This window comes from Coloeus monedula (genome assembly GCF_965178545.1).
Source record: "Coloeus monedula genome assembly, chromosome: 19".
NCBI classification, from domain to species: Eukaryota; Metazoa; Chordata; class Aves; order Passeriformes; family Corvidae; genus Coloeus; species Coloeus monedula.
This window is the reverse complement of record NC_138799.1, coordinates 5,160,889-5,216,266: the sequence shown is the minus strand read 5'-3', so window position 1 is coordinate 5,216,266 and position 55,378 is coordinate 5,160,889. Positions and strand designations below refer to the sequence as shown.

General features: G+C 47.2%; 2 protein-coding genes across 6 annotated transcripts; both read left to right on the top strand.

Moving 5' to 3' along the window:
• Nucleotides 1-7,985: 7,985 nt before the first annotated feature.
• Nucleotides 7,986-17,425, top strand: TSEN54 (tRNA splicing endonuclease subunit 54). 4 transcript variants are annotated; one of them, XM_082294284.1, is made up of 12 exons: nucleotides 7,986-8,020; nucleotides 8,431-8,583; nucleotides 9,624-9,687; nucleotides 9,828-9,911; nucleotides 11,163-11,261; nucleotides 11,558-11,610; nucleotides 11,948-12,046; nucleotides 13,146-13,774; nucleotides 14,234-14,294; nucleotides 14,996-15,112; nucleotides 15,695-15,739; nucleotides 16,180-17,425. In XM_082294284.1, exons 1-12 carry the CDS (start codon nucleotides 7,992-7,994, stop codon nucleotides 16,328-16,330), a joined length of 1,584 nt encoding a protein of 527 aa, XP_082150410.1. In that variant the 5' UTR covers nucleotides 7,986-7,991; the 3' UTR covers nucleotides 16,331-17,425. The 4 variants fall into 4 exon arrangements, with proteins under 4 accessions (XP_082150410.1, XP_082150409.1, XP_082150412.1 ...); XM_082294283.1 differs by having other exon boundaries at nucleotides 13,146-13,777; XM_082294286.1 differs by lacking the exon at nucleotides 15,695-15,739.
• Nucleotides 17,426-19,011: 1,586 nt separating this feature from the next.
• On the top strand, nucleotides 19,012-52,128 carry LLGL2 (LLGL scribble cell polarity complex component 2). 2 transcript variants are annotated; one of them, XM_082294160.1, is made up of 26 exons: nucleotides 19,012-19,123; nucleotides 26,254-26,361; nucleotides 32,523-32,620; nucleotides 33,623-33,704; nucleotides 34,963-35,078; nucleotides 35,636-35,794; nucleotides 36,531-36,693; nucleotides 36,868-36,997; nucleotides 37,785-37,839; nucleotides 38,017-38,171; nucleotides 41,442-41,659; nucleotides 42,149-42,216; nucleotides 43,197-43,350; nucleotides 43,448-43,552; nucleotides 44,350-44,642; nucleotides 44,910-45,063; nucleotides 45,360-45,510; nucleotides 46,194-46,310; nucleotides 46,815-46,981; nucleotides 47,634-47,898; nucleotides 48,592-48,745; nucleotides 49,280-49,317; nucleotides 49,774-49,821; nucleotides 50,347-50,389; nucleotides 51,106-51,167; nucleotides 51,516-52,128. In XM_082294160.1, the coding sequence occupies exons 2-26, from the start codon at nucleotides 26,287-26,289 to the stop codon at nucleotides 51,518-51,520; spliced, it is 3,075 nt and encodes a 1,024-aa protein (XP_082150286.1). In that variant the 5' UTR covers nucleotides 19,012-19,123; nucleotides 26,254-26,286; the 3' UTR covers nucleotides 51,521-52,128. The 2 variants fall into 2 exon arrangements, with proteins under 2 accessions (XP_082150286.1, XP_082150285.1); XM_082294159.1 differs by having other exon boundaries at nucleotides 51,513-52,128.
• Nucleotides 52,129-55,378: the final 3,250 nt, after the last annotated feature.

Sequence of the window (55,378 nt, the reverse complement as noted above, 5' to 3'; positions counted from 1 at the left end):
TCACAGTGCTGAAAATGGAGCTCATTGCCCACATTCCCTGGTGGGAAACGCCTCTTCCCACCTGACCACTCCAGTGACTGTCTTTTTCAGCCAAATGAGGGGCTCTGTTTAGTCAATATGCAAGACAATTCTGGCCAATTCAGGCCATCCCACCAGGAGACAGAATTTCCCCCTTTGGGGTGGAAGTCATTAGCAGATTGCACAGTATTTCTAGCTGCAATTGGTCTGATTTTATCCTTTAGACAAACTCTCATTGTGTGGGGTTTTTTTCAAGATTAAAGTGCTCTTTGTTATCTGGAAAAGTACTTAAGTGTAATTAAGTCACCCAGTCCTTCATTTGATAAAGACTAAGCAGATTGAGTTCTTGCATTCCTTCCCTCCAAGGCATTTCCCTCCACATGCCTTCCAAGCTTTCCGTATCCCTTTAAAAACCCCTGATACCAAAGCTGTAGGAGTCACTTCAGCATTTCTGGCCCAAAGGGGGGAGCAGATCACCTCCCTGCCCTTGCCTCCTGCCCTGAAACCAATCCTCCTTCCCACCCAGCAGCAAAAGGTAGGGAGACATCCTTCACCCATCCTTCACCCCCTTGGAAGCTCCTGCATTTCACCCACTCAATAGCAGTGCTGCACACTGGCACTATCAGCCAGGGCAGGCATCCTGTTACAGCATTGCACACTGATAACAGAAGGGTTTCTGTATCCAGGGTTACCTCGGGATGTGTAGGTGTAGCCAAAGGGCTTAACCTTGCCTGTTCCCACCCCAGACCCTGCTGGGATCATTGCTCACACACACCACAGATCAATTCCAACTAAACTCTGTCCTCATGGTGTCCCCTGCATGAAGAGCAGCTTGCTGCCAGGTATTTCAGCATAAATTCCATCTCCTTTCAGGAGTGCACCAAGGAAAAATAAAAAAAGTCTCTCCAGATGCATTAGGATAAAGTTATACCTGGCTCAAGTTGACACTGTGCAGCCATTTCTGCTGGAACAGCTTCTTGATTAAATCTACCCATCCCTACAGCTACTGACAGCTCCCAGCAGTGTCTGAAAAAAGGAAAATGAGGCTTTCAGGAAAAAGGAGCATGGCTGTTCACTTCAGTGGCATCACCCTCACTTTCCCAAGTTGTTGTTCAGAACACTACATACAAAGATTGCATCCCAGCCTGTCCCCCAAGTTCAGCCTGAGCACACCTTTTAAAGCCTCATAGATGGACCTTGAGCAATTCCTGACATCAGTTCTCAGTGGACCCAACTTAAATAAATTAAATAAAAACATTAATTTAGCCACACACCAATGTGAGCTGCTCTGGAGCCACCTCAGGGTGTTGGGAGCTCTGAGTGTGCAGAGGTTTGCAGTGAGAGGCACAGCCCTTGCACCCAACTGCACTTGTGAAGCTCAGTGCCCCCAGGAAGACCAACAGCAGCAGTTATCAGGACATAAACTACTCCCCAAAGCAGCCAGGAGCTCTGCCAACTTCTGAGGCAAGCACAGGCAGTAGGGCCCAGCATGGATGCTGGTTTTCAAATTAGTTCAATTTTTAGCAACAAATTTATGGGAGAAGAGGGCAAAAGTAGCTTGGTTATTGGGAAAGATTTATGGGACAGTCCCTGCATGTGTGGCAGGAGCTGCCACATGCAGTATTCATCCAAATGTCCCAGGGCTGCTGCACACACAGACTGGACTCCACACCTCCCCCAAGTGCTCCATTTACCACATCTGCTGCCAATGTGGTTTTAGGGGACTAAAAAAAAAAAAAACCTTTGCTGTGTCAGGTGAAAATTACTCTATCCTGCAGTATAAAGCCTTGTTGAAGAGCAAAAAGCAGACAACTGCCTTTACAATCTGTACCCAGACCTATACGTGACTGGCAGAAAGATAACAGCCCTCAGGCACTGAGTGGTTTTCAATTTACACAGTTCTCTCAGTGCAGAAATGTACCACTCCTACAAACCTGCCTTTTTACTCCAGATGGAATCCAATCACACAAAATACCATGTACACATTGGAGAGAAAATTCTCAGGTTATAAGTTTAAAACAAAAGGGAGTTACAGCCACAAAAGAGCCTTGATGTAGGCTCTGAAAGTTGTGTGAAAATTGCTTCAAATGCAAGAACCAGCACTTGGCTGGGAAGTGTCAAGTCAAGGCCAGCCCTGTGCAGGGGTCAGAGTCTTGAACATCTATTTAATGGCTCCAAAGACAGGGCTCACTCTGCAGGACTCCACAGATAGTGGGACATTTGGGATCAAAGACCTTCTGGGCATCATATCAACCCCACAGGCTCCCCCAGCTTGGCTCCTGAAGCCACACACCCAAGAGGGAGGGAGACCAAAGAGGATATCAAGGGGGCTGTAAGTGTCTTACAGTGGCAAACCTTCACCCTGCACTGAAGACAGGCTGTGGGGCAAGAGATGGGCACCCAGCAGTGGAGAAAGAGCAGAAGCATCAGACAAAGGAGTCAACAGTGATCACATGAGGCCTCTTCCCACCTTCCTCCTCAGAGCAGGGCATGCCAGCCCCTCCAGCTCACCCCACAAATGTTGCCATGGGCCAGCTTTCAAGCAGCAGCCCAGTTTTCGAACAGCACAAAGCATCATCACAACCAGCCTTACTTCCCACCCCTCAGTGCCTGCTTCACACCAGCTGCCAGCTGGAGACTCATCCCTTTCCACTCCACCCAATAACTCTGCTGGCAGTTTGCTCCCACAAGAAAAGGAAGCGAGCAACATCCTCTTTAGCTTTGTGTACCAGGAACAAATCAACCTGCTGTAGTGCTGTAACTGAAGCTGTCTCAACCTGTAACGGTGCTGCAGATGGCACTCGGTGTTCACAGGGCTGATTTGTTTGTTGGAGCTGTTAAAACAACATCATTATTCAAAACTCTTGCTGTAGCACTTGAATTAAACTCAAGAGCTCAGAGAGGCACACACCAGCATTCCGAATAAACTAAGCAGAGACCTTTGAAACGCAGACACAGAAGAGAGTTCAGTGGTCTTGGGACTGCTGGTGCAGACACTGAACAGCTCTTCACCTTCACTCTTCACAAGATCACCTGCTGCTCCACATCTCATCCTGCTTATGGACTCAGCCACACAAGCAGCACAGCATGAATTGTTCATTCCATTTCCTTTAAAGCCTGGGCTTCACAGAACAGGTAGGAAAATAGCCTGAAGCTTCACAAGCTAATGAGACACTGCAAAGCAGATCCTTATGTCCCAATTCCTTGCCTTAAACAATATTTCCTCCCTCTCAGTTTCCAGCACAAGCCAAAGGCACCCTGGGTGTCCTGACTCAGTTGCTTCTCTGTGGTCTGAAGGCATTTCCCTGCCAGGCATCTCCTTTCATGGAATACCCAGCAAAAAGCAGCAGGGTTTTGAGTGCTTCTCCATACCAAAGCCAGGGAAGACATTTCCAACTACCTGGTGAGCACAAACACATTGCAGAAGTTATGAAACTCGAGCAAGGAGCATAATGTGTAGCCTCAAACTCTGCACAATGAGGCTCCTTCACCCCAGGCAGGCATCCCAGTGTCAATCTCTCCAGATGAACCATGAGCAGGATGCCAAGGCAAATTGGGGAAATGAAGAAAGCTTCAGCCATTTTCTCCAGACAGAAATAACTCAGCATTTCTCCCAACCCAGCCCAGCCCACCACTGAGGTAAGAAAGGCTCCTGACTATTTCGATCAATCTCACTGGACTTGGTCTGTGGTTCCTTGGTTTTCACATGTAATTAACAACGTGCAGCTTCCAGTAAGTGACTGCAAACAAATCCTTAGGTGCCTAACAGACAGCAGCTCCAGAAAGTCACACAGTGGCATTTGAAAGCCCAGATTTAGATCAGTACTGGGGTTTCCTGTAGCTCATTGTGTACCCCAGCCCTGCATAACAACACTAACTCTGTTTTCCTGCCACTGAGCAGAGCCCCAAGAATTGTCCTGCAGTATGGAAAGTCACACAAAGGCAATTTCTACCACAAATTTAGAAGAGAGAGTGAAATTTAAGCTCTTTCAATTTCTCAGCCATCAGAAGGCAGTGGTAGATGTCAGCACACCAGAGCACATAGGGGTTATGGAGAGGTATTAACTGCTTAATCCCCGAAGTCCTGCTCTCAAAGATGTGTTTGTTTGTTTTCTTAAAAACCTTCTTCTATCTTTCAAGCCCAGCCCTGATGAGTGACAACAGAGGTTTAGCCCAGAAACCCTCCTCAATAATCTCCTGTTTGAACAAAAGTCTCTTTCCATTGCCCTGCCCAAACTCCCAGCTGTAACACTGCTGTGGGAATGATCACAGGCATCCTAAAGCAATAAGGAATTTGCCAAAAGACTCCCAGGTGAGGCTAGAAAACAGACAGATCCCACACCTCCCAGACAAGCTCTAACACCTGGCACCATTATCTGCTTTGCATCCAAACCCAAATACTTCAGTGTATGTTCAAGGTCTGCCAAATCCTTGGAACAGACTGCCAAACCACCCCTACTCATGGTCTACTGTAAGAAGTTTAAGTTGTCTAAATGATGCTCTGAAAGCTTAGAACTGAGAGGCTTCCACTAGAATATAATTAAGTATAATAAAAGCCAGACAACTGATTGCTGAACTACAGCTAACCTATGATTCCAGGTTTGTTGGGCAGTGATGATGTGGGCAAGGCTCAGAGCAATTGTGATGACACCACAGGTATTGCAACACACACAAGAACTGAAGCACTTGCCAGTTTTAGGGAGTTTCATAGGATCACAAAATGGTTTGGGTTGGGAGGGACCTTAAAGCTCAACCCATTCCAAACCTCTGCCTTGAGTAGGAACACCTTCCACTAGATCAGGCTGCTCAAAGCCCCATCCAACTTGGTCTTGAACATTTGTAACATCCTTTTCTGTCCCAAATCACACAAAGCATCTACACACAAATCCCCCTGGTATCAGAACATACTCCATGGGTTGCAGTGAAGGCAAGAGGACGGGCCATTTTATCCATCTCAGACACTGTTTTCCAAGTGGTTACCATTTGTAAAGTCTGAGGCACAGCTTGTTTCTGCAGAATTACTAAAATATTTCCAAACACCCTGCCAGGAACTGCAGGAGTTGTTAACAAAGGGATTAAAGCAGGTAGCTGTACCTGGCAGAGCTGCTCTGCTCCAGCACAGAGCATACAATTCCCACATGGCTGTGCTACAGGAAACTAGAAAAACAATCCCAAGGCCAAACCATCTCCTGTTTTTTAAAAAAACACTGAGTCTTATTTACACCAAGTTCATCCAGGAGTTAACCACAAGGAACTTGTGAATACAGGGACTGCACAAACACAACTTGAACACAACAGAAAAGGACTGGAAGGACTCAAACCCATCCCCACACCCCACAGCTCTAACTCTGCTCCCTGCTGGAGCAGGGTCAGAAGCAGGAGGGAGAACCAGGGGCAGGCTGCCCTGTTCAGAAGAGGCAGCCAGCCCCCATTTTTCATCCTAGTGGTCTTTTTACACTTCATCAATGTTTTTCCCCAATCAGAAAAAAACAAACCACCAGGGAAAGGTGGGCAAACCTACCACGCTCACCTGCTCCAAGAGCCCACATGCACTGCTCTGGTTCACTCAGTGTGGTGTCTCTCCAGTCAGATCAAGCCCTTTCTCATTTGGGATGAGGACAATGTCCCACAGGGAAGCAAGGAGCAGCTTCAGCCTCCACCATCAGCTTCCTCCACGACTTCACCTGCCACCCATTCAGCGAGGGCTGGATCTGCTCTTCTCCCTGGTGCCACACACCCACACTCCACCTCCCTGGCAGCCTCCAGGCTCACAGTCCCCCATCCATCACTGTTTCAGCTCCCAGGACCCCCTGAGCAGACCATTCACTCACAATGCCAGGTTTCAGCACTGCTCAGCGACTGTTATTTTTTTTTTTTTCACAACCCTGTCCACAAAGAGAATCCAGGACAGTCAAGCTCCACTCAAAATACATTCAGGTCCCACCCTGAAGAAAGGGAAAAAGACCCCAAATTTAATGAAAGAAACACATAAAAACCCCCCACCATGAACACCACAGTTATAGTTTCAAAGCAGCTATACAGAAACTTTACATTAAAAATCCTTACTCAAACCCAGAATATCTAAAGAGAAAAACCAGCCCCACCTCACCCTCCATTTCTAAGTGGAGAGTAGGAAGTGCAGTCTCCAGGACCACCCACACCCAGCTGATGACACTTGGAATTAGGGCTGATAAGAGGATTCAGCTGGGGAGAACATGAGTCCCATCCCAGCAAGGCTCTGCTGGTGCCTCTGAGAGGAACAGGACGTCCCCCCCGCCACATGATAGCTGAAATCCCAGTATTGAAAAGAAACATGAATTGAGATTAGTCTTGACATTTCTGGGTCTTGTAATCACAGTGGGTGACAAAAGCAAATTCTAGATCAGAGCTTTTCCCTGAGCAATTTAAACACAGCTATTTTAAGGGAAGACTGAGCTAAACAAAGGGGTGACAGCCCAAAAGTTGAAAGCCACAGGATGAGGAGTCCTGGGATTATGTGATAATCAAGCAGAATCCGAGATACAAGTATTTTTTGGAAATCAGGGTGCAAAAGTACTGCCCCTGCACAGCCTTCTGCCCCTCACCCCATCCACGGGTCCTTGTTCCCCCACATGCCATGGAGAGGCACTGCTGGCCAAAATCACTTGACCCCCTCACAAGGTGAAGGCTCAGTTCAGGAGGAGGAAATAATGAGGCAGGAAGTGCAAATTGAATCATTCCAGTGGAAAATGGAAGGGAATGGTTTTTGCATTCATCTCCCTATGTTGGCATCTTGTCAAAGGGCTTTTATTGGGAAACCACAGTTGGAACCAGGGCCTCTGGTGGGGGGAAAAGCTGTGTTTTTCCTGCTTGAGGCTCAGTGCCTCCTGTGAGATATCCCACAGCAACAGGAGACAGGATTGAGGTGAAACTTGAACTTCTGGTGTGTTTCCCCATCAGATCTGTCCATGCCTCCTGAAGCAGCCAGTCCAGCCGTGTTGGCAGAGGTGTGAGGCTGTGGTGCAGGGGGATTTTGTATTTTCCAGCCCCACTGGATTGCTCCATACTCCAGGCAGCCGATGGCACTGGCCACTGCTGGAGCCTGAGACAGGAGAAATAGTGACACCACTGAAGGGATAATCCTCCTGCCCCAGTGGGCAGGACACAGCCACATCCAGATGCTTCCGGCTGGTTCCACACAGTTCCAACAGCCCCATGGCAGGGAACGGCCATGAAATAACTGAGCCCATCAGTGATGATGGGGAAATGTGCTGAAGAATTTATTGAATTTATAAGATTTTAAGAATAGATGAGAATTTAAGAATTATTTATAATTATTAAGAATTTATTACTTAAGAATGTCTTTTCCTTTGGGGAAATGTATTTAAGGAAGGGCAAAGTGCAGTGAGGAGAGAGGGGGAAAAACGTGATAGATGGTCCTGTGAGCAGCATGGCTGCAGGAAAGAGGAGAGGGAGAGGTGGTCCAGGGGCTGCATTGCTCCCCAGAAGCCCCGGACAGAGCAGATATCCAAGCCTGGAACTAATATTAATTAGCAATAAATAAACTTTAAAATTTTTTTTTTAACTTAAATCCAGTCTGTTTTACCCGTATCATTTATCACTGCCTGAGCTTCCTGCCCTTTATTCCAACCCACCATTCGTTTCACCCTCCCTTCTCCTTATCCCGGCTGCGGAGGGGGCGCGGGAGAGGCGGGGGTTAAGCGGGGGCAGCTCACCACGGCGGGTCTGGGGCAGATCCCGGGGCAAAACCCGGTGCACCCCTCCCCAGTGCCCGGCCCTGAGTGTCCCGTCCCGGGTTCCCTTCCCGGTCCCGTCCCGGGTTCCCTTCCCGGTCCCGTCCCTGGTTCCCTTCCCGGTGCCCGGTGCCCGCCGCTCCTAGTCCTCCGAGCCGCCAGGGGGCGCGTTGGAGGCGCCCTCCCCTCTTGGCGGCGCTCTTGCCCGGCGGCGGAAGGCCGCTCGTCCGGCACGTGCCCATGGAGCCCGGCGGGTCCCGCCGCCTCAGGTGGGGCGGGCAGGGAGAGACCGGGGGGGCACCGGGGGGACCCGCGGTGAGGGGGCTGAGGAGGTACCGCGGGCAAGCGGAGGCACCGAGGGAGCCTGCGCTGTGGGGGACCGGGGAGGCACTGAGGGGAACCGCGGTACCGGGGAAAAGGAGGCACCGTGGGGAACCTCCGATGAGGGGGCCGGGGAGATACTGGGGCGACCCGCGGAACGAAGGGAAGCACCGGTACGGGGATCCGGTGTGGCCACCGGAGTACGGGAGGACCGGGGAGGCACCGGGGGAGCCGCGTTCCAGGGGGCCGAGTGGGCACTGCAGTCCGGGGTGCCCCGGCTCTGCCCGCGGCCCGGAGCCCCGGTACTGGGGCTGTCGGCCGCTCTCCCGTCCCTCAGCGCCCCGCTGTCGCCCCGCAGCACGGCGGAGCAGCCGGAGGGTCGGCAGGCCCCGCGGAGGCCCCGCGGGCAGAAGGATTTCGTCCCCGACGGCTCGGCCCGGCAGGCCGAGAGGCTGCGGCGCTGCTGCGAGGAGCAGTGGCGGCTGCTGTCCGAGGAGCGCCCGGAGCGGCCGTAAGTCTGTCCCGGGAGCGGCGCTGGGAATGGCTTTTCCCTGGAAGGGGGGATGCCGGCGGGCAGAGCACAGCTCGGGGGTTACGGCAGGATCGAGCTGTTGGTAGCAGGAGGTGTTGGTCAGCACAGTAAGACCCCCGCAGTTCACATGCGGTCAGTGCCCGGGTTGGAGCAGCAGCAGCAGTGCGACACAGCCTGGCTGTCCCTGCAGAAGCACAGGGACATGCTGGCACACCTGTGGGTTCAGAAAGTCCCTCACAGGGCTCTTGGTTTTCACAGGGGTGTGTATAATCCTGTAGCCTTTGCAGCCACTGCCTTCTTGGGCATAATCCATGTTACAGAGTGTCTTGTTGATGCTCCTGTGTGGCCTTGTGCAGATTTGACCAGGGGCCAGTGTCCCTGGTTTATCAGTTTTTGTGGTTTCAACAATGCTGCCAGACTTTGGAGCTTATCACTTGGGAGACACTCACACCTGCCTCTCAACACATACTTTCTCTGCTTGGCCTGCAGCTATTAATTTTTCCCTGTGAGTCCCTGTGGGTGGGGTACGGTGATGTCTTTGGCAGCAGCTGAGTATGATACAGAGTCACAGAATGGTTTGGGTCAGAAGGGACCTTAGAGATCATCACCCCATTGGAATCCCTGCTGTGGGTAAGGACACCTTCCACTAGACCAGATTGCTCAGACCCCCATCCAGCCTGGCCATGAACACTTCCAGGAATATGGCAGCCACAGCTTCTCTGGATGACCTGTGTTAGTTCCTCAATATCCACATAGCCTGGCTCAGGCCATGCATCTCCAGCAGGCTGCTGTAGCCTGGGGCCATGCCTCTGTGGTGCTGACCAAAGACACTTTTAACTGGTTGGTGATGACACACTGGTGCTGCTAGATCCAGGGGATGATGTCCTTCTAATGCCTTGTAAAAATGCCACCTGGAAATTTCCTGCCTTTTGACACCTTCCTGAGCTTGCTGTGTTGCTACACTAGGAGTTGATTGTAGAAATCACAAGTGGTAAAAAACTAATCTTTAACCTTCTCAGGGGGAATCTGGTGAAAGCTGAGTGGAAGCCAGAACAGGGCATCGTGGAGCTGAAGTCCCCTGCGGTGAGTGCTACAGAGTGTGCTCAGTGCCATCATCTCCTGCTGCCTCACAGATTCTTTAATTTACTTCTTGCAATGGGAGGGAGCCTGGCTGTCAGCAGGGAACAGCCAGAGCCCATCAGGGATTTGTGCTCCTGTTCCAGGGGAAGTTCTGGCACACCATGGGGTTCTCGGAACGAGGCAAACAGTGTCTGCTGCCCGAGGAAGCTCTGTACCTGCTGGAGTGTGTAAGTAGGGCCGAGGCACTGGGTCCCCACTGAACGATTGGAGGAGCTGTAGCAACTGATAAACAGTTCTGGTTCTCAAGGGATTGTCTCTTTTAGTGTATTGCTGATGGAGCTGTTTGTCACCAGGTGTGGGTTCTTACCTTGTACTCTGTGTCACTGACAGCGTGTCTTAGTTGGATCTGTGGCTGGTTCATTCATCTTAAGCAGAGATCTTTGGGGTTGCTGCTTGGGATTTCTTCCCAGTACATATGGCAGAATGAAATTTAAGTGTGGTAGACAGAGTAGTGAGACCATGTTGTGTTCAGTGCTTCTCTGCTTGCAGAAATGCTGCTTAGGGCTCAGCTGGATTTCTTTGCGGTTGAGAGGGTCTTTTTTTGTCTCTCCACCAAAGCCTGTTATCAGTACAATCGGTGCATTGATGTAAAGGGAACTTTTATCCCTTAGCAAAACAAACAGATTGTGAGTGTCTGATGCCATCCTTTAAATCCTGACAGCAAAGGTGGGGCTTTTTTACCCCTGGCATTCTGACAAATAGTTTGTAAACAAATTGATGGCAATAAAATAGTTTAGTCAGATGCTGAGTACAAAATCCCCCCAAAAGCAGAAAAGCCCAGTGAGATGCCTTCAGCCTATCTTATGGGAAAGGTGCGGTTCCTAGGGTTTTGTTTTCTTTATGAGTAAACACCATCTAAAAAAAAACAAAAAGGAGGAAAAAGAGGTGTAGCTTAAAACAGTCTCCTGGAGGTAATTTGTTATTCCCTGGAGAAGTTACCTATGGGATCTCTGGGTCTGTAAAGAAAGTAAATGCTTCTGAGGAGGCACCAATTGATGCCTCCTGAAGCTGCTGTTGATTCTTCTGCTCCAGTTCTCAGTTATGCTAGTTGTAAGTGCTTTTGTTGTTGTGCTGTGTTCTGAATCACTCAGATCATCAAAGTTAAATTATCTCTCAAAGCAGTGATTATTTTATCAGTTGAGCATTTTGTTCCCAGCTGCATCCTCCAAACAGATGCAGGAGCTGGAGCAGGAATTGAGAACTGTGGGTGGGAACTTCTTACCTGGCTGATGAAACCAGGGTATGGGGGAACTGGGTATGGGAGAGGGACTGAAAGTAATCCAGGTGGCACATGGGGAGAGATTAATATCATGTCAAGGAGGGTGCTGGGACCAGCTGTCAGGACCAGTAGGAAAGGACTGGTGTGAGCTTGCATAGATTTGTTCCTGTGACTCTCACACCAATCTTCTGCCCTGCAGGGCTCTGTCCAGCTCTTTTACAGGGATCTGCCCCTGTCAGTCCAGGAAGCCTACGAGACCCTGCTGTGCCAGGAGGCAATGAGCCTCTCACATTACCAGGTGTGTTGGGACCTCCAGCTGTTGCAGGAGGATGAAGGCAGAAAGCCCAGCCTCTGCCACACAAGCTCTTCCAGTGGCTGGAAGCAGGGTAGGATGATCTGGGAGGGAAGTCATCCTCAGTTGTTCCCATCTTCCAGATGTTCAATTCCTGTTTCCCCACCTTTGCTTTGGGTCCTAACCCTGGCATTTTCTCTTCTGCCACTGCCCCACTGTGTTCATTCAGTCATAATGGAACTGAAGTAAATAGTTTGTGTTTAGGGCTGTCATTTAACCTTATTGCTTTCCTTTCCTCTAAGGTGTTCAGCCACTTGAAGCAACTGGGTTATATTGTACTGAGATTCAACCCCAGGTAACCAACTTTTCCTTCCCGTGCTGCTTTATCCTTCCTGAAGATCCTGAGACTCTCTGTACCCACTGCCTGGCCCCAGGGAGTGGCAGAGAAGAGGACTTTGGCCCTGCATTCTACCTCTTGGGAGGATTAAAGGCTAAAAGTGGCACTCTACCCTTCCTTGCTCCTCCCTCCTAAGGAGGTGATTGGGAACATGAAATGGGGCATGAACTGAGGGCCATACTGGTCCCACCTGGGCATTTTCTGTACCCTTGGTTGCTGTATCCTGGGGGCTGAGCAGAAGGCAGTTCCACTACCTCGCCCTGCTCTCAGCCTCTGTGTTGGTCTCTCCTTCCAGCACTGTCCCGTCTCCCTACGAGAGGCAGCTGAACCTGGAAAGTCACTGCAAGAGCTCTGGGAAACACCATTGCAAGAGGAGGAGGAGTTCCAGCCCCCGGTAAGGATGTGGCCCAAAGTCTTCTCCCACCCTCTTCAGGCCACGCTGGCTCAGGAGCAGCTGCTTTGCTGCAGTGTCCCCAGGCCCTCCTGCTGGGGGTGACCTTGTCTGGCACAGTTGCTCTTGGCTGTCCCCAAGCAGTGCAGCGCTTTTCCTGAACGCTTTGCAGTGTTCCCTTTTGTCGTGTGTGTGCTTCATGCCAGCGTTAAGAGGGGCAAATTGCCCTCAATCCTCCAGCTGTGGTGCTGAGATGCCACAAGAGAAGGGTAAAGAGGTCAGTGCAGAAGAAACACGTCAGGTGCCTTCTCCTACTCTTTTTTAGCAGGAGCACAGCTACCACAGTGCACATCTCTCACTTACCCACCTCCTCAGTCCAACTTATCTACCAAGACTCAACAGCAGAGAGCAGAGTTGCGTCCTGGGGCTTGCACATGTCCAAAACATCACCACAAACTGACAATGAGTAATTTTGCTCATAATTCTGACAGTTCCCAGGAGGTGGCGTCAGCCTTTCAGAAACGGGAGGATGAGGCTGGGGAGTCCCTGTTAACAGTAAATCAGTGCCCGAGGAATTGTGGAATTGTAGGAACTGTGAGATTAAACTGCTGGTCTAAGAACTGCCCTGTCTTCTCTGGAATCAGGGTCTGAATCTCACACCAGTAAGAGGTGCTGGCAGCCAGGTTTCTGCCTGGCCTGCGCTGCTTTGGCTGAAGTCCATCATGTTTGCATGGAGGTGTTTGGGTCAGTGTCTGGGGTGTGGACCTGGCATGGCAGGTTGGGAACATTGTCTATACAAATCAAGGCTGGGATTCTCTTGGGCATTGAAGTCAAACCTTGTGCAGGACTTCTCAGAAGTTTATTCTGCATTTGGCATTCACTGCTTAATTTTGGCTTGCTTTTTTTCTTTTCTCATTTGTCTCACAAACCAGGAGGTTGTTGTCAAGGATTTGCAGACCTGTCTGAGGGTTCCTGCCACCTTTGCTGTCCTTCCTTCAGGCTTGGCAGACTGCATTCTTCCTGTTAGCAGGGAGCAGGCAGAATTTAAATAAAGTTCTACCACATGCTCTCCCTGAATTTTTTACTGTTCCTTTGTCTTTAGGTCGCATGAGAAGAAATGTAAAGTATCTGAGGACCTTCCAGAAGCTGAAGGGACCTCCAGCAAAGATGGAGATAACTGTGGAGACTCCATTCCCATGGATGAAAAGCCTTTGTCAGTGCAGCCAAAGGAGTCAGATGCTGGCAGTGCAGAGGGGGAGTCAATGCCAGTTCCCCTTGATACAGGACAAAAGCACTCTCTGAGCTTCTCCAGCAGGCAGGTTGGAGACCACAAGGAGAGCAGCACTGGTACCCATGCACCCCGCTGGGATTTTACCACCATCACCTTTCCCAACGTGGCCCCAGACCAGCCATGCACACATCTGCCCTCCCCTGACAACAGGCTTCTGCCAGAGAACGTGCCGGGCAGGGAGGTGGATGCAGCTTCCTGGTGCACACGGATCAACCAGAAGCAGGAGAAGCTGTCACGGAAGGAGAGGAAGCAATGGGAGAGGGAGAGCAGGTACAAGAGCAGTGTCAACGCCGACCAGGAGGTGAGACGCTGCTCCAACTGGCAGGAGTACAAAGCCCTCTTGGAGCAGAGGAGACAGCAGAGGGTTTGGAAACGACCGTCACACCTGTGGGACCAAGCTGTCACACCACTGCTGCGGCCAGAAGAAGTGACCTCGCCAGGTAGTGGCTCTGGGAACTGGGACCGTTCTCTCCCTCCCAGCCCTGTGAAAGAGTGCCTGGTATGCAGCAGCAAACGGGATCACATGGAGAAACTGAACATCAGTTTTGGGGACAGTACTTTGAGCAGGAGAATCTTTCTATAGCCCACTCAAGTGCCAGGATAAACAGGGCCTTGGGAGGTCTTCTAATCCATTCCCCATGTCCTGCTGTATTGCAGTCCTTCCTGCTGGGCTGTTAGACATGTGGAGTCAGGGCCAGCAAGATGCAAAGCAACTGCAGAATGTCTGGGCTGTGTGCTGGGAGGAGACAAGGAAGTTGAGGTCTTTGAAGTAGCCAGTGGTGACTGTGGAGCTGCCAACCATTGTCGGAGGAGGAAGGCTTGTGGGTGGTGTAGAGTGCTTGGAGTGCCCTGGGAGGGAAATTGCTGGTCTGATCCTTTCCCGTTCCTTCTCCCTCCAGCTGCGCTCCTCCAGCAGATCAGTGTGCTGCAGCCCTCCCACATCCTGGATGGAGCCTCCCGGTTAGTATCCAGCCAGTCAGCTTGGAGCTGTTGGGGAGCGGGAGTGTCTTGTGACTGTCCCTGCTTGTGAGGTCTGTGAGGTGCTCCCAGCAGCAGTTTGGGAGCTGCCTCACATCCAGGGTGCCGAGAGAATACAGTGCTCTGCCCCATGACCCCCTTGCATTTCTAGTGAGGGGGTGCATTTCCATGCAGTACCGCCTCCTGCAGCAGCAGAGCCAGGGCTTTCCAGGCCAGTTAAAACAGCAGAGTTGCTCTCTTACCCTGCCCTTTCCTCTCTGCACCCCAGCCAGGTATCTCCTCCAGAGGTTTGATTGGGTTTCACCTATGCCTCGTCCCTGGAATGTGCTGCCATCCCTGCTACAGTGGTTATAAAACCTTGGCTTTGGGACTTTTGGTTCTGCTCCTGCCTCAGAGTCTGTGGTGCTTGTGTGCAGTCCCTGCAGTGCTTTTCTCCTGTCTTTGTTAGTGCTGCTTCTTGCAAGGCTGTGGGGTAGATGTGAGCCAGGATCTTGCTCTGGTCTGACTACGGGAAAGCTCTGGAAAGTAAATAAAACAGTTGCAAGGTCAGTCCTTTGAGGAGTGAAGCCTATCAAGGGACCCAAATTAATCAGGCCTCAGGAGTTTTTGCTCCCTCTTTTCTCTGCTGTATCCATACCCTGCAGTGTTTCGATCCTATACTGTGTGGGTGTGTTCCCCTGCAGGCTGCAGGAGGACCCAGAGGCCATGAAGATAGACTTCAACGTGTATCAAGCAGATGCCGTGTCCAAGTTTAAGAAGACAAACCCTGGGAAGCCCCATGTCAGGATGTGTGTTCGGAGGTACCCATTGCAGTTGTTGTTGTGGAAACGAAGTCCTAATGATCTGTAAATGACCCAGCATTTTGTGAACTTTACAGATCATCAGAGTGTCTCCCTTGAGGGTGGTCCTGCCCAGGATTTTTTTTTTTCCCTTTCAGTTCCTCCTCCTTTGTTGGAGGCTGTGGCTGACAATTCCTCTCCTTCTCCCCCGCCCTTGCATTCAACCCACACTATTTGGTCATCTGGTTGCTGCTCATGTCTGAATATTATGGGAGTCAGGAGAAAGAAGCCACAGCTTTTATGCAATGCTTGTGAAATTCAGGTAGAACCCAGTGCTGAGGGAGCTGAATCCTCAAGTCAGTGCCGATCACTGTGATTTCTGCAGAGATGAACGTCCCCAGAGCTTGCTACAGGCTCTGAGCCATGGGTTCAGTATTTTGATCCTTGTCAAGTGTAACTTTAAGATCACTAGGAACAGAGGGTAGGTGTCCCCTATCTTATAGGATCCAGAACCTGATACTTAAACTCCATAGCTAGGTACAAAGTTCAGTTTCTGCCTTTTCTCATTTTGCTTTACTAAAACTGTCCCTCTGCTCTCTGCAGCTGTAGTAGACAGAGCAAGGAAGGTGGTAATGCAGTTTTATCAAGGTATGTCATGAGCCAGTAGGATGATCCTTGTTGCATTAATATTTTCATTGATGAACAAAAAGACACTGCAGAATCAAAAGGAGGGAAAAGCAGGTCAGATGTTGATCCCAGCAACCTAAAGATCTTCCCAGCACAAAGGTATTAAGATTGCAGTGGATTGGCCATTTGCCAATATCCCTGTGAGCCGCATCTAATGGGCACAGCATGGAGCAGTGTGCAGTTATCCTTGTTTTTGGCAAAGGATTCAACAGCTCCCAGTTCCCAGCATGCTGGGTACTCACTCTCAGGGCTGGCAGCCTCCTGCTTGGACTGAAATGGGTGGGGAGGATCACTACCAGCTCGTCAGGCCTAAGGGAGCTGTTGTGATGGCTGGCCAGGACAGCTTTGCCTCTGTGTTCCTCCTGCTTGGAGAACAAACAAGATTTTTTTTTTCTTTGTAGCTTTGATGAGCAGATCCCATCCCTTCGGGCTTTGAAACAGGTGACATATCTGAGTGGGGACGTCCCTCTGGTGTTTGCTCTGGTGGATCATGGAGAAATCACCTTCTATTCACTGAAGGAGTTCAAGCTGCCCATTGATGTTAATCACTGAAGTTGCTGTCACTTGCAGAAACGGTATGGGATGAAGGGAAGAGCTTTACTCAGACTTGTTTTCCTGATTAATGAAATATTACACAAAACAGAGCCTGTGATAACTGGAACCTTGGGAAGTTGGCCACTTTATTGGCTGTTACAGACTTCACCCACCCAGATGGCTCAGGCATAATACAGCAAACAAGTGTGTTCAGCTTAGCATTCAGCTGGGCATTTCTGGGCTGGAGTACACACTGCTTTGTTCTTGAAGCCACTGGCTCTCCAGCTTTCTCACCTCATGGACCACCAACCTGCCTTTCCTGTGTCATCTTTTGCTGACTGTGGTGTAGTAGAAAACACTTTGCTGGTGATTGTTTTGTCACATGTAAAGAACCACTGTGCTACACCAATGGAATGGTTGGAGTGTCACTGAGGTCAGTCAGGGACAGAATAAGCTGATCAGTGCTGGTGTCCTGAGCCTCTGTCATTCAGCTGTGCCAACAACCATCAGATCAGATTCTGGTCTGTAAAAGGCATGGCCATAAACTCAGTCACCTGGAGGAAAGTTTCCAGACACTTGAGAGCAGGAAACTGTGCCTTGAACACAATTTCATCAGCCAGAGGTCAGAAAGCCCCAGAGCATTGCAGAAGGCCTCCTGCAGCAGCTGTGCTGAGATGCATTTTGGCCACACAGTGTTAAGCCATGCTAAAACTTGACCACCACTATCAGCATGCTGCATCTGATAGTCTCACCAGGGATGAACTGCAGCACCTCTTTTTCAGCCCAACATCCTCTTTCCTGGCTGTGGATCCTTGTTATTTCTCTTGCAAGTGAGAGATCCCTGAGTAAAGAAACAAGCTACAAATTCCTAATGAACCTTCCAGTCCTGAGTCTGTTGTGCTCTGAACTGAGGATACCATTGCTCTCCACCAGGATATCCAGGTACCAAATTTGCTTTAGCCTCTATGCCAAAAGTGCCAGGTGCCAGAAGGTCTGTTCAGTGGGTGGAAGTGAGCTAAGCATGGCTGTGTTTGGTATCAAAGTTTTCAGAACTGTAATAGCAACTGGTTTAGATGTGTTTTATTTGGTATTTTTTTAATTCCTTTTGGAGATATGGAGAAGGCTAAGCAATAAAAAAAACCCTTTTCCAACGATGCAAGCTCCTTGGTGTGGTTCTTAATTCCCCTAGAAATGTTAAGTTATGCAGAGGGAGACTGTGGACGCTACTGGGACCCTAGCAGCAGCAGCTGGTGAATGCCTGCTCAAGGTCATACAGCCCTGTGGCTGTGTAACCCTGGTAACCCTGCTCCCACGCCTTCTATGCTTGGATGCAGCCGCTGCCCTGTTCCCGGCGAGGGCAGCGTGACTCAGAGCCTGGAGGTGTCCCGACATCCGCGTGCAGTTCCTGTCGGCACACGGCACTTCTTCCTCATTCATCTTCCTCCTGCATGGTCAGAGGTATCGTAGCCCAGGGTGCCGTGGCTCTGCCGCCAGCACCTGCTTCTCCTTCACACACACACCCCGCTTATCAGATGCTGGAAGTCGCCAGGGCTCTGCCGAGGTGAGGGTCTGGCAACTCCTCCCACGCTCCCTCGCCTTCCTCTTCCTCCTTCCAGCAGTGCTTTGGCTCTGATAGTTCTCCTTAAAGCCAGGGTTGGCAGCCCCATCTGCCCTCAGCATTCTCCCAGACTGTTCAACAGATTAAAGGCAGTGGGAAGAGAGTTTCTAAGAACAAGCTCAGCCGGGAGAGCTCCAGCCTGACCCACAGGGCTCATGTTTGTCCTGGAATTAGGTCAAACTCACTCCTGTTGATTTCAATCAGTCTGGTCTCCTTACACCAAGGTGGAATTGTATCGATGAACTCTGCGAGAGCCACCCAGTGAGTTTCGCTGGGGCAGAGACTCCCTGATTCAGCACAAGACAATTACAATGTAATAACCACTGCAGGGAGGATTGAGAAACTGTGGCTGCCTTGCTAAGCACCGTAACATCTGATGGTGCCTTTACCCACTCCAGAATAGGAGCATGATCCAGACTGATACCACTGCTCCATTTTGGCCTGTGATGTAGATTGGCTGAGCATTGCAAGAAGATGAGAGAACCGAGTGTTTAACTGAAAAACATCATTTTTGAAAACGCGGGTGAAATACTGTTACTGGACCCTTGTCAGAGATAATTTCAAGCTTTTGCATGGATGCAGAGTGGGAAAACCTTTGCCTGCCATTGCCCCCTACATAAGTACAGCTTCCTTGTCCAGCTGCTGTCCCCTGCAGCAGGACACGGGCTGGCTGCTGCCGGGCTGTGCAGCCACACTTGTGTCCGTCTCTCCAGCGAAGGCTTCGACTCTGTAGTCTGTCTATTTTCACAGGCAAAGCCGTGAAAGTTGGGAGTTCCCCCGTGGAGCTGCAGCCGGGAGGAAGGGCCCCGAAGCCCGGCCCCGGAGGCGGCTTTCCCGGCCGCCTTTCCCCGCCGCCCCTTCGCCTGTCCCGGTGCCGGGTGCCCGCGCTCCGCGAGCGGCGCGGAGCCCTTCCCTGACTGGCTGCAGCGAGCGCGCTGCTGAATTATTCATGAGCGCGCCGGATTAAAAAGGGAGGCGGGGCCTCGGAGCGGCTTTATTTGCATGCGACGCCCCGCCCACGCGTGTGTTTGCATAGAGGGCCCCGCCCCGGGGGCGGTCCTGCCCCGGCCCCGCCCCGCCGCGCCCCGCCCGGAGGTGTCCGCGGAGCGAGGCCGCCGCCGCCGCCGCGCAGCTGAGGGGGAGCGGGCGCGGAGCGGAGCGCGGCCGGGGCGGCCCGGCCCCAGCCCCCACAGGTGAGCGCCGCTCGCTGCGGCCGCGCGGGGAGGCGGGAGGGGCTCCGGGGAGGGGTCTCGGCGAGGGGTCCCGGCGAGGGGTCCGGCCGGCGCGGCCCCGGCAGAGCTCGCCGGGGCGGTCCCCGCCATGCCCGCCCGTGCTGGGCTGCGCGGCGGGGCCGGCAGGTGCTCGCCGGTGCCTCCGCCCCCGCGGGGGTTTAGTTCGCGGGTGCCCGGGCCCTCCGCGCTGCCCGGCCCGGCCGTGTCGGGGCTACCCACACCTGAAGCCCCGGCGCACCTGGGGACGCGGCAGTGGCTCCCCGTGGAACTCGCAGCCGCGGCGCTGAGGGCTGATGGGGTTTTGTTTGCTGTTGTGTCCTTTCCCGGGCTCGCTGCGCTGTGTCTGTCCCGGCCGGAGCGCGCAGCCCCCCTGCTTACCGCGCGGCAGCTCCGCATCCCGGGATTCCCCGGGGAGGTGGCGGCAGCCGCTCCGGGACTTCCTGCCCGGCCCTCGAGCGGGTCCGGGCCGGGGTCGCTCCCGGGGCGCGGGGGCTGCGGGAACCGCTCCCGTCTCGTCCTGCGGTGGGAGATGCCCCTGCCCGCAGCCCGGCCCCGCAGGTCTCCAGTGCTGCCGCTGATTCCAAGCAGCGAGTCTTGGAGAAGACAAGAACAAGAGCTGCAGTGACTGACTCCCTCGGGATATTCTGTTAGCATTTTCTCTCTCTCTTTTTTTTTCCTATGCCCGTATTAAATGCATCTTGTCACTGTTTTTTTTTTCCCTCCAAAAGTTGTGAGAACTTGCTGAGTGAAGAAGCACGTTACTTCCAGCAGGCAGGAAACAGGTGTAATAAAACGATGAGACAAGTTGTTCAGCCTTTGTCTCAGGTTGCCCTTCGTTGTGCCATGGGAACAGGCTGTTGCTGGTATCTCCCCTCCTGGAGCTGAGGCTTAACCATGGCGTTGGAGAAAGCTTTGCGTGTTTGTGTTTAGTGTTGTTGATGGTGTAGAGCAGTTGAATCAGACTCCTGGGTCTGTATTTCTGCAGCCAATGGCACAAAGCCTTGTGCTGGTGTGGGGATAGTGGCAGGACAGGGGGATAGCTGCACTGAGATGGTGGAAGTAAATGTTGTCCGTTGTCATGTCTTACTCGATGGGGAATGCTGCTCTTTGTAGTCATCTGAGAGCACTTCAGTCAACTGGAATATCTGGCTTTACCAAGTCCCAGCTGAAGCTGAGTGCCCAGAGCAGCTGCCTGGTGATCTTACCTTTGATTCGGGAAGCTGCTGCTTCTGGCAAGTGGAATGCAAAGTGCTGGTACATCCCAAGGCTCCTCCGTGCATCCTGGCACGTTCCTTGTAGGGATAGACTGGCCCATGGAGGAGATGAGGATGATCTGTGCCAGTAGGGAGCAGTCCCTAATCCTGCTCAGTGCTGCCTGTAGCCTGTTGAGGAGCTCCATATAGTTCATGGTATTGGAAAGCGAGAAGAGTTCTCAAACATCTTCATAGCATGGTGCTGAGGAATGTCTTTTATTTGGTTTTCAACAAATTGCAGGTGCTATAACAGCTGACCAAAGAAAAGTATTGGAGGAGTTAAACCAGTTGAGAGCCCTTTATCAACCAGTGGCCTTCTGGTATGGTAACATAATTATTTCTGGGAATTGCTTATAGAACAGGTGTGTCTCTGCTTGGCTGACACAGAGGCTTGAGAAATGTCAAAGAGCAAGGGAGGTTTTAAACATATGTCTTGCAGTTAATACATGGCAATAAAAGTATGTGATACTGCTAGTACCATCATCTTTCTTTAAAATACCAAAGGAGGAACTGGTTTGGTTTCTATGCAGAAATTGTATGGAAAGTCCAGTTCTCATATAAAAGTTTCTCATAGCCGGATCTCTTTGTGTTGCTTTATGAAGCAAAAGCTTTTGTGGTTTGCTCCATTGACCCACTGTGTGTAAAATGCTGCTCCAAAGTTACAAGCCACTCTTCTGTTCAATTCATGCTTCTTAGCAAAGCCTACAAAGGGTTTTGCATCATGGGCAATAATGTTGTTCAGTGCAAAGACTTTGTTCTGCTGTAGCATTTTGAAACTTTGTGTTGTCATGCCCCCATGACAAGGAGAACACAATAGGAGTCATAATGACACACAAGGTTTGCACAATTCCCAAATTCATTGCAGGTGGGCGGATCCTGGTAACTCCAAGCACAAGGCTGTGGAAGTACGTGAACTTGCCTGAGTTGTGTGATTGGTTCTCAGTTATTTTCAGAGTTCTTGGACAATCGATATCTGATCTTTTATTTAATATTGTTTGTGTTTTGGGAGGGCAGCCACCTGCACATGGTGTTGCCACAGTATGTTCAGTTGTTCATTTCACTGTCTGTCTCTCCAGTTCACTAAAATAACTTCTTTCTAGAGGATCTCTTGGTTTTCCTCTCTGACTACTGTATGCAAGGTGCACCTGAACACTCTCCTGTTTATGAAGCTGCAAGGGCTGGGGGATAGCAGTGGCTCAGCAGTTGTATAAGGGAGATCTCTGCATGGTCTCATTAAACTGAGATTAATGTTAGAGCATCTTCCTTCTCCTGGGAAAAGAAGGGGGTGTCTTACACTTGTCTCTGTGTACTGCAACTGCTCCTTCCCGTGCTTTAGCTGTTCTGCTTGGCTTGGGCTTTCTCCGTGAGTATCTGCCTTGACAGTCTGTCACAGCCAAGCAGGGTGGTAGAGAGGAGCAGTTAAAGAATAGCTCAGGCTCGTTTCATTGATTTCAGGCTAAAATTGTTCTTAAACTTGTCCTTTCCCAGTGAGTCATGGCACCTGTAATTGATAAATGTGGTAAGTCTGGTATTTAAGTGATACTTTGCTCAGTTCTGTTGGTGTGAGATCACTGGTGCTAAGGAAGAGCTTTTTGCTGTGCAGATGACCCAGCCTCTGTTCTGTTGCTGCTGACTGTGTTGGTAACAGCAACAAGGCAAACTCCTGGGCGCAGGAGAGAACCTGGTTCAGACAAGGCCATGGTGCTGACGGTTTGTTATAGCAGCACCAGCTGCCTGGAGTTCAAACAAAGCTGGTTGATAAGGCCTCTTTTATTTTAGCAGGGTTCATAAAGTGTTATCAGATGCATAGGTATAAGCTCTCCTTTCAAGGACCTGTAAGCAGGAAGGAGTGCTGAGGAAGGAATGAGAAGGAGACCTAAATCAAGACAGGATTTAAGAGTTCTTGAGATACTTGCTGGCATTTTGAACAGAAAGCTCTTGGACTGCATCCCACTGAAAACCTGTTCAAGTTGAGTAAAAGTTGCCAAGGAAGCACACAGATGGTACCTTGCAACTCTGCTACGTGAGCAAAATAAACCCATTATGGGTATGTTTTTGTCGTGGGGTTAACTTGAGACTGCATCCACACCTAATACTGTCTATGTAGTAAAACCTTCTGACCTGGGCTTCCTCTTCTTGTAAGACTGGATTAACTTGTGTTTTTGGGACTTACAACATTTTGGCTGGAAACTCCACTCTCATGGGAGGACATAAGGAAAAATTGCAACGAATTTCTGCACAGGGTAATTCCCTGCCAGGCTATGCCAAGTTGATGGAGATAAATGATGGGAGAGTGTCTTAGCAAGTTGTACACTGGCACCGAGATACATTACTGTGTGCAGAAGCAGGGAAGCCAAAGGAAAACGTGGAGCTCTGGGATTGGTAACACTCAGCTGTGAGGAACAATTAATGCTGCTCCTGGGAAGGAGCATTTGTCCTTCAGTTGAATATGGGTTCACATACCACATCTCACGGCATCTGAAATAAATGGAGCTGAGTAAGGAAGACAGAATGAAATCTGTTTTTGATGTTTAACTGCTCCTTAGTCTGTGATTGGAAACAGGATCGTCTTGCCACTAGTGCTTTCACTGCCTTTCTATATGAATAGTGAGGAGATTTTGCTTTGTGTCTGGATCTAATCCAATGAGGTGAAAAAGGGAACGTTGCTGTGTTTAGCTGAGCATTCAGGGTAAGGAAGCAGCAGGAGTTTGATGTTCAGGGCACTCTGAGCTCTGCTGTCAGGTGTCCATGTCCTGAGTACCAGCAAAACTTGGTTTGGCTCAGCCTTGGGCTATTGTTGCCTCTAAACAGCTGCTCTCAATACATCTTAAAAGAAGAGAATGTTGCACATAGTTTCTGGTAAAAGACTCGTCTTTGAAAGCCTAAAGAATTGTTTCCCTGGAAAATAAGAACATTAGATACATGCAGACCTGGCATAGCTTCAGAGGCTACTGGAGAATTCCTCTCTGGCTACTGGTAGCCACAACTGTTACCAGATGGTTGTAAATGCTGACTGGCAGACAACTGCAGAGCACATGGGGCTGGAGTTTTACTTAAGACTCCAAAGGTGTGTGGGAGAGAAACTGGCCTGCTAAAATGTAAATGTGCATCTGGAAGATAAGATTATACAGATTGTGGAATCTATTTCTAGAATTGGAAGAGATACTTGCCTATTGTACTAAAACCAAAATTCTTCTCTTTGATAAGAGCCTTGTAAACTTGTGATAATAACTCTGCTTGGACAACCTGTGCTGCAGTGGATGCTGTTACTTCCTTGCCTTTGCTCAAAACTGTTCGTCCTCTCATCCTTTCCCATACTGTGACACTCAAAGGTTCTTTGGTTAGAAGGAAATTCTGATACCAGTCTGTGAGAGGTGACTATATGATACCAGACTATAAGAGGCTGCCTTCTCTCATCCTCTCAGCCCTTCAGGGTGATGGTTCTTCAAGTGAGTTCAGAACTACTACACTTCTTAGCCTGTTGAACAAGTTGTTGTGGGCTGGAGTGTGAGTGTTGGAGCTCTTGCATAAGCAGGCTCAAACAGCACGCTTCTGGATGCAATTAATATTTCAGAATAAAACATTCTAGCAAAGGTATTAAATGTAAAGTTGTGTCTCTCTCAAATCAAGCCCCATCTTCTTTGCTCCTAACACTGAGTTTGTCTCTGCTGGCACAGCTGAGGTCTCTTGTTCTAAAGTGGGGAGGGTAATTAGTAGTTTCTCTGTGGGTTTGCCTCGTTTAACAGGTCCAGGATATTGATTGATAGTGGGAAAGGGTGAGTCTTTTTGGCACTTTCCTTTCCTTGTCTGGCTAAGGGCAAGTTGTGTGTTATACATGGCTGTGATACACTCTCCTTTCATTGCACAGCACCTTGTCACTGCTCTGTAACTTTTGCTAACTGAAAGTGAATGTAGCTTTGTGAAAATATGTCCCTCTCTCAGAGATGTCTAATAAAAGAAGACTTATGATCTGATACTATTTTTGAAATTTCAGTTGAGGTGCTAAATCACTGTAGAAGGATTTACTTTCCAAGTAAGCTACACTTTTATTCTTCCTCTCTTTTCTGGGGTCCTCATACATTTGTTTCTGTGCACATTCTTCACCCCTGCATGTGCTGATGGCTCACAGACACCTGTAGCAGCTCAGAGCCAGTTTTTCTCCATGGTGATTGGTGCTGCCAGTGATTCTAGGTGACTGAAATGTCATGTAGGTGATATATTCCAGTCACCTAGATCCTAGTGATTCTAGGGACTAAGTGACTCAGGTGATTGATCCACATGTGATCCTCTGGTCCTCTGAACCAGGGCTGCATTGCAGTCCTTTGGTGAGCTCCGGGCAGTGCTGCACAGGTGGCTGGACATGTTCGAGTGTGAGCAGGAAAGGTAAAAGGGCAGTAGTATAACAAAGAGGTGCAAGTTCGAGCTCAGGGAGTTTCTGAAGGGAGTTCTCAAAATATGCCTGTGGAGCATCCTGTTTATCACACCATTTCCTTCTTTTGGACCTTCACAGCTGGTGCAAGGCCTTGCTAGGAACTCTTTGAAAAACAACTCGAGCTCCTCAGAAGTGGCTGTTTTAAGTCATTATCCAAAGGCCATTGTTGCTGGCAGGAGCACAGAAGCGGCACCTTGTTTCCTTGTGCTATTCCCATCTATACAGGTGTGAAAGCTCCTCCCCATAGTCACTCACCTCCACTGTTTGAAGGGTCCAAGGCCCTCTGTTCACTTGTCTGTTCCTTTGGTCCCTCTCTTTCTCATGCAACATCAGCCCCCTGCTCCCCAGCTTGCTGTAGGTGTATATGAACTTCTTCTGACCATGTAGAATATCCATTCTGATCCTTCATTGCACCTCAGAAGTTCTGGTCCCCGCTGCACATGTGTGTCGTGTACAGAGCAGCTGGCAAATTGCTCCCTGCCCAACAAATTAAAATAAAATACTTAGTGGAGTGTCTGTAAACTGCAGCCTGTGAGAGATGGCCAGGGCAGGCAGGAGCACTACACCAGGGTAAGTTGTCAGGATGTGAATTGAAGCCTTTGCTCTTGAGTTGGCAGAGTTTTACTTGTCACTTAGCACCTCCGCAGAGGGGAGATGTGACAGCCTCCTGAGCTGCAGAGAATATGAAGCTGGAGCCTGGTATTCCCCGTGTGATTGCTGGCTTGCAAGTCAGGTCTGATTTGTCCTGCTTGGATCCTCCTGTCGCTGTGAGAGACCAGGCACTGGGACACTGCTTTGTGCTTCAGCTGCACAGGGAATTGCAGGTGCGAAATTCCCTTCCCCTACCCCCACCTCGAGCGGGGAGTTTGGTTTGATATTTTACAAAAGCAAGTTAATAATTAATGCAGCTGCCCTGCAGGCAGCAAAGTGCCCTTTCTGCCGTGCCCATGGAGAGACCTGAAAATGTGATTCTTTCTTTCTCTTTTTGGCTCAATAGCTGGAGGGTTACCTGGGGTGAAAACTGATGCTAGTCAATAATGCCTGAGCCCGGGAGTTGGCCTTTAGGTTGGGTTTATCTGGATGTTTATGCAAATGATGCAGTTTTGCCTTTTCTTTGGATGAGGTCAACACAAAGGATCACAAAACGGCCAAGTGCAAAACACTTTTAAAAATCGTCTTGTTCTATCTGTACTAGTTTGCTTTATCAATGTGAAAATGGAACTGTGAAGTGCTGCACCAGAGAGCTGTGCTAGACTGGTATCAGGTTTTAGTCACTCGATAGTGATGTTGTCTCAGTCTGCTCTGGCTCATTTGTTACCTGCTAAACCAAAATAAATAACCTACTTCTGCCTGCTTTCTGCTCAGGCTGCTTTTGTTTATATGGCTTTTCTTTTCCTTTTTGTTAGGATTTTTGTTGCCAAGATACTACAGCAAGGAAGATGAGAAGGTTCTTAAGACCCGGACACGATCCAGTGCGAGAGAGGCTCAAACGTGACCTTTTCCAGTTTAACAAGGTACGGGGCTTTCCTCAGACTTCAAGGCAAATCTATCCTGAGCCACTGCATCCTGCAAAAGGAGGGATAAACTACTTGAGTGTGGGTGGAAAAGTTAAATTTAGGAGAGGTGGTTTGTTCTCTTTTTCAGTTCTGTCCTTTTCTCCCCCGATGTGCCTCAGTAGTTTCCTTTAAGCTCCTGGGTATGTTCTCAATTCTGTCTTTCCCTTTTAAGAGGAAGGATATTGTGATGCTTTTGAGTGGCACTTGCTGAAAGAAGAGATCTTCACAGCAGCTTTTCTATCCTCTGAGTGGTCTGTCACTTGTCCTGCTGTGTGCTGGGACTGTTGCTGTTAGAGGTAGTCCTTGTTAGGAAAATAAACATTTTTCTAAAGATACACAGAAGCCACAGCTTGTGATGCGGCTGACACCAGTTATTTGTCCCTGATTATACTTTGGATTTACAAGTGTGCCTCTGCTTTTAAATGTGAATTTAAAAAGCTGTGCTAGCACCTAGGCAGCACAATGGCCATTAATAATGAATTTACTATTATCTTAGTCTGAATCTGTTTCTAGGTTTTTTCCTTCCCTCTGTGGAGAAGGAATAGCAATGGCTGTGCTATCTATCCAACACTCTGGACATTTTTCTTTTGAGCTCTGGCCAGGAGCATAGTGCTTTTATCTTTGAAAAGGCCTAGTATTAAATCATTGCTAGGCTAATGGCTACTTATATCTTCTTTGGGGAGCAGAAATACATTTGTAGGTTTTGTGTTTCCAAGGTTTAAATGGAATTTTTCTGAAAAGCGTAATGGATAAATGAAATCAGCCTAGGAAATAACCTCCTTGATTCATTAGAATTGTGCTGTAGATGGATACTTGAAGTGGAACTGTGGATATTTGAGATAAATGATTTAATGTAATTGGTACTGAGCGACACCAATTCCGTGCATACCTCCCTGCCACTGGGGAGAGAAAGGAACTCAGGAGTGCTTCAGGTCTGTTTTCTGCCTGCCTAGGAAATCCTAGTGCAGATGCAGTAGAAAAATCAGTAAATGCAGACCATATTTGAGTTGTTTGCATCCAGCTAAATGCAATGTCAGCTTCAGGAAAGACGTCCCAGGGATGGGTCAGAGTTGCTTACAAGCATTTAAAATTATATATACATTGGAAAAGCTTCTGCTATTTTAGGGATGTCTCTTCCTTGAATATGCCTTTCTCTTATGAGAAAATTTGGCTAAGCTTCACCTGCCAGAGACATGCTAATTTGGATAATGCAAAACAGGGTTGAAAGAGCTGGCTTTTGCAGCAGAGGGAAACTTCCAAATATATTAGAAGCTGACATCAGGATTTGTGACTCCATTTGATTCAGTCCTGAAGGTAAATATTGCATCTTGTTTTTAGGGAGACAACTACTTTGGACACTTCCTAATGGTTCACTCTCATTAACAGCTTGGTAATTAAAGGCCTTGTAAAATGCATTTGCACCTTTAAGCCACAGTAACTTGTTCTTTGCTAATAAGAATCAGAAGGGAATGAACATTATACCAGAATCTTTTACACTATTTTTTTCTTGCATAAAAGTCAGGGGTTTTTTCCCAAGTCTTGTGTCTCCCATTCCAGTATTTCCAGAGATAATGGGTCATTTGAAAGCTTGTACCCTTTGATCCAACAAACATCTACTCACAGCTAGGTAGACTGAGAAAATCTGGGAAAGTCAGACCTTAGTTCTGAGCTGTTGAAGGTTGTGGCTTCAAGGAGCCAAGAATCATAATGCTTTGTGTGCCAAGACTGTCCTGGTCTAATGTGCTATTAGAGCAAGCACATTAGTGCTGGTAAGCAGGTTTTAAACACTTGTTATTTGAGGTCTTTGAAAGACTTCTGGTTAAGAACCTGCTTGGGAAATATTTTGTGGGACTGTAAAGTTGCTGATCAGAGAAATTGCATGGTGGATTTGCACCTCTTCAGTGTGTGTGATGCGGGTCATGACTAAAGGCAAGGTCTGTACCTTAAAGGTGCTGGGGATTCCTGCCCTCATTTTACTCTGAAGTTGAATATAAATGCATGATGTCACACAGATTTAGTGTAGTGGAATGTATTTTACCACGCTGACCTAGAATGGACTTCGATTTAGAAAGTCTGTTTAATTGGTGGTGGTGGATTTTTGTTTGTTTACTCTGTCAGGTATAAATAGGCTGTGATCTTTTTACTGCCTCTCTCTTGCATTTCTGTTTTGCATAAGAGGTGGTCCAGATGGTTTTAAAGTACTGATTGATGACTGGACTAGCACTTCAAACTGTCTTCGAACTTGTGTTTGTTTCAAAAAACACCTTCCTAAATTCTGCTAGTCACTTAGCTTTGCATATCTGTTTCTCTGTATGAGTAAGAACTTCCCATACTTGTGTGTACCTGTTGCAAGAATCTGTTTTTAGCTCAGTGGATAGAATGAAGGAAAAGGTATGTGGACTTGGCAGTCTCCTTCTTTGAGTTTATCCTGCTTTTGGAAGTAGTATTTGGATGCCTTTGGCTCAGTCCAAGCTCTGCAGAAGAAACGTGTTCAGGCTGGCACTGTCAGACTAGATGATGGGTAACACACAGGTGAACCAGCCTGTCTTACAGCTGAATGTTACCCAACTGGGAACATTGCATTTAATTTATGACTTCATGTTTTTCCCTGTTTTCAGCCTTCCTGCCCCTTTGCAGATGGGTGTGATGGATAGCTTACCTGAAATCTGAATTAGTGTCTCTGCAAAGTGGAGTTAGCACGTACAGGCTTCGTTGTTTCTTCAAGAGATGAATTAACAAAGGGACAGGGTTTGTATTGCCTGTGGTTGGATTTGTCTCTGCTCTGTCATAAAACAACCTGAGGGGAGAAGCAGAGACAAGTGAAAGGAGGAAGACAGAGCTGCATCGGCACAGCTTTAGTGTGGGCTGCGAACAACTGTTCAGTTTGGCCACATTTTTCCTGCAGTAAATATGACTGACACGAAGCATTTCTGTCAGTGCTGCTGACACCAGGCTTGCTTGAGTCTGACAGATCTGTGGAGAACGAAAAAAAGCTCCTACCTTTCCCCAAAGAAACAAAGGCCCTTTTGAGAAGGAGGGCACATTGTGGGCACTCCAGTTTGTTATTTCAGCTCTGCTGAAAGGCTCCATTGTAACCTCTGCTGCCTCCTGCCCCCCTCTCTCCCCCTTGCTGCGTTTACCTGCTGGGCAGGTGAAAGGATTGGCTGATGAAAGCTGCCGAGAGAGGGGAGGGAAGGAGGGCAGCCCAAAGCTGTCTTCATGTGATTTAACAACTGCGTGCAAATAAGTAGCAGGAAAAGATCTGGGTAATCAGGACAGTGAATGTGAATGCCTGGCCCTGGTGGTGTCAAATGCAGCCCAAAAGCCACTGTGAAGCCTTTATTGCCCAGCTGTGGAAACAAACGAATGACATCAGAGAGAGTTATCTTTGTTGCATCTTATGGGCATCTTGGTTGAAGATTCAGTGCTATCAGAAACCTTTAGTACATTTACTGCTCTCCTTGAGCAGCTTTGTAGCACGCTGTGGTTGTTACTGATACTTCTCTTTTGCAAATTTGTCTGTGGAATGGGGGGTACTTCAAATTTTTGGTTGAATGAAAACCTGGAGGAACAAAAAATCACCCTCCTATTATTATTACTGAATCATACACACTTGGTTGTGCAGTTCATAGGTCTCATACTTGAAAATTAAAGCCTTTATTGACTTGTCTAATGTGTTTACAAATTAACACATCAAACCCAAGATATAATTAGGCCAGTATTAAGGCTGGTGTTGACAGCTTCCTAACAGGCAGTGCAGCATTGTATAAGTCATGGTTTTCTGAGAGTTGTGGTTAAAGCTTTATCTTCTGGGCTGGATGAAATCTCAGAATAATCACAGTTTCTAATTGATGTGTCACTGAAAATTGCACCTAGTTGAGCTGATAACATGACAGTGCAGTGACTGCGAACAAGTTGAAACTAAAACTAACAGGGGAGTTACACTGGTGTCTCCCTAACAAGTTCCTCACTTTGTTTTGGGTGAGAGTGGAATGGTGTTTATTGCCTGTGCTACACCTGATTCATTTAAATGCCTGATTTGTTGTTAAGATAACACTTTAACTTGGATCTTCTTCCCAGAATTTTGCACCAAAGCATTATACTCCCACAACTTTGACAATTAGGAAGCTTTTCTGTGTTGTCTCAGTAATTATCACAGTGCAGAGAAACTCCTCTTTGCCTGTGCTGGATTAGGAAACTGCCATGTTTCAACTCTGAATCCACTGATAAATTCCTAATTTCATACAGCCTTCTCTAGGAAGTCTTATGTGTAGCTATGCAAAGGTTGGTTAGCAGCAGCTTCAAGGGTGACAGTAAAAAGATTGACTTCTCAAAATTTGTTTTTGATAGTACAAACCTAACACTTAAATTACTTTCTTAGAATATATACAGGTAAGGCTGGAGATTGTTATCATAAAAGGAAGTTAACTCAGTGGTCTTGGAGCTTGTAGTACTAATCTTGGCTTACTACCTATAAAAGGTAAAATTACTGACTACTCTTTTGCCCAGCCTAATGAGTTGGCAAGCAGAAAATTGAGAAATGCTCCAATATTTCCAGTTTTGTCTTCTACAGAGGCTCATCTTCCCTTAAGAGGACCTCAGGCTGGGGTGACCAGTATTTAGAGGATGGAGGTCTTTCCTTGCAGCTTAGGAGTTGTGATCAAATGGCTAAAACTGAAGCAAACTGGCAGACTCTGGAGTCAGCTGGATCCTCCTGTGCTGTGTCTTTGAGCAGGACATTAAAGTGCTTTGCAGCAGCTGGGGCACCTCGGGCTGTGGCCTGACCACAGAAATGAAATCGGCTCCATTTGATTCTCGTGCAGGGGATTAAGTTGGGAAATCACTATGCAGGAAATAAAGTCCAGGTGTTACTTTTAGGCTGAATAAAGCATAAAACTTAAGTGATGTGGTAGCTTTGCTTCAAAGACATGATGGAAATGAGGATGGGAGTGAGGTGCAAGTGCTGTAGATGGAGGGTTCTCTGCTTTTTTTTTGTTTTGTTTTTCAGTAATGAGTGAATGAACTCCTATTCTGTAGCTAGCCAGCTTGCCTTAGAAGAAGGTATTTTCCAGAAGCTGGCCCTGTAAGGATCAGTGTTTTCTAGGAAGCATCCCTGTTAATCTGCCCTATTAATCTGTGGACTCACCAGCCCTCTTTACCTGGCTGTGTGTTGGTGCATACTAGTTTTGCCTAAACCAGGATAAGAGCTGTGCATTAGCACTTCTGAAAACCTCACTGAGCTATTCTCCAAGCAGCTTGGTGGCATCCTGTAAGCATGGCAGGACATTATTCCCTGGTGTGTCAATGCATCAGCCATGCTCAGTGTGGTGTGTGCAAACGCTCCAAATCTCCCTCCTGGGGCAGTGTAGATTGTACTTTAGGGAAGCCACTAAGGGCAAGCAACATTGCTCCCTGTGACAGTGACATCTTTTAGTCCCAAATGGCTTTGAATTACTCTGAGGTGGCCTAGCAGGCTCCTGCTCTCATTAAATTTCCCAGTGTTCCTCGTGTTCCCTCTAGAAAATGGGTATGGATTACATTAGTTTTCCTGACTGCTCATAGGAAGTCTGTTTAGTTTCCTTGATGAGCACTGATGTTCACTCGTAGCTCTGCATTGCTTTGCACCATTTCTTCATGTCAGTCACCAAAAAGAGGTCAGGAAGGCTGACCTGTGTGGAATTTGGCAGATGAAGCTGATCTTACAGCACACAGCATTTGTGTCAGACTTTGAAATTGTGCTGAGCAGTTGGTTTACAGAAGTGCAGCTGATGTGGAGTGATGGAGTGTGTTGTATTGACTGACTAAGCTGTGCTTATGCAGAGTTATTTATAATCTTAACATCAAGAGCTGCTTGGGCTACTGTTTTCAGAATATTTCTCTTTCATTTCTGTTACACTTCTGGATATCCTGGCTGTGGAGCTAGGGATTCTTGGCACATGCTCATCATTAGGCTGTTGTTCAGCAAATCTAACCGGTGTTTGAACACCTTTCAGCAGAAAAAGCTGCCATTAAGTGCTGTATTTCATCTGCCATGCCATGTTTACTTTCTGTGTTCTATCTCTGCCCAACAGTGCCCATGAAACAAGCTGCTGATTATGATTTTTCCTTCTCTCCTCCAGACTGTGGAACATGGATTTCCCCATCAGCCCAGTGCCCTGGGCTATAGCCCATTTCTCCGTCTCATGGCCATTGGGACACGATCAGGAGCCATCAAATTGTATCCTTTGAATACCTTGGGTGAGAGTTGTTTAACCTCAACAGAACGTGGAGCTTTGAAGACACTTCCACAGTTGATCAAGTATGAATTTGCAGGCAAGGGTTGCTGAAACACTGAAACAGTTTGCCAGGGTTTGGAGTGATTTTGGTCTGATCAGGGTGGGATTATCTTTCCAAGAGCTGAACTATAGCTCAAACAGAAGCTGAGCTGATGCAGATATTAAACAAGACTCTGCTCCTGCTATGCAGAAGGTCAGACTAGATCTGGCCTAAGTTTAGCAATCCTTCACATTGTAAATTCCAGGGTTGTTTAAATATTTGGGGCAGGGTTCCTTTTTCTTTTTTTTTTTTTTTTTCTAAAGCAATTCTATTTCAAAGGTTAAAGCTGAAGTCAGAAATGCTTTCAACTTCCTGAGTTTTTGACCATCCAGGAATTAAAGACCTAAACATTGGAGGTGGTAATTTATTTTTTTTTTTAGCTAATGACGTCCAGTCTGATTTTTGTGTGTGTGAGGTGCTTCTCATGGCAAAGACCAGTTAGATGAGCTGTAAAACAGGCGTGTCACCCAGCCCAGAAAGGAAAAGTTGGTGCTGTCTCTGCCAGCTTAATCATTCATTGCTGGTGGTGTTTGTGCTCAGAGGCTGGACTCCACATGCAGGCAGAAGCCATCTGTCTCCTGGTTACAAATTAGTTAAGCAGGATTGTAGTGTCTGGGAAACCACGAAACATCCTTGAGAAAAAAACAGGGTCCAGGCACCTCTTCTGCATGTGCTGAAGGAAGAAGTGAACTTCCCTGTTCTCCACAGTGAGCACAGCCTGCAAATTTTACAAGCATGTAAAATCAAAAGTAGATTTGCATTGATTCTTTGCTGTCCAGCTCACCAACAGTAAAACGTGGTTTCAAATTAATCTCTTTTCGTCTTGCTTGCTAGCAAGCTTCTTATCAATTAATTGTAGCTGTGGGTCACCTTAAATACTGTAGATCCTCAACAAACTCATCAGATATGGTGCTCCTGGGGTGGAGTTCATGGGTTTACATGAAGAAAACAACACTGTAATGCAGATTCACTTTATACCTGATCAGGTAAGTGCATTTTCAGTACCTCTGTGACTTGTGTAGATCTCTCCTAAACAGGTGTTGATTTTATTCCAGAGATCTGAGCTCCTATTACCAAGAATATTCAAATGCTGCTTGGTTGGGAATGTTTATCCCAGTGTATTTTGTGCTCTCAGCAGCGCTTGTTGCTGTGGAGATGCTCAGTAAAACTAAAAGAGAAGCTTTTAACTAAAGAGTAGCTTTATTGTTCATAACTGTTAGTCATTTATCTCCAGCAACATCCTGGGAATGGTAATAAGGCCAGGATAGTTCAGGCAATCTGCTGCAGAAGCAAGAACTTCCTTTTCCTTTTGCAGCCCCAGTTTTTCAGTAGGACTGGGTGGTCTTCCCTCTGCACAACAGATAGAACAGGAGCTGCTGCTGAACTGATTTAATTATTTTCAGGAGCTCAAAACAGCACTGCTAGCCTCACCTGCTGTTAAGTTTGGTGTCTTTGTGTTTGGGGCTATTGAATCTTGCTCCTGGGGATTGCTGAACGGTTATTGCCACACACTAAAAATAGGAAAGCAGAATTTTCCAAGTGTCTGGTGGCTGTCTAACCACTTTCTCTTTCCCTTGACTGTCAGACTGGTGTCTTGGTCACAGACTTTGTTGCCTGGTGCCCCCAGCGTAGCACAAGTGGCCTCTTTATGACAGGGGTTTAATTCTTGAGGCGGTTTTGGGTGTCTGTTTGCTTAACTAATGGTATAAACTGAAACTCCCATGGGGAGTGTTGCACCAGGTGTGGCTGCAGCAGGTAAAATGCTTCAATTTGAACATCCAGCCAGCAGGGCTGGGCTCATAAAAGGATTCTGACACAACCCTCCAGAATGAGGTTGGACACGAAGAATGTGAGGAGTGTGGTGTAGCAGAGTGTATCAGCCCCACCCAAAGCTGGGGTGTGTTCAGCAAACCTGTGCTGAGCCAGGAGGAGGTGAGATAGCCTGCAGCTGCATGGCTGGGCTTTACAGCACAGGCTGATCTTCAGGAGCCTAAATCCTTGTCATCCCCCTTAGTGATAACCTGTGCCTTTATAACAGGGTTTTTAGCCTCTAGGCTGCTTCTTGTCTCCCTCCACCCCCCAGATCTTGTTGCTGCAGTGTTTGTCCAATGCCATAAAAAACTGAACCAGCTCCCCAGTCCTGTTTTAGCAGGGAATTATGAACAGCAGCAACTCTACTGCTAAATTTACTGTGTTATATTTAATACTGGCATTCTGAAAAAAGCAAGTTGTGTGATTTTGCAGTGCCAGCTGGTGACACTGCTGGATGATAACAGCTTGCACCTCTGGAGCCTGAAGCAGCACGGAGGAGCATCTGAGCTGCTGGAGGAGCATCGCTTCACCCTCAAAGGGCCACCTGGGTAAGCCACAGGAGGGGCTTGGAGCTGGTCTGGGGATAAGCAACTCAGAAAATTCTGCTGTTGTTTAAGCTAGAGCTTGTCCAGTTGTTACAGCATGCCACTCCTCTGAATCCATTGAAAGGGTGTTCATGGAAACCAGCCAGGAGCTGGCTTGGGCATAGGAGACCAGCATTTTAAAGTGCTGAACCAGTGCAAAGGGTGACATCTTTTAAAATATTTGTGCACTCACTGCTGTGAGTACAGGAGCTGTTAAGGTTAGGTAAATCTAACCATGCCTAAGCCAGACTTTGAAATGCTGTTGTGGTTTTAGTTTCACTTGATCTTGCCAGTTTTAGGTGAGCTATTTTTAGGAACACTTAAAGAGAGTTCTGCAAAAAAGGTGTCTGGTTCTTCGTCCATGCACTTATCAAAAATTTTTGACGTAATTTGTCTTAAAGCTGGTGTTTTCCTCCTTAAAAAAAATAATCACGCCTCCCAACCAAATGCCACTAATAAATGTCCCTGTTACGTTGTTAACTGTCCCAAATTCAGTAACAAGAGTCTCTTTGCATCCCCAGCTCTCCACCAAGTGCCACCCAGGTAACAGCTGTGCTTCCCCATTCCTCACGGGAAGTGCTGTACCTCGGCACGGAGAGTGGGAACATCTTTGTGGTGGAGCTGCCCTCATTCCGAGTGCTGGAGGATAGGACCATCACCCCCGAGGCCGTGCTGCAGCGGTGAGTGAGCAAACAAGAGGTGGAATCCCATTACCAGACACATCCTTTGTTAAAATGTCACCCCAGATCATGTACTGGGGCCTCACTGTTGTGTTAAGCATTGTCCATATCTGCCTGACTCTCATGAAAGTAGCTTTCAGTCCTAGTGTGTGTTAAGTAACAGTTTTTGTCCTGGTCAACATGGTGTTGTCACTGTGGAGGTACAGCATGTTCACTTGGGGTGAATCTGCAAACCTTGTGCCCTGGCCCTTGTGTTTAGTTTTGAAAAAAAAAAAAAAATTCTGTTTAGCTGTAATTACCCATTTATTTTTTCAACCGCTGGCTGAACATCTGATACTGCTTTGTTCAAATGGGGATTTTATCACTCTGGAGATCCAGGTGCTGCTGAAAACTGTCCTACTTCATGTCTCCTACTGACATTTCCATCCTACCTTTATTCTGTAAGAGAATAGGGTGGGTGGTTCAGACTGTCTATTACAGTCCTGGGATCCACTCCTAGTAATCACTGTAAACCTTGGCCTTTCCTTGAAGAAAATGGGGCTGGGTGCATGTCCCTGTGGTAGGCCTGGTGTGATGTCTCCCACAAGATTTTTCTGCTGCTTGAAGGATTTGTGAGAAGATTGTAATACCTGTTTCAACTTTGTCACTTAATTTCTCATTCTTACACCTTTTATTACAGTCCTTCTAGTTTGTACCTGGACTCAGCTTCTCTTGGTTTTCTCTTCTGCTCCTGCAGGATACCAGAAGATAACTGCAACAGACGATCCTGTGAACTGGTGGAAGCCCTTCGGGAGCATCCTAAGAACCCTGACCAGATCCTAATTGGATACAGCAGGGGCTTGATTGTCCTCTGGGACCTGCAGAATAACAAGGCAACACACCATTTCCTGGGCAGCCAGGTATTGATTCAATCCAGAGTCAGTTCAGCAGGGCAGGAAGGGCTCTCACTTATGCTGAAGACAAAGCAGGTGCAGGGGGAGCCTGACAAAGCTGCTTTTATAGTAGGAAGGGTTGTTTTGGGGAGATAACAGCTCTCTGGAGAGCAGTCATTTGTATGGCTTTCTTTTCAGCAGCTGGAGAACCTCTACTGGCAGAGGGATGGCAGTAAATTCATTAGTTGTCACTATGATGGAAGTTACAGCCAGTGGCCAGTATCCAGTGACAACAGGCAGCCAGAGCCTCTGGAAAACACTGTGCCTTATGGTCAGTAAGTGAGGTTTAACTGTTGTGTATTTGTTCAAACTCAAACTAATTCTGAGCTTGTGTAAGATATTTATGTCACAGTTCTCCCTAGTGTTTAATGGCAAAATGCAGAGGTGCCTCTTGAATGGCTTGTGAGCCTGGGCTAAAGGATTTCAGCCCAGTTTTTTTCTTGGATTTGAAACTCCCTTGCATTGTTGAAGTCTGTCCTGAACATGGAGAGCAAGTCTGTTGACAAAATTAGTGCCCCTTATGAAGAAGGGTGTTGGTGATTCAGCTCTTTGTTTTAGCTGGTGTCCTGTTCAGCAGGAGTTGCTTGGATCCTGTGTAATTAATAGTGAGCTGAGTGTATTTTCTGTTGACCTGAGCAGTGATGAAATGAAGCTTCTGATTTGCTGGAACCCATCAAATGGGATGACCTCACCTTTTGAGTGTAGAGAAGCTTCTAAAGCTCCATCACTTCATATTAGTTTCAGGAATGACTGTGATTTTAGCAATCCTTTCTAGTTAATCAGCTCCTCCAGCAGCACTTCCACTCCTTGGTAGCCATCAGCAACATGGTTTAGAGCTTCCCTGAGCCTAAGCTGTGTTTTGCTGAGGAGTTCTGTGGTCAGTGTGTCCCAGAAGACTTGTCTGATGTGGCTTGGTCTGGGGTGGTGGTGCTGGCTCCTATTAATTCAGGTGGCTCCCCTTGGGGTGGAGGGTGAGGTGACCTGGCTGAAGCAGAATCAGCAACTTCTGATGTAAAGATGCACTTCTTGAATTGTAGCAAAACACTCTGTTTTCTCAGGTCCTTTTCCTTGCAAGGCCATCTCCAAGATCTACTGGCAGACAACAAAAAATGGGTGAGTTTGTGGTGTATCCCTTCAGTCTCTCCTATTTAAAGGGTGCAGTCTGCAATGCCATATGAACCCTTTAGAGTAACGTTGTAAGAACTTGTCAAAGTTTCTTTGACATTTCTTTGAATTTTTTCTTACTCCTCACTTCAGCACACACCACTTTAACTCTTTCTTTCTCTTAAGGCTTCCTTACATAATATTCCAAGGAGGAATGCCCCGGGCTAGCTATGGGGACCGGCACAGCATCTCTGTTATCCACGGCAGCCAGCAAACAGCCTTTGACTTTACCTCACGAGTGATAGACTTCTTCATAATCTTCAGTTCAGATCCTGCTGCAGGTATGTGATGGAAGGGCATTACTGAGGAATTAGGGTAGCTGTGTACGTGTGTGGGAATCTGCCTGGTATAAATAGCACATGAAATGTGATAAGGAGGTCAGTTGTTTGGGGAGTTTCTGAGGCTTTAGCAGAGAATCACAGAATCATTTAGTTTGGAAAAGACCCTTGAGTCCAGCTGTGAAAGATTGCCCATTTAAAAGTGGAGTGTAAAATACTGATGTAAATAAAGGGCTGGTTACAAATGCCATACATTCCTCAAAAAAATTAAGTTGCTCTGTTATGAGAAAAGACCTCTTAAGCTTATGTCTGTTTAAGCTGGACACTGGACATAACCAGGTTGTGAAATGAGGATCTGAATATTGTTGTTTGGAAACAGTACTTCAAAGGAGGCTAATAATTAAAACCAGAATTTACTCCCACTGAGACGCTGCTTCTTTTAATTACTACCTGGTTTTGTGTCTGGAGCTCTGGGTCATAAATCAGCAAAGGGTGACATAGAAGCAAGGGTCAGTATATGGAGAACTTAATTTCCTTAGTGCTGGTGAACATGAATGTAAACTGAATAGTTCTCATTCCTGGAATTGTGTAGAGCTTGTCAGATTCTTGCTTCTGTTGAAGAGCTTTATTGCCCTTATTTCTGCAGTAACTGTATATTCTTTCCTTTCATGAAATTCTAAAGGGTTTTCCCCAAGAATTCTTTGTTTAATGCTGGTATAGTTCTTGCTTCTGGCTAACTCAGAGTAACTGAGTATAAAATGCTATTTCAAGCTCCAAAAATGTGCAGTGTTGGAAGCTGGATCAGACTAAACTGCAGATTTTTTAGGAGCTTCTAAGTCAATCTTCTGTTACTGGATCTTCTCAGGCTTTCTAGTCTCTGCTTTGCCTGCTAGACAGGTTTCCAAACCAATTTGTCCAGTGTCCTGCCAGGGAGGGTGGTGACAGCAGCAGCTCTGCATCCGAGTCTGTCCGTGCAGGTTGGATCCCTCTGGCCTGTTCTGGGAAGCAGAGCACAGATTCAGGGGAGGAATGTCCTGGGAAGAGGCAGAAAGAAACAGCTTTTGGATTCCCTCTTGCCTCTCTTCTTAGATCTTAACAGACCCTCTCAGGTCACTGAAAAGACAGCAGAGAAATGCAGAGTAACTGAGCAGAAGTGCCTGTATGTGTCTGGTACTGATTTTCCATGCACAACGCTGCCTTTATAAAAGCATCTTCCAAGTGAGCAGAACTTACAGGTCTAAACCTTCAGGCTCACAGTGCTGATAAACTTGAGGTATTGTTCAGTGCCTCAAGTTCAATACCTTTTGGTATTAACAAAGGAGACCCTCTTACTTTCTATGAAATTGTCAGAGTGGAGATTCCACATGATGGAACAAAAATCTTAAAGATTAAAGAAACCTGAGCTTTTTAGGTCAGAGTTGGACCGCTTAGAGTTCAGTTTCTGGATATGATTAGAAATCCTTTAGGATGAAATAACTGAATTAACAGGCTTCGTATTTCTACTTCCCAAGAATTGAATTAACTAGTTAATGCCACTGCCAGTGGGTTCAGACAGGAGCTGCTACAGGAAACTGAAACTGTTGCTCTTAGGTGAGGAAGTTTTTTACAATAAAATGAGGTTTCTGTGGTTGACAAGCTTCCTTGTGGCTGATTGCCTAAGCTTAGTGGATCTACGTAGCTTGCCTTGTTTGCCCTTAAGCAGTCTTCCCTGCAGTGGCAATACCAAGGTATTAATTGTATACCAAAGCCACTTAATTTAATAAGCACAAAGCTTAAGCATTGCAGCATGGTCGTAGCTGGTGACTTTCCACTACCCTGAATATGCTGTGGAAACAGTTTTTAAAAGGCCAGCCCTTCCTGTTTTGGTTTTTTTTTTTTTCAATGAGGTGGGTGAGTGTATGGCAATCATGACAAATTCTACTGTGCCTGCTACTTCAGCAACTTAAAATAGATTCTTGCCATAAGAAATGAGCTCAGATGTGTGTCTTTGCAGGGAAAAAAATTGTTAAAACAGAGCACTTTTGGTTAATGTTGCCAACAGCAAACTGCAGGGCTGTAACAGTACAGGGATGATATTATTTGTTTTGTTATGAAGTCCTGTGGGCAACTGCAAATGGTGGCACATAGAAAAGCAAGTAAAACTGAACAGAAAACGTTCTTTTCATGAAGAAACATAACTAATCAGTGATGTGTTGTGGCTGGGCCTAGTCAGAGGTGATACTTGGGGTGCCTCACTAGTGATGCCAAGTACTAATTACTTGAATTTAATTTTGCTGAGCGAACAGTTGTCGGTATGTGCCTCTTGCAAGTGTATACCAGGTAATCAACCAAGTAAAGGAGGGAAGTAGAAGTACAGTTTAGGAGGGAAGGTCAGGGAAAAGCTGAGTTAGGTACTTTGCTAATGGCTCTCTGTTTATCACCCCCACTCCAGTTTTACATTCACTCAGATTTCTGTAGCTGTGTTAATTGTCACTGCTGTGAACTGGCCTGTGGTTTCGGTTTTTCCCACCAGTTTGCTGCTGTGGCTGACTCGTGAACCTTGCTGCAATAATGTCCTTGTAGACTAAATTTTTTTCACTCAAGATTTTCCACTGTAACTAGTATTAAAATTCTTGTTTGTGTCAGATGTCACCAGTCAAGCTACATTAGCATATTTCTTTTGTAGTTGTCCCTAATATACATAAGAATTATTAGGTGATGTACACATCTTTAAAAAGGAAGTCTAGAGGATGTGTCACAATGTATGAGAAGAAGAGAAAACGAAAAGAGAGCTGAATTGTAAATACTTGTCAGTTCAAGCAGAGAAGCATTCTGCAGAACCCAAGGCATTAGCATGTTTAAGCAGCTTAGCCTGGATGGACTGTGGTCCTAACACAGCACTAAATGGGTCACTGCTGGGGTGTATGCATGTCTTTCCACCCAGTGCTGTTAATTAGGTGTAGGTAGAGGAATTCTGGCTGTTACAGTAGTAGGTATGAGCTTTGTGTTACTTAGTCAGTTGTTAACAGATTTTTCATTCTGCGAGGGAATCTATTAAAAGTCACTGTCACGGTCCCAGGAGTGATGTAAAGAAACATGAATTTGCAGTAAATCTGTGTCTTCAGATTCATACTCAATAGGCCCAGTTAACACAGAAGCATTTAAAGATTTTTCCAACAAAAACGTTGATGTGGAGCTGTGTGATGACGGTTTTCAAAGCAGCCTTACAGGAAGCTTGTTTGCACTGACCTTGGATGTCAGTTTTGTCAGCCTCAATGAGTGTTGTTTCTACAGAATTCGATGACCCCTCTGCCCTGGTGGTGCTGGCAGAAGAAGAGCTCGTGGTGATAGACTTGAAAAGTGCAGGCTGGCCAGCAGTGCACCCTCCATACCTGGCTTCCCTGCACTGCTCAGCCATCACCTGCTCTCACCACGTCTCCAACATCCCACTGAAGCTCTGGGAGCGGATTATCAGCGCTGGGAGCAAGCAGAACGTTCACTACTCCAGTATGGTATGGCAGCTTTGTGTCCCCCTGTGTGTTCCCACGTGTTTAGGACAGAGTGACTGCCCAGGGTGTGGGTGGTCTGTGCTGCTGATGATCTGCAGAGGGTTCAGCCCCACCAGACACTGTCCTGCCTCTTAATAGGGTTGAGAAAGGCTTTTTCCCAAAGCACCACCAGTACAGTTACTCACACTGGGGAATTAAAATGTGATATTTTTTTAAGCTTTGACAAGCCAGAGGGAAAGTCTGAGTGTTCCCAGCTGTCGGGGGTAACAAAGTTCTCATGTAAAAGCATGAAGCTTCTCGGGGAAATACGTAGAATGCCTTCTAAAAGGCACAGTTGGTGTCAGAATGGGAACATGTAATGCAAACAAAAGCTGACAGCATGGACTGTTTCACTGCCACTTGCACTGGAGTTCATGCCCTCCTGCTGACTTTATATTCTCTCCACACTGTCACTGCTTAGGAGGTCACACACTTCTCTTACTGTATTTGTAGCCGTGGCCGATTGACGGTGGCACCAACATCGCTCCGGATCCTCCACAGAGGGACTTGCTGCTAACAGGGTAGGTGAGGTGCTGACCTGAGGACCATCAGGCACCCCGTTCCAGTTCCCCCTTTTGAACTAACTGAGATTTTCCTGTGGAGTTAAAGTCTGCTCATCTTGTAGGGAGGAGGCTGCAGCTTTACAGTGCAGCATCTCAAAGCTGTGCTGCTGGCTTTGTAAAGCCAGCTGATTTTGCTGCTTCTGAGCAAACAGGTCATGATGTCCACAGATAACCCAGAAAGTGGCTGATTTTTAGTTTTGATGTGTTATCCATTCCCCCTACTCGCAAAGTGTGTAGGAGTGCAGACACTAATCCAGCCTGGTTCAAAGGCAGCAGTGTAAAAGTGGAGCTTAATCCCGCATGTTTTGAAGCATTTTTCCCTCTGCCTTACACTCTGGATCTTAAAATAGAGGTTAGCTTGGACTCTTGTGTGCTTTGATCAACCTGAACAGATCTAGCTAAGTGGTGGAAGTAGCTAGAAAGAGATGGTCTCATTGCATAAAAATGTACCATTTTCTTTTCAAAGCACTTTTGAGAGTTTCAGTGGGCTGTTCCTCAGATTTCATTCTTGATGGAGCATGTTAGAAGCTCCTACCCTTGTGTTGGAAGACTGTTGCAAATTTTCACCTGGAGAACTAAGATTAAAACTTGATTTTTTTTTATTTATTTTTTTTTTAATTTTATTTTTTCCCTTCCCTCGCAGTAACCATATTTTTGCCTGGATGAGTTTTTTCCTTCCATATGCTAAGCTTTCTGCCTTTTCCATGTCTTTTTGGCATAATCTTAAATTGGTGTAATGGTGTCAGATCACCAAGAACAGCTGGATATTAAAAAACCCCAAAAAACTAAAAACAAAATAAAACCAAAACCCACAAAAAATACCCAAGAAGCCAAAAATCTTTCTGTGGTTTGTTTTTCTGTTTCTGTATTTCCCCCTCCGTTTTACCCTCCATGTGCTGTTCTCCTGTGTGATGTGTGTCCCCGTATCCTCCCCCCAGGCATGAGGATGGCACAGTGAGGTTTTGGGATGCCTCTGGTGTCTGCTTGCACCTCCTTTATAAGCTGAGCACAGTGAGAGTGTTCCTCACAGATGCTGATCCCAATGACAACATGAACACCCTGGGGGAGGATGAGTGGCCTCCACTCCGCAAGGTAAGAGAGCTGCTGCTTGTAGAAACTTTCTGAAAACCCAGGCAGTTCTGATTCCTGCCCCAGTTAAAGACCAGCCCCTCTCTGTTCTCTTGCCTAGGTTGGTACCTTTGATCCTTACAGTGATGATCCAAGACTTGGGATCCAGAAGATCTACCTGTGTAAATACAGTGGATACTTGGCTGTTGCTGGTACAGCAGGACAGGTATTGGAATATGAACAATCAACATAAACATTGTTTTCAGTGCAGGTTTCAGAGTAATCTGGAGATCTGCTAAAATTCAAAATGCTCATTTTTCTCGTGGTAAATTGATCTGTTTTCTGGAAATGCTTCATGGGACCCTGCTCTGGTGAGCTCCACCTGGAGCACTGCATCCAGCACAAGGAGGACGTGGAGCTGGTGGAGTGAGTCCAGAGGAGGCCACCAAGTTTGATTAGAGGGATGGAGCAGCTCTGCTCTGAGGAAAGGCTGAGAGAATTGGGATTGTTCAGCCTGGAGAAAGGAAGGTTTGGGGTCGCCTAATTTGCAGCCTTCTGGTACCTGAAAGGAGCCTACAAGAAACATGGGTAGAGACTACTTACAAGGTCCTGGAGTGACAGAACAAGGGGGAGTAGCTTCAAACTGAAAGAGAGTAGGTTTAGATTAGATATTAGATAGGAAGAACTTCTTTACTGTGAGGGTGGTGAGGCACTGTAACAGGCTGCCTGGAGAAGTTGTGGATGCCCCATGCCTGAAAGTGTTTAAGGCCAGGTTGGATGGAACTCTTCACCAGAAAAGGTGTCCCTGTCCATGGCAGGAGTTAGAACTAGGTGATCTTTAAGGTGCCTTCCAACCCAAACTATTCTGGGATTTTCTGCTTTCTCTAGTTGGTATTTTAGACATTGTCTGCTGCTACTTACCTGTCCTGAGAGGTGCTATAGTTTAGCAGCTGTAGGGAAGGGCTGCAGCTTGGAGATCTGCCTGCACAGCAAAAGCTGTAGCAAAGGTTCTGTTCCTTTCAGGTGCTGGTGATGGAACTGAACGACGAGGATGCAGAACACGTGGTGGACCATGCTGAAGCAGATCTCCTGCAGGACCAAGAGGGCTATCGATGGAAAGGTCACGAGAAGCTAAAAACTCGAGATGGCCCTGTTAGATTTGAAGCTGGTTTTCAGCCATTTGTCCTTGTCCAGTGTCAACCACCAGCTGTGGTCACCTCTTTGGCCTTGCACTCAGAGTGGAAGCTTGTGGCCTTTGGTACCAGTCATGGGTTTGGGCTTTTTGACCATCAGCAGAAGCAACTGGTCTTCGTCAAGTAAGTGTCATCTTTCCAGGGGGTCTGTGGTAATCCTTATGTTAATGATGACCTGGAATTACTAACAAAGCAAGGTGTGATAAGTGATTTCTCAAGAGCTGTCACTGTAGCAAGAAGCTCTGCTTCTTTTTTCTCCACCATTGAAGATCTTCCAGAATATATGTGTGTTCCAACATTCGTGTGGATACTTGGGATACTTGTTGGACTCCTGGGAGCAATTGCCACTCAGTAGAAAGTGACCACGTGGCTGCTGTCTCCCTCTTCCAGGTGCACACTGCATCCCAGTGACCAGTTGGCCTTAGAAGGTCCCCTGTCTCGGGTGAAATCCTTGAAGAAGTCCCTCCGTCAGTCATTCCGGCGGATCAGAAGAAGCCGCGTGTCCAGTAGGAAGCGGCGAGGAGGTAGTGGGAATGCCTCAGAGGTGAGGGCTTCCCCTTTTTTGGGTCTGTCTGTTTACAGCTTGGAGCCTGCTGAGACTGCTTAGAGCAGGAGGTGGTCTCAGCCCTGCTATCAAATCAGTAGCTATTGGTCTGAGGGAAAAATGGCAATTTCTGATGCTGTTCTGTTAGATAGAAACAGGCACATTTTTAGAGAAGATCAGTTCAGAGGACAAGTTCACTGGTGTGACCCTGCTGTGCCTTTCTATTGCTGCCACCCCCCCTCTCTCTCCCTGCTGTGTCTACCCCTGACTGACAATGTGTCTCCTGATCTGTGAAGGTGCAAGAAGCAAATGCCAAGTTTGATCAGGACGCATTGCAGGAGATGGAACTGGCTCCAGTCCAGCGCAAGATCGAAGCCCGCTCGGCAGAAGACTCTTTCACTGGCTTTGTGCGAACCTTGTATTTTGCTGATACCTTTCTGAGAGACAGTGAGTAGGAAAAGCATCTCTCTCTTCTTCCAAATGGGTTTTTACTTCTTCTGCCAAGGAGTGTATTAGGATTTACTGCCAGGAAAACTCGGCACCTCCTGTGTCCTACTTTGTGCTGTGCTGAAAAACCAATATAGAACAAGAGCATATGTTGTCATGCAGAATTGTTATTTAGCCATTCTGGGCTGCTGGCTAATCCGAAGCAAGTGGCAGTTCATCTTTGAATCAGGTCTTTATGTATGATTTTCAAATGGGCTGGAATGGCATCTGACGTTTTAGTATAAACTTTTCTTTCTCTCATTGCTCTGAAGTTCACCCCTATCTCCAGCAGAGCCTTTTAATTTTGGTGAAGGTGGGGGGGCTGGTTGTGCATCTGAGCCCAAACTGATACCATGCACAAGTTTACTCTGCTCCTGTGTGATGTAAATGTGTGAAAACTGGACACAGCAGCTGTGGTGGTTCGTGTGGTGGTACTTTTGCCTTTGCTCACGTGCAGCGTCCTTTCTGAGGGCTGCTGGTGTATTGGGAAAAGAATGGTAAGAACTTCCAGTTTGCCTGGCAAGTCCCCCCAGATACAAAGCTATTTAAGGTGCAAACAGAGGGAGGTTTTTATAGCCAGGGAAAGCTGTTACTGAAGGGTGTCATGGATGGTGCCTTGCTCATGGGCCTTTTTGTTGTTCCAGGCTCCCGGCACTGCCCGTCCCTGTGGGCTGGCACCAATGGAGGGACAGTCTACGCCTTCTGTTTACGTGTTCCTCCAGCAGAGAGGAGGATGGATGAGCCTGTGAGGGCAGAGCAGGGTAAGTGCCTGGTGAAAGCAGGGTTCTGCTGGGTCTGAGCCATCACTCACAGGAGTTACGGGCAGAAAAGCAGGATGGCTCAATTAGTGCTGTTCATCAGTGACTGGAGCCAAGTGTGGCAGTGTCTGAGCTAAGCAGTGCTCACTGCAGCAGCTGAACTGGAGCTCCAGCACTGCTTCATGTGCCTCAGCCTCGTTTCCTACTCACTTCAGAAATGTGAATTTTTATCAGCTGTCACTGAAGTTTGCCATCAACCCTTGCTGCACATGTCCCTTGTTCTGACAGCTGGGCCTGTTGTCTTTATGTAACAATGGTTTCTGTTTAACACGGATCAGTCCAGTCAGAATGCCCTTCAACTACTAAATCTTTTTAGGCAGCATTTCTATAACCACAATATATAGGTCTCCAGTTCTGAGAGGATGTGAATGAGTTTCTAACAGTGTCTCTGACTAGACTCCTGTTTGTTTTTTCTGTTTGTTTTCCCTCCTTATCTTGCCTGTCTAGCCAAAGAGATTCAGCTGATGCACAGGGCTCCTGTTGTGGGGATACTTGTGTTGGATGGACGCAGCACTCCCCTCCCAGAACCTCTAGAAGTAGCACATGACCTTTCCAAGAGTCCTGATATGCAAGGCAGCCACCAGCTGCTGGTGGTATCTGAAGAGCAATTTAAGGTGAGTGTCCCCTCTTAAAGGGGGGGAGGTGCCTATGAACTGTGCATGAAATCTGCTGAAGCACTGGGCACAGCTCAGTGGAGACAGAACTCTTGGGTGTGCTGGTTCTCCTGTACCTGAATAACAGCCATGGGACAGCATTTCTGTTTGGTGCAGTCCATAAATCAGATGTGTGCTGGTGAGCTGGGTGTTCAGCATAGTGCTGAATAAAGAAATTTTATGCCTATATTGCATTATAGTCTTTGGACAAGGCTGCTTCTGCTTTTGGGTAAGAGCTTTTCTGTGGTTAGTGCAGAAGCAGGAATTTGTAGGTATGTTTGTGAAGTAGCTTAAAGGTTTCTTGTTTTGCACACTAACTCAAACCCTGTTCTCTTTCTATAATAGTTTGTAGCCAAATAGGGAAGAGTTTTGGAAAAATAGGGGAGAAGTACAGTTACAGCCTGAAGGGTAAAACTGATGTCAGAACAGAGATAGATTCTCACGCTGCCTGTGGCTGATTCCTTCTTGTGAGCAGGGGGTTGGCTCTGGTTACACCTGTGTGTATTCCCTGTGAATGGAAACATTGTCCAGGGAGGGAGCAGCAGATGTCCCGGGGAGCTGCCGCTGCTGCCTTTGTGCAGGAAGAGGTGTCAGTGTCTCGTTTCTGTGACAGGTCTTCACGTTGCCCAAGGTCAGCTCCAAGCTGAAGCTGAAGCTGACAGCCCTGGAGGGCTGCAGGGTACGGAAGGTGACAGTTGCCAACTTCGGCAGCTGCAAGACCGACGATTACAGCGAGAACGACCTGGCAGTGCTGACCAACCTGGGAGACATCCAGATCATCTCCCTGCCCTTCCTCAAGTTACAGATCCGCTACCCCTGCATCCGCAAGGAGGATGTGAGTGGCATTGCATCCTGTGTCTTCACCAAATATGGCCAAGGTGAGGTGGGCTTCCCCCAAATCATCCCTCTTATTGTGTGTTTCAGACAGTGGGAAAGGGCTTAGTGTTTACAGCTGGCTGTGTACACATGTGAGAGTATTTCAGAAATGTGTTCGTTGTGTGTTTCCAGGCAGTAGCAGCTCCCAACAGGTACCAACACATGAGTTAGCAGAAGCAGGAGTGAGTTTATTCCATTACTGTTAACGAATACAGTGGTTTTCAGCTTGGATGTGCTCCTTAGGTAACTTGCACCTGGCCACCCTCCTCTTGTCTGGTGTGAGAGAATGGCTCTCCAAGCAGCAGACTCTGGGGAAATGTCTCCACTGTGCCTCCTGTACGTGCCTGTGGCTCAGCACTCACATTGCAAAACTGGGATCCAGCATCTTATGGCTGCTGAAGATGGATTGCTGCTTTCCAGTTCATTTCTTTCATCTTTCTGTGCTGTTTTTCCTAAGTGTCAGCACAGGACAGCAGAATTATCTCTCAGCATAATCTTAAATTGCACAGTCTCTAGGCTAACCAGAGGGGGGAGCTGGGTAATAATTTCCTCAATGATCCCTCCTTGCTTAGATAAAAGGAAAAGCAAACCCTTTCTGCCAACAGACCATGCCTAGATCTGTTCTTTTTTTGGATCACCTTTGGTTCTGGAACTGTTTCCTGAGAATTGCCCTTATAAATTCCCAAACACTGTAGGTTTCTATCTGATCTCGCCGTCGGAGTTTGAGAGGTTTTCCCTTTCCACCAAATGGTTGGTGGAGCCCCGGTGCATCGTGGACATGCCAGAAGTGACGAGCAACAATCAAGTGCACAACAAGTCTGGCACAGAGAATGCTGCAAGGAAATCCAGGTAAACTCTGTAATACTCTTGCACACTGACTGTGTCTGAGTAGGGAGGAAAAAAAAAACCCTTTGAAGTTATTTTCTATAGAGGGACTGGCATCAGGAAATGTAACCTTCCCCCTGATGGTTTTCCTACTTGGAGTACATTTGGTAGGACACAGCAGGAAGCACTGGAACTGGTATCCCTAAGCTGGAGTCACTAACTTAGAGCAAGCCCTGGCTTGCTTTGCTTGTTCCCAAGTGCTGGAGCTGAGCTGTTGCTTTGTGAAGGGAAATCCAGTGTTCCTCCTCTCCTCTTGGAACAGAGTAACAGTAGATCTGACACTCACAGAGATCCTACAGGAATTTTGTTTGAAGAGTTTATTAGTGTTCTGTGGTGTCTGCAGACTTCTGCATCACCAGCATGTGGTGAAGCCCTTCCTACACTCAGCAAACCATTTAGTTGATGTGCACTGGAGCTTCTTTCAGCTGCCAGGAACAGTTCTCTGCACCCCTGTGCCTCAGCATCAGTAATTGTTTTCTGTCTCCTTTCCTTTTTTAGGGGACCAGGAAAGAGTCCAGGTGACTGTGGAGAAGATGGTAAGTGAAAAAAAATAAGTGTACTAAAGGTAGCATGGTGATGTGTAAACCTCAAAATGTCTTTCCTATTGCTACAGTTGATATTTTCTACCTAAGAAAAATAAGGAAAAGTAAGGAGGGATGTGAGGGAAACATAGTGACCTGCCTGGATGGTATTTTAGTTGACACCTCTGAAGTAAATTGTGTGTGGAAGATTCCCTTAAAGGTTAGAACAGAGTTTTTGCTGGAGGAAAGGTCTGAAATTATTTGAATCTTCTGTTATCCAAACTAGTATTGCTGGAAAATACAGTTCAGTGTGTGAGATTCAAGGATTAGTTGTGAAGCATTCAGTAAAGTCAAAAAGTACTTAACGTGGGGGAAAAATCCAGTTCCATTGTGGGTTTCCAAAACTGCACTTATTTCAGGTAAAGGGGAAAATATTGTTAGGTAAAAGCTTTTTTTCCTACTCTTTTTTAGGAAGGAAGTCTGGGAGGCTGATGGAACATGCCTTACTCAATGATGAAAGTGAGTGAGATGAAGTCTTGCTGCTGAGAGGGAAGGTGCCTTTCTGGGTGGGAAAAGAAGAAAACTGCTGGGAATTTTGTGAATTCTAGTTCCAAGGGATCTGCAATTACTGGTAGAAATGCTGGGTTGTCTTGAATCCCCAGAAATGAGGGGTTGGACAGATAACCATGCCCTCGGGCAGGGTTGTTCTGCAGAGCTTCCTTCCCTGCTGAGATAAGAGAAGGATCTTTATTTCCAGTCGGACTTGTGTAAGATGACAGCTGGAACAGACAGTTCCTTTGGGGCTCTGGTACACGGGGATTGGCAATGTTTCCTCTGGCAAACAACTGCTTCAGTTCTGTGTGCCAGCCTGCCCAGTAAAAACCTGGTGCTGTTGAAGAGGCAGTGGTGATCCAAGGGCTGACCTCTGAGCTGTGGGCGGCAGGTTCTGGAGGCTGTTCATGGGGAGGTGGAATGTGGTCAGGCAGCTGCCTCAAAGCAGATCCCCTCTGGTTTGGCTCACTGATTTAACCCTCTGATTTCCAGAAGTGCTGAAGGAGATCCAGAGTACTCTGGAGGGAGGCAGAGGGTGAGTATCAGCCCACTTCTCTTCCTGATGGCTGGGGCTGGCTGGGGGAGGGCAGCTTGAGGTGACAGCAGGGGGGTGCCCACCTGATGGCAGGGATCCTTGTGCTGGAATCTGGTCATGTGTGCATCCCACAAGCTACCAAAGGGCAATAATGCGAGTCAGGTTCTCTTTCACATGCTGTCCCTTGGCGTTTTTCATGAATAATGCTTTGTCTCTTTCTCTCCGAAAAGCAGGAGAGATCACATTCCCACCTCCCCAAGGAACAGGACTCTGAGTATTCGCATACAGGTTTCTATTTGTGTCAACCCATGCTGATCTAAGGGCAGGCCACACGGGCTTAGTTGGTCAAGGATGGGACTCTGGAGTTTTAATCCTGGCTTGACACTGTCCCTTGGATGTGTTCAGTGTCTCTGCTCCCATTCTGTCTCTACAATAGAGCTGAGCTACCACCACGGCTGCGGGGCTTTATCTCATCTCCCTAGAATGGTCAAGGGACAGGGGCTACCAAGTGTAGGCAAAGGACTACTGTCTGCAACGGATGCAAGAAGCTTGGTGGGGTTGGTAACTGCTGGTGTGGAAGGATCAGTGACTGCCTGACATGCTCTGCTCTGTGCACTTCCTCTGGACACTACCTCATCCTGGTCTTCTGTCAGCCTCTGGGAGTGGATGGGATGAGACTGCATCGCAATAAGGAATCTCTTCTTGTGTCATTGCAGGAGCTATGCAGAAAGAAATTTGGCAAGAAGTCCGTTAGGACACGGACTAAGTAATGGAGGAGGTAGGTGAGGCTGAAGATATTTGAAGTAGCCAAAGGAGGCAGAAAGTAGAATGAAATTTCTTTATAAAATTCAGCTTATTTAAATGCTTTGTGCAGAGCTCTGACCCGAATTTTCAGGGTGAGAATCTGCTGGCTGAGTGGTGTGTGAGCACTGCTCAGTGCCTTACATGCTGAAGTGGTAAGGGAAGAGCTAAAAATCCTTTGAAGGCTCCTGACTCTTATCACAAAGTGAGCTGGTGAGGTAGCCAGAACTCCCAGCAACAATCTGAGCATATCAACTCATTAGCTCTCATTAGCTTTCAATGCCTGCCTTTTAAAATGGCTTTGCATTTTTCCCTGCTACAGCAGATTGACCAGAACTCACTGAGGACTTCCTGGCATTGGATCGAGTGCCATAACACTACTGACTGGGCAAACCGTCCCTGGGGAGAAGGCACCAGTGCTCCCAGCAGCCAGACTGGGGAGCTGCAGCTCGTGTGCTGTGCTTGCTGCCTCTGCCTCCCCTTTAGTGCCTCTTGGAGACCTCTCCTGCTGGAGCCTGCCTTGCTTTAGGACAGCAGTGGATGCCAGGTCTGATGCACCACAAGCCTCTGAGTACATCTAACATTCAAATGTTTGCACATTTCTCTTTTCTACTGGGCTGGGTTTTAAATTATAAATGTTTTACTGCCTTGGTGCAGGATTTTAATAAACGCACACTGTTACCTCCAACAATTATTTTTTGTACAATTTTTTAAAATCTTATGGGTATTTCAGTTTTAACGGAAACATTTAGAAATTTAAGGAAAAAAAACATCAAGTAATATATGCTAGATTCCTGTGGCTGCTGTATGTGGTATCTGAATGAGTAATTTTGGGGTTTGTTATGGTACTGTTAACTGGCTTTATGGATTTGGGTAGAATCTATTTTTGTAGCCATTCAAATCGGAGGAAAACTAACTGAATTTGATTTTTGTTTCAACACTGCATTGCTCTTTTTTTTTTTGGAAATAAAATTCTGAATTCCCTTTTGTGATCCTTGTCTCCTCTCATATCTATTCTGTCCTTCAGCAGCTTCTTTCACATTGCCCACAGATCCCTGGGAGAAGGTGGAGCTGCCCTCTCTGAGCTGAGGGGCAAAGAGCACTGCTGGAGGTGAAGCAAGGTGGTGGGTGGGAGAGGCAAAGTGATTGTGTCACCATCCTGCAATCCCTACGGGATGGGGCTGGTGCCAGGAAAGGCCCTGGTTCAGATTATGGTTCCTGGAAGGTTATTGCTGGTTTGTCCTGGAATACTGTGGGTGATAACACTGAAGGGAGACAGGATTGATCTGGCAGTGCTGCTGTGCTATCTGCCTGTGGATTTGGAATTGAAGCCGGTGAAACTGCATAGAGCAGTTTGCTCCTCGTTAAAAATTTCCTTCCTTTATCCCTCACCTAACACCACTTTTTTTTTTTTCCAGCTAAGAAAAAGAACAAAGTATTCTGAAATTTCTCCCCTGTAACTTGCTTGTAGCCCTGACAGCCAGTGAGGAAGAACTAAATCCTCCTGGAATGGTGCTGAGTTGCTGTCCTTGGCACGCTTTGGAAACCTCTCCTTGGAAGCTCTCTTGTTTCAGGCTCTGTCTTGATCTTCCCAAGCAAGGCTGAGGGATCCTTTCCTACCTACAGCACTTGGATGGCACATTCTGTTCTGCAGGAAAAAATGGTTGTGGAGTTGCTCAGGTGGTGCTTCAGGCACCCTTCCTTCTACAAGTACTAATACCTCCTTTGAGACCTAATTTATTGCTAATGAGGTTTTAGAGAGCCTTCTCTTTCAGTTTCCATTTCCAAAGTAGTTTTCACTTCCTTATTTCTGTTTGCTTCATTATTTCCTTGTCTCTTGCTGCAGGACTGAGGCTGGCAGAGAGGTGTCCTGCTGTTTCCACCTCTTGTGCCAGGCACTGATGCTGCAAATTTACAGGAAATTATGGTTTAATCAGCAGCTTCTGAGCTGGTGTGACCCCGTGCATGTGCATCATCCTGGTGCACCCAGCTGCTTCTTTCTGCTCCTCACAGATGGACTGATTCTAAAGCCTTTTCTGAGTATTTGTTTGTTGGCAGGCTTGGGAGAAGAGATGGGACAGTCCTGCTCAGAAAAGGCAGAAGCAATTTATTATCTTCCCCCTATTTTCACCCACATAACTTGAAAAGTCCAGTAGGTCCACTGAAAGAGTGAGGGAGTCATGAAAATGCTGCCATTACTTGTACACCCTAAATTGCATTTAGATTGAAAACCAACAGCAACAGAAAAATTAATCCAGGCTTCTTATTTTCCTCAGAGCACAGACCTGACTCCAAATGGAATTGAGTAGTTTAGGGGTGTGTGCTGAGATAATGGCAGATTTTTTTTCTAGCAGAGCTTTGGAACTGAAGAATTCACTGGAATGAGCTCCTTGACTCGTGGGCAGAGATGTTAAGAATCCTTTTAGAGCTGCTATGCGTAAAATATAGGAGAAATTGCAAAGGGACAAAGCAAGGCAAGACTGGAACTCAGGAACTGTGCTTTCAGTTGTGTTCTGAGCTGAGCAGGAGGGGATGGAAAGGCTTGTGACAGTATTAGGGTGCATTTATGTGCTGTCAGAAAACGAGCAGCAAGTAAAATCGGTGATGAGATGAGATGGTCTTGAAGGGCGGAGCCTTCAATGAATGAATGTAAGCAGCTTTTGAATGTAATGGGGGAAAAGAATCCCTCTTCATCTCTCCCTTTCAGGAACTGCCTTCTGAGCCTTGTGGTTACTCTTAGCCTGCCCCTCAGCTGACAGTAGAAATAATGGCCTGTTTCTGATCAGAGGATTCAGCTGCTGCCAAACCCCTCGAATTTTGTGCCTACCTCTACTTTTCACTTGAACTGCTTGTCTGGGATCTGATAGAAGTTTGCTGGCCCTCTCCAAGAGCTAATGCTTTAATGCTTGGAAGCACTCCGAGGGCTCGTTGGCCCTTATTAAGGTTATTGCCAGTCAGGCTTTGGCAGTGCTTTCCCCTTCTGCTTTGTGCAGCCTCACTGGGCTCTGGCACTGGGAAGTGTCCCTGGCTGCAGGACACGAGCTGCTGTTAACACTGACTTGAAAGAATCCTTCCAGCCATGCTGGCACAGTGTTCCCTGACCCCCACAGACCCACTGCTCTGCAGAGGGGAGAGTCTTGGATCACAACTAAAGAACAAATTTTCCACATCTGAGTACACATATTGGGTCCTTAATATGGGATGCTGTTTTATAGTGGCCTGAGTTTTAGGTCAAATGCTTTCTGGTAACGTGAGCTCTTTTATAGGGTGGTGTGTTTGCTGCCAAAATTCTCTACTCCTAGAAAAGCTTGGCCTGAAGCTCTTTTTTTTTTTTTTTTTAAACTTTTCAGTAGTAATGCAAGCTTTCCTCAGATGTTTAGCAACTGATTATTTGCAGAATTTGTCTAACAGTTCTATTGGAAGAACATCATGTTGGAAGCAAAAGTACTTTTCATCTTGGTCATGAAGCCTGAGGCCTGTCTGGTTAGTGAGAGAATGAATTTTTTTTTTACAGGTTAATTGGTCTGTTTCTTAGAATATGGTTTGTGTCTATGGCAGCTCAAATAAATTCATGCCTGGACTATGGTCCTAAATTCAGCCTCCAAACCACTGCCTATGTGGCCTCATGGACTGGGATGTCTTTGATTAGAGCAGGAACTGGTATGACTGAAAGATGAGACAGACTTTAGTGGAAATTTGCTTCTAAATCCCAGCAGTCCTTGCTAAACCACGTTAGACTTTGTTATCTCTCTCAAGCAAAGACCAAGGTTGTGTTGCAGCTGTAGCTGATTCCCTGGGGTAATCCAGGTGGAAAAATTCCTTCAGTATCTGCCACAAGCCCTTGGTCACAGGGAACTCAATGCTTTCACTCACAGCCACAAGCCCCAAAGTGCTTGGATTATTTCCATGCAGCACCTCAACCTCTTTCTCCAACATGATGATGATGATGATGGGGGTGTTTGACACGCTTTCCAGGTTAGGTGCAGCTTCCCAGAGCGCCTGCAAATCCCTGTGTGAAAAGGCTGCTCTAGCAGTAGGATGGTCCTCGAGATCATCCTGGTGTTGGTTAATTTGTCCCAGCTGTAGCTTAGGTAGAAACAGCCTCTCTCAAGTATGATTTTCTTGTAATGAAACTGTCATAGCACCAAACTCCTTGTTTCCATCTTGCCTCTCGTGCCTTTTGTGCAT

What these genes read in the sequence shown, in the direction of transcription:
- TSEN54 (XM_082294283.1), top strand. Translation starts at nt 7,992, where the DNA reads ATGGAGCCCGGCGGGTCCCGCCGCCTCAG. An exon ending in AGGAGGAGTTCCAGCCCCCG is followed by an intron (nt 12,047 to 13,145) that starts GTAAGGATGTGG and finishes CTTTGTCTTTAG; the next exon opens with GTCGCATGAGAAGAAATGTA. An exon ending in GGTAATGCAGTTTTATCAAG is followed by an intron (nt 15,740 to 16,179) that starts GTATGTCATGAG and finishes TTTTCTTTGTAG; the next exon opens with CTTTGATGAGCAGATCCCAT.
- LLGL2 (XM_082294159.1), top strand. Translation starts at nt 26,287, where the DNA reads ATGAGAAGGTTCTTAAGACCCGGACACGATCCAGTGCGAGAGAGGCTC. An exon ending in CAGTTCAGATCCTGCTGCAG is followed by an intron (nt 38,172 to 41,441) that starts GTATGTGATGGA and finishes TTGTTTCTACAG; the next exon opens with AATTCGATGACCCCTCTGCC. An exon ending in TATCTGAAGAGCAATTTAAG is followed by an intron (nt 46,982 to 47,633) that starts GTGAGTGTCCCC and finishes TTTCTGTGACAG; the next exon opens with GTCTTCACGTTGCCCAAGGT.